General features: G+C 43.6%; 1 protein-coding gene, 1 long non-coding RNA gene and 1 pseudogene across 3 annotated transcripts; 1 reads left to right on the forward strand and 2 right to left on the reverse strand.

Moving 5' to 3' along the window:
* Positions 1 to 2,621: 2,621 nt before the first annotated feature.
* Positions 2,622 to 11,064, reverse strand: DISP2 (dispatched RND transporter family member 2). 2 transcript variants are annotated; one of them, XM_061611452.1, is made up of 4 exons: positions 10,998 to 11,064; positions 10,754 to 10,872; positions 9,685 to 9,782; positions 2,622 to 7,225 (listed from the first exon to the last, which is right to left on the reverse strand). In XM_061611452.1, exons 2-4 carry the CDS (start codon positions 10,854 to 10,856, stop codon positions 3,830 to 3,832), a joined length of 3,597 nt encoding a protein of 1,198 aa, XP_061467436.1. In that variant the 5' UTR covers positions 10,857 to 10,872; positions 10,998 to 11,064; the 3' UTR covers positions 2,622 to 3,829. The 2 variants fall into 2 exon arrangements, 1 of the variants encoding a protein (XP_061467436.1); XR_009760703.1 differs by lacking the exons at positions 9,685 to 9,782; positions 10,754 to 10,872; positions 10,998 to 11,064 and adding an exon at positions 9,010 to 9,420 and having other exon boundaries at positions 7,147 to 7,225.
* A 5,843-nt stretch (positions 11,065 to 16,907) lies between these two features.
* Positions 16,908 to 22,188, forward strand: LOC133377415 (uncharacterized). Its single transcript, XR_009760704.1, has 4 exons — positions 16,908 to 17,017; positions 17,218 to 17,360; positions 17,664 to 17,848; positions 21,070 to 22,188. It is a non-coding gene; the product is annotated as an uncharacterized LOC133377415 (long non-coding RNA).
* A 43,189-nt stretch (positions 22,189 to 65,377) lies between these two features.
* On the reverse strand, positions 65,378 to 65,527 carry LOC133378624 (U1 spliceosomal RNA; annotated as a pseudogene).
* Positions 65,528 to 72,089: the final 6,562 nt, after the last annotated feature.

Consider the following 72,089-nt stretch of genomic DNA (forward strand, 5'->3'; position numbering starts at 1 on the left):
GGGAAACAGCAGAAGAAGCCAATGTGGCTTCACAGAAAGCTTAGAGATGACCTGAAAACAAGAAAGGACACATACAGGAAGTGGAAAGAAGGCCAAGCCACAAAGGAAGAGTACAGGCAGGTATCACAGAATTGCTGGGATGGTGTCAGGAAGGCTAAAGCTGAGAATGAGCTGAGGCTAGCGAGGGATGCTAAAAGCAACAAGAAAGCTTTCTTCAGGTATGTCCATAGTAAAAGACAGAGAAAAGAAATGGTGGCACAGCTACTCAATGAGGATGGCAAAATGATAACAGATGACAAAGAAAAGTCAGAAGTGCTCAATTCCTACTTTGGCTCAATCTTCTCCCCAAAAAGGGCCTATGACCCTCCCGGGAAACATGAAGTAGAAGGGTCAGGATTGGACCTTGACATTGATAGACAAATGGTCAAGGAATACCTAATCACTTCGAATGAGTTCAAATTGGCAGGGCCCGATAAACTGCATCCTAGAGTATTGAAGGAACTGGCTGAAGAACTCTCAGAACTGCTCTCTATTATCTTTGCGAAATCATGGAGGACCGGTGAAGTGCTGGATGACTGGAGGAGAGCTAATGTTGTCCCTATCTTCAAAAAGGGCAAGAAGGAGGAACCGGGGAACTACAGACCAGTCAGCCTAACATCAATCCCTGGAAAAATTCTGGAGCAGATTGTAAAGCAGTCAATCTCTAAGCACCTTGAAAGCAATGCAGTGATTACTAGGAGCCAACATGGATTTATGAAGAACAAATCCTGCCAAACTAATCTCATCTCATTTTTTGATTGGGTAACCTCCTTTGTAGACTGTGGGAATGCTGTGGACATAATATATATCGACTTCAGCAAAGCTTTTGACAAAGTGCCCCATGATATTCTGATTAGCAAGCTAGCTAAATGTGCGCTGGATGGAACTATTAGGTGGATCCACAGTTGGCTCCAGAATCATACTCAAAGAGTGCTTATCAATGGTTCCTTCTCAAACAGGGCAGAAGTAACGAGTGGGGTACCACAGGGCTCTGTCCTGGGCCTAGTGCTCTTCAACATTTTTATTAACGACTTGGATGAGGAGGTACAAAGCGTGCTTATCAGATTTGCAGATGATACAAAATTGGGGGGCACAGCTATTACTGTGGAAGACAGAAACAAAATTCAAAGGGACCTTGATAAGCTGGAGCATTGGGCTGAAAACAACAGAATGCAATTCAACAGGGATAAATGCAAAGTTCTACACTTAGGAAAAAGAAACCAAATGCACAGTTATAAGATGGGAGATACTTGGCTCAGCAGTACGACATGTGAGAAGGATCTTGGAATTGTCGTTGATCACAAGCTGAATATGAGCCAACAGTGTGATGTGGCTGCAAAAAAGGCAGATGCTATATTAGGCTGCATTAACAGAAGTATAGTTTCCAAATCGCGTGAAGTACTAGTTCCCCTCTATTCAGCACTGGTTAGGCCTCATCTTGTATACTGCATCCAGTTCTGGTCTCCGCACTTCAAGAAGGATGCAGATAAACTGGAACGGGTTCAGAGGAGGGCAACAAAGATGATCAGGGGACTGAAAACCAAGCCCTATGAGGAGAGACTGAAAGAACTGGGCATGTTTAGCCTGGAGAAGAGAAGACTGAGGGGAGATATGATAGCACTCTTCAGGTACATGAAAGGTTGTCACATAGAGGAGGGCCGGGATCTCTTCTCGATCGTCCCAGAGTGCAGGACACAGAATAATGGGCTCAAGTTGGAGGAAGCCAGATTTTGACTGGACATCAGGAAAAACTTCCTAACTGTTAGAGCCATACGACAATGGAACCAATTACCTAGAGAGGTAGTGGGCTGTCCGACACTGGAGGCATTCAAGAGGCAGCTGGACAGCCATCTGTTGGGAATGCTTTGATTTGGATTCCTGCATTGAGCAGGGAGTAGGACTCAATGGCCTTGTAAGCCCCTTCCAACTCTACTATTCTATGGTTCTGTGATTCTGTGATTCTCTCTAGACAGAGAACAGTTGTTAAGCAGTCAGGAGAGCACAGGCATTGGACTGACGTACTCATTCTGTAAAGCAGGCTTTCCCAACCTGGTGTGCTCCACATGCTTCAGACTATAATTCCCATCATCCCTGACCATTGATGATGCTGGCTAGGGTTGAGGGGAGTTGGAGTCCAAAACATTTGGATCACAAGGCTGGGAAAGGCAGTTGTGAAGGAAATCTTACATGTTGCCTCTTTTCTAATTTAATTCAATAGGAAAAGATGTTAGGCAAGACATTCCTTAGTTTACACTATCAATACATCTATTTGGCTCCTGCACATTTCTGTCTGCTTTACATGATAGGACTAGCCTGCATTGCAAGGCTCCTGTAATGGCTGTTGAGAAAGCATGTGTGAACTCTCAGGAAGAGCACTATATGAATGCACAGTAGTAAATGGTGCCGGCGGGATAGGTGGCGGCAGCGAAAGAACGGAGAGAGCCCTGGATCTTGGGGTGGAGGGTAGGACTCTGTCCATGTATGAAGAATGTAAATCACACTATTCATTGTGAAAGCAAAGCAAAGAAGTAAAGAAAAGCATGAGCCCAATTTAGGAAACATGTTTATTTGTTATGCTGGATTATCACTTTTACAAGTAAACATAAAAAGACTGTGGTTGCTGAAAGGGGCAGGGCGGGATGTGACATAGCCAAGAAAGTAAATTGCAGGGTCCATAGATATGCAAAATGTAAACATCTCTATACATCTCTATATACCAGCAGCTAAGGGGAAACACAAATCACCCATACCAGGTAATCAAGAATTACAAGGAAAATGTATTATGAGCTTTAAGTACATTGTCAGTGGGGAAAATAAATAGCTGAACTTCTGATTTAGAGATCATATATGCTAATAACAAACTTGTTCTCTGAGTGCCAATCCTTTTGTAGCCAAAACTTAACCATCCAGGCACAAGAAGGAGGTATCAGCCAGCTAAGGGAAAATTCAAGGTTTGCAGCAGTAGAAAAAATTATGTGTTTTTTTTGGGGGGGGGATGACAACAATCCCAAAACAGCTCAGTGAGGACTGAACATGTTCAGTGGCCATGGAATGCTGACTGACTGTTGGGGAGGTGGGGAATGGAATGGGTTATCCAAGAAAAAGGCATGGCTGGCAGGCTAGAACCCTGGACAGAAATGCTGCACACTGCAACATTTTATTGCAGGTTCCACTTGTAAATTACACTGTAGAAAAAAGTGGAGGAGAGAGCAACAACAACATTTATTTTTAAAGGGCTACTGGTAAGTCCTTTCTGAGAAGTGCCTGAATATCTGAATATAATTTCCTCAAGGAGTTTTTTAAAATGATGATAAAAAGAGAGATGAGTGAAGTAACAACCACTTATTGTGTCAAATCAACAATATTCAGTCGGTCAGTAGCAAGATCATCGTTATTCATCATCACACACTTAATACTTTTTAGTATAGAGTTTCCCTTTGTCTTCAGATATTTTTCACTAATCATCATGCCTCTCCATTTACTCCAAAACAAACTGACTCTCCAAAACAAATTGGGCTGGAGAGAATGACAAATAACTCCTGCTGATAATCCTACAGTATAATGGAGAGTATGGCACTCTCTATTGAGTAGGCAGTTAGAACAGCTGACACTGCATTAACAATTGCCTCTAATCCACATCAGATTTACTGACTTTGTAAAAATGTCACTTCTGTACAATGCAGCTTGTTCTCATTTTGGAAAAGGAATAGTTTTATACTCACTATTCAAAATGGAAGTTAATTTTCCTTGCCCCTGAAAATAGTGTTTTGTTTCCTCTGAGTTGTTCACTTCAGTATCCAGAGTTCTGGATGCCAGATCGCTTGATCCAAACATCTGGCATATCTGGTTTGCTGTTTGGTAAAACGACCAGATCCTCGTCCCCTAATCCTAACCGAGGTTTCCTCATACCGCTGTTTTGCTGTGATGCTGAGGCAGACGTGTCAAAGACAGTCTCTCTCAGGTCCAGCCTCAAGGTGTCTCTCTTTCCATTCAGATGACCCCTTTGAGTTGGACAGCAAGAATCAGCTACATCTAAATGATCTGGACAAGGACTGGCAGATTCCATAAGTTTTATACTTGGTTCAAAATCACTCAGGGAGGTCTCACTGGAGACATTCTGAACACTGAAAGAGCTGCCAGTGGAATAAAGGCATCTATGGAGTTCATACATTTCAGCTTCTGGTACATTACTATTTTCTGAGGTATAATCTGATTTTTGTTGATCGGTGTTGATTGAGCAAAGAGATTTGTTCAGCAGTCTGTCACCTACTGCGCTGCCTGACTGAAGATGTTCCCAACCCTTTTGACATCTGCAGTCTCTGCAAAGCTTGTCTCTATGACTTTCTGCTTCAGTTCCTGAGTTACTTCCAGGTTTGTAAGGAGAAGATGTTTGCAAGGCTGGACATTGACAGAGTGCTTCATGGTGCCCCCTGGTCTGCTCCAGCTTCTGTCTGTCCCTTTCAAAGGAAGGGTGAGTTTCCATTCCAGGGCACCTGCTGTCTTGGAGATGAATGTCTTCAGATAAGATAGACGGACGATTGGACAACTTGCTTGTGGAGGTGCTGTTATCAAAGCTGTCACTAAGCTTCCTGGCCAAAGGCTGGAGCTCATACTGTTCACTTGCACTGTTGGGTTCCTGCCCTTTTTGTAATCTATTCTGCTTCTCATTTCCTCCACAGGTAAATGTTCTGTTGGAAGAACCTGGGTCATCCGAATAGTCCTTCAGAGCATGAGCACAAGGCCAAAGAATCTGTCCACAGTTCTTCTCTGGGCCAAAGAAGCAGCAGAGAGACTGGAAGAAGAAGCTTGCAAAGCCACAGCTGACACACTTGATCATCATCACAAAAATGCCCAGCTTCCTGTAGGCCAGCACAGTGGCAGGCAACATAAGGATACCTGCAGAAAACAAAGCAGAGGTCCCCATGACAGTGGCACAGCTCATCTGCTTCAGGGAGAAGGCTACGCGGCTCAGGCGATCAGGGTGTGGACACAAGTGGTAGGATATACAGTAGTTGACTGTGAAGTCGACAGAGAGACCCACTGCTGCTGAAATGAAGAGAGATTCCACCGCATTAAGCTGCCATTCCAGGAGGACCAAAAGGCCAACAGTTACCAGGACGGTGCCTGTAATAGCGGCAATGGAGAAAATGCTAAGGAGGACATTCCAAGTTGTGAGCAAAAGAACCACAAATGAGATGGCTATGGATAAGCCCAGCACTACTGTACTCTCTGTGTCCACAGTGTGCTGGAGATTATAGAGCTCCAACTTACTGGTGAACCAGCCATTCTGAAGCCCCATGGGGGCTGCCTTCATCTCCTCTCTTATCCAGATGCCAATTTCATCATAGAAATGTTTGGCCTTGCTATAGTTGAAGCTATAGTGATAAATTGTTTGAAACTGTAGCACCAAAGCAACTAAATGGCCTTTTTCATCAAACCTGAGACCCAGGTCACGAGTCTCACCCTCATCCCTGTTTTGTTCAGTTACCATCATTTTGATGCAATGAAGGAAGACTTCTCTACTGTATGGGAAGGAGAAGTGATTACAGCAGAGGTTGAAACTGTGGTCTCGCTTAGAGCACTGGCGGCTATCCATCCACCGGTGAAATTCCTCCATGAAGCAAACTGTGGGTTTTTGTTCCAGATCAGAGTGATAAAAAGTCTGATTCTTCACTTTTTGGCAAAAGTCCAGCAGCCACCGTTGAGCTTCAGGATTTTCAATGGTAAATGCTGCATCCATCACCAGAGTGCCATTGCTCATGGGATTAAAGTGATCCCCATTGTCCACTGGAAGTATGCCCCACACTATAACGACAGGCATGCTCAGGTCTTCTCCTTGTTCCAGCCTTTCGAACATGAACTCATTACAATATTCGGCATCATATCTTTCAAAGGGGTGACTTAGCCTGAAAACCTGGACAGATGACATCTCTAGAGAAGGGAGCTTTAGTCTAGGGTTCAGACAGGAAATGTAGGCACCCCCTATACCCAAGGCGGCAAACCAGCAGATCCAGATATAACGGAACTTTATTACACCACAAGGAAGAACTTTCTCAAATAATAGCTTGGCGGTTTCGCACCAGGTATTCTGGATACGCCTGAGGATGTGATGGAAAGCGAGAATGACACTCTTGTGACCACTGTTATTCCAATAGTCCTCTGGTTTATAAACGCAGTTCCTTGCTAGGTAACGTTCATATAGCACCACAGTAGAAGGAAGCCAGGTCAACATGAATACCAAGTTCACCAAGACAGAAGTGCCCATGTAGATGGCAAAGCATCGGATAGGGGTTATGTAGCTCATGTAGCTGGTGTAGAAAGCAGCACCAGTTGTCAGGCAAGATGCCAGCATGAGATAACCAAAGTGATGCATGGTTAGTCTTACCCACTGCAGTAGCCCAGCGGATGGGTTCTGGCTCTTGCTATGGTTCCAGAGGTTAATGAAGACAAAGGTATGATTGGCACAAAGACTGCTAAGAATGACTACTGCCGTTAGGTTTACAAAAGGGAAGTAGGAGAATCTGAAGGCCACCTTGTACAAGAAGTAGGAAATCATCAAGGTACCAAAGACAATCATTAAGATGATAAACGTAATAAAGATTGAGCGTAAATAAAAAAATATGCTTAGAAATATGGCTAGTATTGCCATGACTGGATACATGGTATCCAGTAATAGGTAGTGCTGGAATAATGTCTGCTTAAGGCCCAGATCCATTCCAGCAATGGATGTGTAATTATCAAACAAGTCCCATGACTCAAGATTATTTAGGTAGATGCCCATCATAGATGCTCCTTTCATTGTAGGCAAGAAAAGCAGGCTGTATTTCAGGGTTGGCACTTGGTATCCCACTGTCTGTGGGCTGAGAAAATCTCTGTCCACTAGGAAATGAAGAAGCTGGTAAACAGCACGGAACCGAGTGCATTTCTCTGGAACTTTGCAACACTGTGCGTGCTTGTCTCTTTCAGCCTTGGGACTCGTGCAAGGAGGAACAAGGACACCTTTGTGATAGTCAGGGGCACATGACCGAAGAAGCGCAAGAGTATGGGAAACATCTGCTTGGGTAATCTCTAAACAAGAAGACCGGTTGTACAGGGCAGCAATATAGTTCCCAAGAGACCAACTTGGACAGCATTCATTGGCTTCAGTACGTTGACAGAGATTCCCAAACTGTGCATGAGAACGGATCTGGAAAAGCCAAGAAGAAAAGAATTAATTAGGCCTGCCCAGGTACCTCTTCTGTTTTATCCTTTGATCTTTTGGAAAACATCTCATTCTTTGATCATATGGAGCTCTATGACGCTATCTTTCTACTGACGGAATGCAATAGTATAGTGTTGGCATTGGCAACTGGCAGTCCACCTGATACAATCCAGCTTTCAGAAGGTTGCCAGCTGGCTCTTTGGCGATACTGAGGATGGGGGAGTTTTTAATGTTTTGTTCACACGTCTCCTATTGCTTTCAAATTAACAAGGAGCATCAGCAGATACTTATGCAGTGGCCAAGCAAACCACCCTCTTGATTAAAGGGGGTGAGGGTGAGGAAAGCAAAGGAGAAGGCCCACAAGTTCAATGTTCAATCCTGAATTACCCTCTGGCAAGTCCAGTTGCCAACTACTGTAACAGTGTACCCTGTAACATTAGCAATGTACAGTAACATGAACTCCCCCCCTTATAGATGCAGACGTCATGATGGAGTCACAGAAAAGCGAGATGTCATTTTATTAGATCAGGTATTTTGAAGATGTGCACATTTTCAGCTTTCTCTTGATTTTTTATCAAGCAAAGGGTAACCTGATCTCTGAGATGTCTTTCTATTGTACTTAAAGCTTTCATATATGTCTGCTTTAGTAACCTGAGAACTAAGCTGAGGTGTCACTCCTAAAGATCATCAGAACCCCAGGATGTCTCTTACTTTCAGAGCCCCCTTGGTGCTATTACCCTTATTGTTCCCATCTGTTTGTGTTTCATTTCCTCAGGTAAGCACTCCTTGAAACACTCCCGCAACCTTTATTTAGCTAGCATAGGTTCCCTGACTTATGGAATCCCTTCTCAACTCATTTAAGCCTGCCACTGCCCCGCCTTCTTTACCAGTTCCTGATACTTCTGTTCCTCCTCCTCTGGGGTAAAGGTTCCCACCAGGGCCCCTCCCTATTCCTCTGTCTCAGACCCCATCTGCACTATTCATATAAAGTGGTATCATACCACTTTAAACAGTCATGGCTTCCCCTGCCTCACTGCCCAAATCCTGGGAACTGTAGTTTGTTACATTTGCTGAGATTTGTTGGCAGATCCCTGTTCCCCTCACGAGGTACAATTTCCAAAGTGGTTTAGCAATCATTCCCCAGGGAACTCTGGGAATTGCTTAATGGTAGATTAATCAAATAACAGTGCAATCCTAGCCATGCTTACTTAGAAGTAAGTCCTGTTTACTTCAGTGGGGCTTACCTGCAGTAAGTGGGGTTAGGATTGCAGCCTAAATTAGTGTTAGCCGATTTTGATTGGTGGAGCTGAAACAAGGGCACACATCTTTGAAGCTATCTTGGCTCTGATATAATTAGGAATGAAAATTAAATACGAACTTTCCTTCTAACAATGACTAGTTGCTTTTGTGTATTGAACTTTTAAGTTTTCATGCTTCCATCAGTATCTTAAAGCCATTCCTATGTTTTTGGTGATATATGAAGGTATTCCAATGGATTTAAATGTCTTCACATATCACCAAACCTCAATATAGGAGTGGCTTTAAATACTCATTGATTGATTGAACTGATTAATTAGTTAAAAGACTGATGAAACAATCAAATATTCTTTAATCAGCCGACAATTGGACTTACTCATTTTTCTTTGATTTATTTTATTAAATTTTTGCATCCTGCCCTTCTCCCCAAAGGAGCCCAGTGAAGTGCTCAGTGAACCTCAAAAGTTCATATCTATCAACTGAGGTTTGGTTGTATAAAAGGTATCTCTCACCCATTCTGTTTCTTTTTTCTGACTGCCAGCAACCTTGTGAAGTGGATGTTTCTGAAGATTTTGGCCAATGATCTCAACCTAATTCTATAATGCAATGTCTTGCCACTTCAGCTAGGAACAGATATTTCCTTGTTTGGCCTAGGCACTTGGGAGGGGATGGGCTTTCCTTTCCTGGAAATGTTTAAGCAGGAGTGGACTGCCATCTGCCAGGGATGCTCTAGTTGCAGGATTCCTGTGATGACCTCCCTTCCAGCATTTCTGTCAGCAGCTGAAATAATGTCTTTGTTTCTGTTCTCTATGAAACAGATTGCAGTGTTTTAGGATGTAGCATTCTACTGAATTTATGGGGAAGGGCCATGGCTTGGTGATGGTTTGCAGGCAGAAGGTCTTGGGTTTGATCTCCAAGTAGGGCTGAGTATGTCCCAGTCTGAAAGCCTGGATTAGCCAAGCCAAACACATGTGACTCTGGCTTTTAGAACACTGATTCTTACTGAACTTTCTCAAGGAGCTGTCCAAGTACTAAATCCCGGAGCGGATTCCACAGTCATGGAACCACTAGCTGCCCCTGGAAACTATATATGTAGGTAATGATTTCTCTCTTATTCAGAAGTGTTAAGTTGAAACTAAAGAATCCAGGAAAATAAGTGTGTGCATATTCCTTCCAGCACTACCAACCTTGTCTTGTTCCATTTGACACATGGACTGTATTGCTTGCAAGTTCCATAAGCTTCCAGCAGTTGTGGACATAAATACCAGCTGAGAATAACTCTTCCCTAAATGCAAAACAAAGTAGGTATAGGTAAGTAACAGCAGAGATACCTGACAACCTGTTTGGAATAATCACTATATGGGAGGGCGGGGGAGGGAATAATGCTATAGGCTGCTTTTATTGACCTTGTACAACTCCTGCTTGCAAAGAAGTAACCAAACAATGAAAGGTTATCATGTCTGCTAAACATTCACTTAGGTTGCAATCCAGTACATGCCTACTCAGAAGTAAGCTCCATTGTATTCAATGGGACTTCCAGCTGTGTATTGGATTGCAGCCTAAATCTAGGGCTATGCCAGGGCTATCTGGTCTTGTTAAATGAGGCAAAAGATTTCTAGAGTCGCTTTGGCTGCAATCCAGTACACACTTACCTGGGAGTAAGTCCCATTGAACCCAATGGAGCTTACTTCTGAGTAGACATGTGTTGGATTGCACTGTTTGAGGTTCTCTAAACCATGCTGATACCCCCCTCTTCTGTCCCAGGAACCCTATTTTGATTATGTAACTGTATTCACTATCAGTATATAGTGAACCATCAAGTAATTAAGCTGCAACAGGGTTGATTCATGCAGCTATTTGGGGTTTTCTTTGAAAACCAGGTTGAGTTTCTTTTCCCATTAACCTGGCTCAATATGGCTGGTCATGTGAATCAATCCAACTTACACCCATGTCCATGGATCGCCGATGCAGCACCCGTGGGTTTTTGAGGCTGGGGGATAAGAAGCATCTCCCAAGTCCTGTCACTAATGCACACACCCAATTTTGGACAACTCTATAAACTTTCACTTTGCTTCCCTGCTTGTAAAATAGGAAATGACACCTTTTGCTATTTACAGATCTGCATTCAAGCTGTTTTACGCCTGTTGAAGGCTATTAAATGATCATATGGACCTTAATATGAGGCAGTTTCAAAAACCTTATGTGAGGAAAACTTTCTTCCATCTTGTTGCTTTCTGTTCTGGAGGTGCAACTTACCTGGGGGACCACAAAAGAAACCATCCTTTTCATAGTCTGGCTCTACCATCCTCCTTATTCTTGCTTCTCGTTCGCCTGGTATAGATCTCTGTCCTCTGTTCATGCCTATATCCCCATAACTGACAAAAAAGAAATAACATTGTCCTTTATGAAACTCCTGAACTGAACATTGTTCTTCAACTCAGCTGCCTGGCTTTTAAGATGCGCTATAAGAAGGGCCTCTCCTGTTCTCACCCTCCCTTACCCATGTCCTCTGCCGGCTTGGATCCTAAGATAAGTTAACCAAAAGAAGTTTGGAGAAGTGGAGTGATGTAATGATAATTTAACTTAAAGACGTTCCTTCTCCCCTAGCAGAGGATGGGAACTTTCCTTCTGTGAATTATCTTATGTTAACTTATCATTATGCTCACCCCACTTCTCCAAGCCATGAAAGTTCCAGGAATGCAGCACTTACCCAACCTCAAAATGGTTTCAGGTGAAAACAGGTCACAGCATTTTGTAATATTTGCATTTACAAATATGCAAGTGGGCTGTAGGTGGTGGGAAAATTGAAACACTCCAAAACACAGCCAAGTCCACTGCTCCACATTGGATCTTGGGAAAGGGGTGAGCAGCCCCCCCAAATACCATTACAGTTGGATGCTGTGGAGCCCAGCACAGTCGGGAGCCTCCCAGATCAGCCGGTGCTCCGCAGAATCCAACTCACTCCAGCCCAGAAGAAAGGTGAGTTGGATTGTGCCTAACTTGTTTTTAACACGTGATTTTATTAATAGAAATTCTATATTTTCTGTAAATGGCTTAGAGGTTTTTTATGATTAAGCAACAGATAAATCCTGATAAATAAAATAAATAAATGAAGTATTTGGGTTTTTCCCATAAATGACATGGGGCAGATTAGCCAGAGTGAGGTGACCAGCTGTTCCTCCTGAACCCCTCAGCTGTTCTCCTCTGTTGGAGAAAAGAGCTGTGTGTATATCACCATTTATCCAGCACCCCTAAACTAGCCTACTTCTCTAGGCTTGGAGGACAGTGTCCCCTTTGCCAGTGTTGAACTAAGATTCAGCTTCTGTGAAATTGGGGGGGATGGGACCATCTTGCTCTTCTTTATAGCAGCAAATGCCTTAGGCCAGCCCCACAGATTACATCAGCTGGGAGGGAAGGGGATGCCTGCTTTTGCACCATTCAGAAGACCCAAAGAAGACCACCTAACACTTGATTTCCATGGAAACACATCACCTGAATAGCCTATTCACAGAAATGTGAAAGAAAACCTATAACCTTAACATGTTAGGATCCAAGCCTCTGTGTTTGTTCTTTGATATCCCAGTGCCTCTGTCTCCTCTCCCCTCCAGTTGTTGCCTCCTCCATTGTTGAAATACAGATTGCAATCTTTTTCTGAGCAAGGACTACCTTTTTTTACGATGTTATACACCATGTATATGGATGGTACATAAAATAATGATAATAAGAAATAGGCTTTTCAGCTAGTATGACTAGTGATACTGTTTGTTAGGAGTTTCCATTCTGGATAGTTGGGTTTGGCTGCATCACTATGCAATAATGTGATCACTTATATTAAATGTCTCTCTATTTTTTCAGGAAAGCAAGCTCATTGTGGGAGATCTGTATTCCACATCCCCTCCCACCAAACATGTACCTGTTGTCAGTGTAGGGAGAAAGAGAGAGAATCTTTTTATAGCCTGTGTGGCTTTTCATATTCTTCCAAACGGTCAGCTTTCTGCCTATGTCGGTGTCTCGTGGCTCAAATCCCTATTTTATAAACATATATATATATTTCAAAACTTTAAAGCTGGGCAATGTTATTTTTATTACATTGTTATTTTTATTTACCACATTCCATCAGCTACAGCAGTAATCTTATCTTGTGTAAGTTCAAATGAATTCTGTTTTCTGAAATACGTACAAGATTAAGATTCCATGGTCATGAAGACCAATAACCAGAATTAATCCTGAATAAGCCAAAATAGGTCTGGCCCATTTTAACTGGGATTTTCGAAAGATAAATGCAATTAATTTGAACAGGATTGAACAAATTCCTGTTCGTTCATTCATTTCAATCCAACACACATCTCTAGTGCAGCTCCCATTCATTTCAATAGAACGTGCGCCTAGAGGATTGTATCCAATATGTATAATCTCGATCTAATCTTCCCACACTAGAAAATACCATAATTTACCCCAAGACTTTAATAAGATCGGGTTATTTAATGAGTTCTGAAAACCCACAAGGGTGGTTTTTTAAAACAAACAAACAAACAAACCATTTATATCATTCTCTTAATATTGTAATGTTCATAGACTCATAGAATAGTAGAGTTGGAAGGGGCCTATAAGACCACTGAGTCCAACCCCCTGCTCAATGCAGGAATCCAACTTAATGTTCTCCTAATGTGTTTTATTGGCAGTCTGTGGGCATCTACATGTATTTGTTAATTGCACCCTAAAGCATGAGTTCCCAAACTGGTCAGTGGACTATTAGTGGTCTGTGAGCTTCATTCAAGTGGTCCACAGCATGACCACATTAAATATCCATAGTGATTTTTAATTGCATTTTATTGTTTCCTTTATTTCTTACACTGTAGTTTATTGTATTGCAATTTGAATGCTATGGAATGCAAATTACAATACAATAAAATACAATATGAGAAGTAAAAGACGCAATAAACAATTAAAAATCATGCAGCATCTAGCACAGCACATTACAATTGCTATAACAGGCAGAAAAATCATTAAGTGGTCTGCCAAGAGCATCAGCAATTTTCAGGCGGTCCATTGGGGGGGGAGTTTGGGAACTACTGCTCTAAACTTTAGGAACTTACCATCAAGGGCTCAGAAAAATCTGGCAGATTTCCCACTAACAGGCCCACCAAAGTACAGACCAAGACAGTCACCGAACAGAGCACTAAGACAGCAACCGGCCACTCTGCAATCACTTGGGACAAACTAGAAAGGAAGAAAAGAAAAACAAGAAACTACTGATTCATTTAATTTTCTGTTTCGTTCATTCCCCCCCCCATGAGACAGGCTAGAAAAGCAAAACAAACTGTGCCTTGTTTCTTTTGATGTTGCCAGTTAAAAACTTCACCAAAACAGAGACGAGATGAATGGCGTGATCTAGCACCAGGTTGCAAGAGTGGGGTGGGGATTGCTTAGTGGCTCATACTATGATTTCACAAGTTATTGGTTCATGTTAGGAACATAAGAAGAGGCCTTATAACGAGCCAGACCATTGGTCCATCTTGCTCAGTATTGTCTTCACTGATGGCAGTGGCTCTCCAGGGTTTTAGAGAGGAGTCTCAGCCCTTCCTGTTGGGGATGATGATGATGATGATGATTAGATTTATATCCCGTCCTTCCTCCCAGTAGGAGCCCAGGGCAGCAAACAAAAACACTAAAAACTCTTTTAAAACATCATAAAAGACTTTAAAATATATTTAAACAAAACATCTTTAAAAACATTTTTTAAAAACTTTAAAAACATCTTTTTAAAAAAAGTTTAGCAACATATTGAAAAGCACTTCCAACAGACACAGACTGGGATAAGGCCTCTAGTTCAAAGGCTTGTTGAAAGAGGATGGTCTTCAGTAGGCGCCAAAAAGACAACAGAGATGGCACCTGTCTAATATTTAAGGGGAGGGAATTCCAAAGGGTAGGTACCACTACACTAAAGGTCCGCTTCCTATCTTGTGCGGAACAGACCTCCTGAAAAGATGGGATCTGCAGGAGGCCCTCACCTGCAGAGCACAGTGATCGACTGGGTATATAAGGGATAAGACAATCTTTCAGGCATTCTGGTCCCAAGCTATATAGAACTTTGTACACCAAAACTAGAACCTTGAACTTAGCCCGGTAGCTAATAGGTAGCCAGTACCATTCTTTCAGCAGTGGGGTAACATGCTGGTGGCACCCTACCCAAGTGAGTGAGCAGTCTTGCCACTGCATTTAGCACCAACTGCAGCTTCCGGGCCAACCTGGGACCCTCTGCATACAAAGCAGATGTTTTACCACTGAGGTATGGTCCTACCCCAACCTAAAAAGCCTATGTTTACTGTGACAAACAGGGTTGCACCTGCAAATAAGTGGCTGAAAAGTGTCTTAATCATCCCAGCATGGTCAAGAAAGCAACATTAGTGTGTATGTATGGCTTAATTGTTCCATTTTATTCTGTGGTGGAATTTAGGGGAGGGGACTTAGGGGGGCAGCCTACCAAGTTATTATAGAAGTTGGGCCTAACTAGTTGTTGCCTTGGAGTCTAGGTATTTAACCTTTTTTCATGGGTTATGTTGACAGGAAACAATAGGAACCTTTAGAAAATTAAATTGCAGGGATTTAATTTTTTAAAAAATCAAAAGATACACCACACAACTCTTCATTTGTAAAAGAAAATCAGGCATTTGAAATCACTCCTTATCATTATTGTTTCAGGAGTATTATAGTTTAGTGCTGGTGTTTCTGCAAGGGGGAGGCAAAAGGCTAAGAGTGCAATTCAACTCATATTTCCGCAGGGCTGGGGGGAGTTGGATGCAGCGGAGCCCAGCGGAGCTGGCAGGCTCCCAATCCACCGGGCTCAACCAGCAGAAGCCCCCTGCCTCAGCTAAGCTGTGCTGCCACTCGGTCCCTGCCAGTACGGTCTGCTGGGGGGAGCCAGTGGAAGCCGGTGGTAGCCCCAAAAACTACGCTCTGAGGGTGTGATGGGGGACGAGCCACGGGGGGCTTATGCAAACTCCTCTTTGCGTTAGGACCCCTTTATCAGGTCCCAATCTGGCTGAAATCTTCAGTGGGCAAAAGGCTGGGAGAGTAAAAAAAATTGTAATGGGTGTCTACAGGGATTGCTTACTCCCCAGGAGGCTGGTTCATGGGAGCCAACTTCTTCCTTCCCACTCGTGCACGCCGCTCCCGACAGAGCCGGTGTTCAGCTGGGCCAGTGGCTCCTGAGTGGGAAGTGGATCCCGTGGACCTTCCCGCTGGCTCCTCCTCCACCAGCACTCCGCCGGTTGCCTGTCATTTGGATTGCACTGCCCACAACCTTATTATGCTCTCAGCAGAAAGTAAGCTTGCTATCCAAGCCTCTTTTGATGATTTAAGTTGACCAAAGGAAAGGCAGAAAGAAGCCATTCAAGTAGGCTACCTGTTTTAAGTATTAAATGATTAATTAATTATTATGATAGAGGTCTTTTGGCTTGAATTATGAAAATGTTTGATCATTTATATTTTTAACTTTAGTAAATGTAAGCAATATTTATAGAAACTGATGTTTTGTAATTTCCCTGATGTTTCAATATATTCCTTTTGCATTCTATTAAAGTAGGCCTGCATATCTAGTGAATCGGCATTCATAGTAACAGATGAATTCATCACCGTTAAATACTGTTTTGTTGATGTTACATGTCGTTAAATATGCAGTGTTTTCTAATGACAGAATTAGGGGGGATGTGCAAGAGGAGCAGCCCAGGTTACCTTTCTGTGGTCCTGTCAAAGGCTGTGTACACACCCATGTGAAGTGCAAAAATGTAGCTTTTCTCAATACAGAATTGTTCGTGCTTGTCCTCAACATGCTGCTTTCAACCTAGATTGATTGTAAATCCTGTCATCCAGACAGGTGGGTGTGGTTACTTGATATAAGTTTGAAAACCCTACTCTTGTGATCTCGGTATACGCTCATCCACAATGTCACTGGGCAGGTGTGGATACACCCATCATTGCTGGGAATGCCTACATCCCTTTTCGAATGAACACACTGCGGGGTAATGCAGAATCAATCTGCAATGAGCTTTTCTTTTTGGAATGTAACCAGTTTGTCAGTTTGGACTAGGTAGAAAAAAACAAGACCTCAGTCTTCATTGATTCTAGGATAAAAGATCATGTGTACACAGCCTTGACTGTCTAATTATGGGTTTTTCTCCTTGCACTTAAGAGACAAAACAAATTTGCCACAATATCGCCCTGCCTTAAAGCAGCTGTATACAGCTTTTACCTCTGATTTTGATTGGCGCAGTGGGGCTGCAGAAGGGGAGACAGCTATGCTGTTTTTTGGATTTAAATAACACACACATACACCATGAAGTTGCATTTAGTCCTGTTTGTTTTATTTGTTTGTTTATTAGATTTATATCCTGTCCTTCCTCCCAGTAGGAGCTGGGGGAAAAGAGAAGCACAATATAGGTACCTGCCTTCCTTGCCAGCTGGGAGAATAACAACTTTGGAGGTGATTTCTGTTAGGAAAAATGGCACCAGAGGAAAAAGGTAAACACTCCCTGCCCCAGCACCCCTGCTCCAGTCAAAATTAGAGCCTTCTCCCATTAAATAGTTTGGTGTGGCGAAAAATAACATTCTCAGAAAATTTCTCAAAATTCCCTTTTGATTAGTTTTGGTTCAGTTAATGCTGAATGAAGCTATTTATTACTTATTTATTTATTAGATTTATATCCCACCCTTTCTCCCAGTAGGAGCCCAGGTTGGCAGGATCAGTGGATGAAGGAAGCAATGAGCTAAGAGAGGAAGACTGGAAGGAGTTCAGGGGCCAAGGCCGCTGCTTCCTGCTCCAGGATTAAAACAGTATTGATAATATTTAAAAGTGGATCCACAGGTGTGCCAGACAATTCTTCATTTTAATTCACATATAGAGAAGTTTGGGGTGGCTTTTCATTGAATATTCATGAGAAGGGACTGAAATCCTCCAATAGTTTGGGGGGGGGGAGCCCTCCAAAGGAAAATTGTGCAAAAATTGCTCAGAAAATTCTTGTCACAGAAACGTTGCCCCTTATATCAGTCCCTCTATCTGTAGCTGAATTTCCCCATTAATATTTTATTTATATTATGCTGCATCTGACAGAGAAGCAGTCTGGCAGCAAATCTATTACTGCAGCAAATAAACATTGTCATTGTTTAGCAGATGAAGAGGCTGAGGCATGCAAAAATCAAGACATGGAACCCATATACCACAGTGAGTCAGGATGTTCGACCCACCGTGCTCAACGGAATGAAATCCAGAGGTTTTTTGATTCCTGTGCTCTGGATCAGAATGTCTTTCGCTACTAGAATTAGCTTGTGGAGGCATCATACGTTACAGTAGATGTGAGTACATGTTAAAAGTTGTATGCACAGAAAACAGCTACATATCTTACACCATGTTTACACTATAGAAACACCATTGGGAGCCACAAGTAACTCCCAACACCCTGATGCATGTTCTTGTGGTACACTTATGATGGGGGTGGGAGGATATGTAGACACCTAGCAAGTTATGTTGTAGATAATGGTACATGCTAAATCTTTAACATGCAAAATAGTGCAACATGCAAAACATGCAAAGTAAAGCAATGCATGTGGAACAATGTAGCATGCAAAATCAATACCTGGTTCTAGTATAACGTGTGAAATGTTAACATAAACCAATCGAGGAGCAGCTGATCATGCCAAATACAGCCACTGTCTGAAGAGAGCTATCTGGACTACTAGCTTTTCATAAAAGCTGCAGAGTACATCTCTTGCAAAGCAGGGGGAGGGGGAATCCAAACAGATGGGAACCTCTTAATGAGGAATTATGAACCTACTAATGTAGCTACAGCTCTTTGCCTGCCTGGGCTGTCAACAAGAATAATACATTGTCTCATTACTAATAGCAGGGTGTGAGAAGAAGAAGAAATGATAATAGGGTACAAGGACAGGAGGTGATTGATTGTAACCTACCTCTTTGGCATCCTGAACACTTTGTCATGTCTGTAGGGGGAGAAAGATATTCATTGGCTTCTTAATTTCAGCCTAAGCAGTTTTCTCTGTGAATGAGAATGTTAATCCTTCCAGGCAGGCAAAGTACAAAGTCAGAGCTCTGTGATGTAGCACTAGCCAATGAACCCTAAATAGCATGGGGAGGTTGGCAGTTTTGATGATGGTGGGCTTGGCTGTCCCTGTAGTTTACTGGGGCCCAGTGCTGACTTGGTCCATTCAATCAGCATGTGAGCTGCAGCATCTAAAACAGTAACAGGGAACGTGTGGCCCTCCAGATGGTACTGGATTACAACTCCCATCACCCCCAGCCAGCATGGCCAAAGTCCAGGACTGATGGATGTTTGTAGTCTAGAAACATCTGGAGGGGCACAAGGCCCCCATCCCTGATCTAAAAGGAAAATCTCTTTCTTTGTTAACAACAGTTCTGTCCCACAATAAGGGTGAATTGTATTTAGCATTGAACTTGATAATTACTGTGAAAAATGACCAGGGTGGGTGGGGGTAGCAAAATATGAGTATACCTTTTTAAATCGTAGGGCACAAGCTCGTCCATGCCCTCTGCATGGCAATGCATCAGCAATAGAGCTCTTGAAAAAATATAGCTCGACACATAGCAGAAGGGCCTATGGAGAGCAGAGGTCAATGGTAGGAGAATTGCATGTGGAGGACAGAGTATGCAGGAGGGAGAGCAAAAGATGTGGCAAGGGACTGGATTGCCATCTTTGACCTTAACTCTTCATTATGAATTTTAAGGTGATAATGCTAAGTATTCTTGTTAATACAGAGTGGGGGGATTAAATAAATAAATATTAACTTCCCCGATTCAATACTTGTGCACATTTGAACCACAACAGCCCATGGCCAATTCAATAATATCCAAAATACAAAATGGTGAAAACAAAATTCAGATTAGGAGACTTATCAGTTAGAATTTTGGCAAGCAAATGTGAATTGCTTAATTCAAATTTGCTTAAGAATCTCACACACACACTCAGCAAAATGCATTCCAATTCTCTTTAAAAGAGAATCCTGCTGCTTACTGAACTGGGGCTGGGGAGAACTGTAATAGGCTCTAGAGTGGCAACGTATGCCTTGCCAAAAAATAAAAGAGGAAATGCATCACCATAGACTCATAAAAGGGGATAGAGATTTGCATCTGCAAATTTAGATATCATTAGTTACTCAATTCATATAGAAATGTAATGCATCTCACCATTCTGGGGAAGACTGCAACCAGGTGACCTGTTTGTTTATTCAGTCTGCTGTCAAGTGTTGGACAACTTCAGGGCCCCTGCTCTTAGGGTTCTATATCTTTAAATTGGACTTGGACCGGACAGCCCTTTACAGAGAACTATTCTCTGTAAAGTAGCACACATGGGTACCCTATTAGCCTCACATTTCACACACCGTTTGAAAAACCTGGCTGAAGTTTCTGGAGTTGTTTCCAGAGGAGGCTGTTCTTTTAGGGCAAATATTGCCTCCCACCCCAGTCTGCCCTCAGTGAGCCCCCACCTCCCTGCCTTCTTACTTAAATCCAGTCCAGCGAGTAGCACTGTTGGCTTTCTCCGCCTTAGTCTCACACCAGACATTTATTCCACTTTAAACAGTCATGGCTTCCCCCATAGAATCCTAGGAAGTATAGTTTGTGAAGGGTGCTAAGAGTTGTTGGAGTTGTTGGGAGACCCCTATTCTCCTCACAAAGCTACATTTTGCCATAGTGTTTAACAGTCATTTATTCACTCTTGAGAACTGTAGCTCTGTGAGGGGAACAGGAGTCTTCTAACAGCTTTCAGCACCCTTCACAAACTACACTTCCCAGGATTCTCTGAGGGAAGCCATGACTGTTTAAAGTGGAATAATAGTGGAATACACATCTGGTGTGAATGCGGCCTCATAGTGTTGTCTTTGTAAAACTCCGCGGGGAGGAGGGTGGGGACAAACCTAGAATGAGTTGGCTCTGCCTATCAGTGGCTCTGGTTCCACCTACTGCTGGGCTCCCTGCTTTCCACCCCTCTAGTCCCAATGGGCACCAGTCACCACTGGCTCTTTCTGCCTCTAAAACATCATGACAACTTAATTGTTAAACTAAAACACATCATTTTTTTCTTTGAGAGAAAAAACATGAAGGGCAAAACCGCAGAAAGGGCTCACAAGAGAGATGCATAGATTCATAACAGAAACTTGGCATTTTCATGAAGATTTAGAGGGAGGTTTAACTCCCAAGAGTGTATTCATATCTTAAAAGTAATACTGCAAGCAGCCCTTAGACTGGCCTGAAGCCAGATTGAGGATCATTAAGATTCAGCTAGTAAAGTAGCATTAGGATCAAAATTAAGTAACGATTGTCCTTATGTACTATGTGCCTGTGAAGGGGAGTTTTGTTTTTTTAATGAAAATAAGGCAAGCCCATAAACCCGCTCCCACCCTCCAGGCCATTTCATACCGTAAGTGCTACAAGCTCAGGTTTGCCACTGAATGTGCACCCAGTAGGGAGCCATAACCAATCCTGGTTCCCTAATGAGTGTATCTGTAAAAACGAGGCATGTATGTTGCATTCACTCTTCTAGGTATACATATATACTCAACCCATCCTAAGAATCTAGGAAGGAAGCGGACAGAGTCCTTGTCCATCTAGTCCAGCACTGCCTATTCTGACTGTCAGCAGCTTTCCAGGGTCTCAGGCAGATCACTAGCTACCTTGTCCTTTTTGAACTGGAGATACTGGGGGAGTTGAACCTAGGCCCTTCTGCGTGCAAAGCACATGCTCTACTGCTACCCTGCGGCCTTAAGCGTGCACTGAAGAACAAAAGACATGAAGAGGATTTTGGAGGCATATTGCTCCAAGGAGCAGGCCGAGGGCTCTCCATCTCTGTATCCCTTGATGAAGGAGACATTACAACTCACCGTAGCAATTTGTCCTTACCTGACCGTTACAATGTGGTGTTGCACGGGCCGTAAATGCTGCTGGTCATGGGGCCATTGTTTCCATCTCAGGTCACCAGCCTCGTGCTGGGGAGTTGACGATGAATCCCCACTGGAGTGATGGGAGCACAGAGTCGCTCTTTCCCCATGCCCTGGTAGAGGAGGCAAGGCATAGCTGCTTCTGGCTTCAGGCTGGTTGCAGTGATAATATAGGTGAGGCTGAAAGGAGTCCTGGGAGCCAGATGGCAACTGGCCATTGGATCGAGTGGAGATTGGAGCATGCATATGGCTGGAAGAGGACTGATGGTATCTCACCGAGCTGGGAGAAGTATCGATTGGGCAGTGATGGACTGGACATCTCTTTTCCCAGGAACCTCCACTGGAGCTCGGCTCAGTCATTCTGATTTCTGGCACATTAAGACAGCTTTGACAAAGCTCTGGCTTTACTTTTTCTCTGTAAGAAGAAAGTATTTGCTTTGCTTTATTTCATTCCTAGCCTGCTTTTCTGCATAAAATGTGTGCCAAGAGGCATTCATTATATCAGCAATCGGGGGGGGGGACAACTACCAAAAAATGGAAGATCAATAACCAATGAAACACTAAAACGGTAGCAGCATAAAATAATGTTTAAATAGCAGAAAGATTATCCCTCAGATGACTGAATAGAAAAGGTTTCACAGAGTATATTTAGTTAAGAAAGGGTAGGAAGACAATAGGAAGTTTTTATAATTGGCAATTATGTACAGATTTGATTAAAAATAGACATAACTTGGAAATTAATCACATATTAACTGTAAATATGTAAGATGCTTATTCATGTCAATACACTGTAGTTATATTAACTACAGTGTATTGACATGAATAAGCATCTTACATATTTAAGAATTTGTGGGCACTTTACTGCACTTTAGAGTTATTGAGAGTAAGTATACAAATGGCCTTAAGTTGATTTTACCATGTACTTATTGTTAGATTTTCTAAATTATTGTTAGATTTTCATAAAATAGATTGAAGATGCTTTGACAGCCACCAGAAAAGACTGTCTCAAGTACCTGCCTGCCTACTATATTTCCACTGGCAATGAGCCACAGAATAGGGCCTTCCAGACTGATCTTAAGGCTTGGCCAGTGTTATATGGATGAAGATGGTCTAAGGTCAACTGGCCCAAGGCTGTTAAGGGGACATGATGAGATTTTATGTGAAGTCTCAGCGTGAGATCACTTCCTGCACTGCAGACATTCCTTTTAGAATTGGGACATTGTCATAGTGCAAAAGACCTGTCTTTTAAGCCCAGAAGGAAAGACTGCATTTGTGTAAAAGAGGCAAGGTTACAATGGAAATATAGATCTTCTGAAATTATTATTATTAATAATTTATGTACAGTTTAATGCCAAAATAGGCTTCTAAGTGGTTTACAAAATATAAAAACCAGTTACACAAACACTATGATATAAGCATCCATAATTAAAATACACAATAAAACAACTCCATTTAAACAATATGCAATTAAATAATCCCATTAAAACAACATAGCATTTAAAACAGGAGGCTCAGCTCCAGAGATCAAGGGAATGCCTATGGAAACACATGTCTTCAAAAGCCTGCAGAATGCCGGTGCCGATGGGGCCTCTTGTATTTCATCCGGAAGAGCATTCCATAATACCAATGCCACCAGTGAAAAAGAAAAGAGTGAAGGAGAAGTCCGGGGGCAATCACTTGGACTCAGTTTTTGATAAGACATTTCCTAGGAGTAGACATCATCAATATCCAAGTCTGTCTTTATGTGATTCCATCAGTACAGAATTCTTCTGCACCAAATCTGGAAGCAAATGCAGTTACTGAATTCTTAAAAATGTCAGGTTTTATCATAATAACACTTATGGATGTTGGAAATGTCATGCAGCTAATGTAATATTTTGCTGTTTGGGGTGAGATATCTCCAGATTCAGAATTAATCTTGTAATGGGATTCAGATTTGTTCAATAATTTGTTGAAATATTACTAGGATCCCTAGTACAAATCAGTTTATAATACATATTGGTTAAACCCAGTATAATGCTATCTAAACAATTAGAACTGTGCACTATACCTATTGGGAAATAATGGGCAAGCAAACTTCTGTGATTAATTTTGGAATGAAAACTATCAAACTTAAGTTCCTGATAATGTATTTTCAGTCCTACAAGTTTTGTGTTGTAAGCTACATGTTTTGTTTATAAAAAGATTTTTTGAAAATTAAAATCAAACTGCTAGCCCTCATGGTTTTTTAAAAAGGAAAGAAAACATGAAGACAGTCTTGTATGTATGCATGCCTCTTTCTTGTGACTTGCGTCATGGTCTCGCCCATATATCCTTACTGCTCCTTAGTGACCTTCCCTTCCCTTCTGACAACCCTCTGTGTCTGTCAAAATTTTACTCTTTGAAAATATCTGCTGAATCCTTAGCTGTTAACCAATATGCTCATGCATCTGTTCACATATACATGTGATCCATATCTTACATGCATGGTCATGGAAGTATCATTGTGGGGAATCTTTATTCTGGAGACAATTGCATGCCACAGAGGTTATTCCACTAGATTACTACCAATTTAGAAGTGCCAGTACTGCCTTGCTTACTTGGGGGAATGACAAAGAACCAGAAATTATCACTATAATTAAAATATTCACACAAAATGGTGTAGCCGTATACAGTACGGCCCCGCTTTACGGCGTTTCGCTTTACAGCAATTTGCTAATACAGCAGTCTCAATTAGATGCAATTACACTAAAGCCCCACTCATACGATGCTTGTTCCGCTTTTACAGTGGTTTTCGGGCATCGTGCACCATTCTCTTCAATGGGTTCCGCTTTACAGCGGTTTTCGCTTTACAGCGGGGGTCTGGAACGTAACCCGCCGTATGAGTGGGGCCATACTGTAGCGAATAAAATGGCTTTGCATCATGAAGCACCAATACAGAAAGTTGTTACAAACTACATGGATTACTCAAACTCATGTTGCCTGGTCCATAAGTTTAAATGGTTCTTATTACAGAGAAAGAGATAGATGGAGGCAGCAAGTTTGCCTTACATAGAGCTGGGCTGGATGCCAGGGAACCCGGCAAGTTGTAGTAGATGCCTAAATGCACCAAGTGTAAAAAAAGCTTAAGTGTAAATGATTGGGGCTGGATAAGGTGGACTTGGAAGTCAGCAAGATTAGAGACATGAGAGATGTAGAGGAGAAGAGAGAGATTAATAATTACCTGTCCAAGGGAAGGCAGAATACAGAGAAGCAGTTTTCCGAGTTTAACAATGACATATGACAGCAGTTCAAAAAGTGTGGTCAGTCAGCTCAAATGCAGAGAGGCAACTAGGAAGTTACCACTCTGTCACTGAGGAACCAACAGGCTGAGGCAAGAATAAAGTTCAAAAATTAAAATTTTATTTTGGAATAATGCTGTCACTTGGTTCCCACAAAGGTCCTGACTAATCTGAAAAAAATAACACAGCTGAGAGGCAGGAAGATGGGGAAAGGGTTAGGGTTATAGAGTTATAGAAGAGAGAAGCATGGAGCAGCCTGGGAAGCATTAAACCCATGGAACTGAACAGTTTGGAGTCCTGCAAGATGCACAGTAATAGGGAAGCAGCTTCCTGATGGGTGTTACCTCTAATATAAAAAGTGGTGATTACCTTGATGTTAGTGGTGGATGGAAAGGGACAATGAATGTTAATTAAATCAAGTACTGAGTTTTACGAAACAACAATACAGGTTTTCTGCTACATAGTGGCAGTAAGGCCACAAGGTGTCTCTGGTTAACTAGAACTCACAGCTGGGTGACTGGGGTATCCTTATAGGGAAAGGTGGTGACATTTCCACGGAAATATGAATGTAGCCTTAATCCATTACCAGTGGAAGATGTTTGCTGAAGGAAGCCCCCTGGGCCAAATAAGGGCATTTATTTGATTTAGTTATGGCAAAAGTTCCAGGGGCTAATTAGGTTTGCACTGATCTTGGAGTCCATATGAATGTTCCATTTTCTGCACAGTTGTTATTGTGAGAGGATATTTAGCTTAAACCCATGTAGCTTTTCTGATCCCTTGCAAAGGCACCACACTCATTGCTCAGAACAAAGCCAAAATACACACATAGTTCCAGGGAATGTATGGAGTTCCAACAGAACCAGCCTTCTCAGTAACATAGCCTAAATCTTTGTATTTTTCTCAACAGAAAATTATCTCTTTTGGTTCTGAATATCTTACGAAGCAATTACATACTCAAAATACTCCAGGTGGAGAGGAAATATTCTTCACTGGCAAAACAGTTGCTGTATCCTGTGCTAAGCATGCATAGGCAGGAGAGTGGAAAATGCAGAAATACAAAACCAGAGAGGAAATGGCTAACACTCCCAGTATGCCTGGACACACCACAAGTGTGGGGGCATAGCCCACCAGTCAGGGGCTATGTCAGCAATGCTACCCACATGCCACCTACACTCAGAGGGAGCCAATGCTTTCACAAGGTCAAGGTCACAGCACACATCCCTGCCTCATAACACAACACACTAGATGACTCCCCAGGGCCCCCAAGCCATCCAGCAATGCTTCCTGTCCCTAGGCATCTCTATAGGTAGATCTTATGCTCCTCACAACTATGGGGAAAATGCTGCTAGATGAAGCCAAAGGCCCATCTAATCCTGCTGTCTCAGTGGACAACCACTGTTGTTGTTTTAACACAAACAAAAAGGAATATTTTCTAAGGAAAATATTATAGGCCAGAGATATTTAATCCAGAGAAACTGGTATCTTCATGACACTGTGATATTGTCCAATTCATGATCAGCCACGAATTCTCCAAGGACAAAACAACAAAAGAAGAGATTTGGATGGGCAGTGAGATTCCCAGTCATAGCACCAATGTATATTTAGAACTGTTGAGTTTACGGTGTGAGCAAGAATGTTCTCCCATCCATAGGACAGTAAAAGCCTGCAGGTTCAAAGCTGTGGTCTGACAGTTCCATTTTTGTCTAGACCAGCTGGATGAAACCAAGAGAAACAAAAGAGAGGCTCAGCAAGGCAGACAGCAAAGAAGAAACGGTGGGAGTCAACAGATTTAATTCAGCATCACAGCTGCTTGACTGCCTCTTCTTATTCATCTCTCCTATCACTTTCATAAGCTGGTGTGGAGAAGATGCCTGTTTTTGATCAGAATCCAGCAGTGATAATTGGAGGGAGGCAAAGAAAGGGATGCAATCAAACAGACGTAAATTGGAATAGTGGGACTGATGTGAAAGCATCTCCTTCCTTTTTGTTCTTCTCCCCAAGGCTGAGCTCAAGGTAAACCAGCAGCCAACTGTGCAAAGAAATGATTGGCCAGCACTTGTGACATCACAGCCCCCCCATTCAAATATTAAAGTACCTGATGATGCCAATATATTAGACACTCCTGGGATGGGCATTCCATAAAGGAGGCACCTCTGCTGAGATCTTCCTCATTCCCCTTCAAACTCTTTACATCAGAAAAAGATGAGACCCAATGGAGGACCTTTTTTGAGGATCCTTGTGTACTCTCTCTCTCTGTGTGTGGGGCACTCAAAGAGAAGAAGGGTCTCCCTCAAATATTCAGACTGTTTAGACTATTTAGGATTTCAAAGGTTAGTACCAACACTTTGAATAGTCCCTGAGACTAACTGCATTTTTTCTAATACCAGTCAAATAATGCATTTGTTTTCTAATCCCAGTCTTGCACACTCTCCTTGTCTCACTCCCACAGATTGCCACATTTTGAATTAAGGGAAGTATCTGAACAATCTTCAAAGGTAGACAGAACATGTAAAAGTTGGAGAGTGCTTGGCATATATCATGGTAGCAAGTTCACCATTTTCTAGGAGTGGTTGTAGCTGATGTACCAGCCTCAGCTGATACAAGGCATTATTGGCCATTGCTGCCACCCGACGTTCCAGGAGCAGGCCAGGAGCGCCTGATCCTTTGGGGGTGAGTGGGAGGGTATAACTGTCTACCAATGGAAAACCACTCGTTTCCAGATCAATTGGACTCCATTAATATGGAGTTGAACCACATAGATTAATGCCTACCATTAGGCAGAGTGAGATGGCCACTTCAGGTAGCAGCAAGGTGTTAGAGAACTAAGCAGCATGTACCACACAGCCTGCCCTGCATCCCGTAAGTGAGCCTATTGTGCCAGTGCTAAAGACTGAACTTGTTCTGGATGGCTTCTGTATGTGGAATGGGGGACATCTTGTCTTTTGCCTCAGGCACCAACATTTCTTGGGCCAGTCCTGACAACAACAATGTGGTACCCTCAACTTCCATTCTAGCCAGGTGGGCCAGGACATCTTAAGCACCTGGAAGGTTCAGGGGAACTTCCAGGTCTCATTCCTGCTATCACCCAAATGTAGTTAATCCACCTGACTGTTTTAGTATCCAAACCAGGCTTGAAGGTAGATTGATAAGGACCTAGATATGTGCCACCTGAAAATTCCTGGATCTGTACCGCCACTGCCTGCTCAACCTCTTAGTTCAGAAATGGTAAATTAGAGACTGGCTGATCATTACTCAGTTCCAAGTGATGGTTTTTCAAAATCTAAAGTATCACAAAAGGCTCCAAAGAGACATGAGTTCTATAAACGTATGGAATCTGCACATCTGACCCAGCCCTTGTCAAAGGCCCCGGAAGGCCCAGGCCACTTCCTAGCAATAATAATAATTTAAAAACTGATGGCACATGAAAACAAAATAAGATATTCCCCCAAAGTGAGACATAATTGGATTCTTTTAATTTAACAAATGTTTTTCTAGACTTTTCCTGTGCAAATGCACCAGTTACTGAGGAAAAATCTCACTTTTGTGCAAAGCCACAGTTGATGTTAAGCATATGACAAAATCTGTATCAGTTAACAAAATAATTATGTCTTTTACCAAATCACACCTCTCTCTTCTCTGCTTTAATTTGCACCTCTAAGCTGAGAAAGTGTGTCACGTCAGTTTGGTCTGATGCGCATAAAAACAAGCTACAAAACTTATCAAATACCGAAAAATTAACGAGAGTCTAAATGTGAGGTTCCCTTTAAGCTTGAGGTCCCAGGGCAAACGGCACTCCTGCCCTCCCACCCAAATTGACCCTGATCTCACCACAGATGTTTGAATTTCCATTTCACATATTATAATGGAAGCACAAAAATATGCAATGCGCGGCTCTCTCATGCACCCACTTACGGCCTTTACATGTAGCCTACAAAGCCACTCTTATGACCACAAGTGAAAAAACTGGAATCACAGCAGCTGACAAAATATGAAGGAATCCTGTTGCTGTATTGCATCATAACATTAAAAGTTGTAAAACTTTTCTATCTGTTTTCTTCTTCCAAACTGGCTTCTCTCTGCTGTTGGTATTCTTCATCAAATATTGATAGTAATTATTTCCTCATTTTTAAAAATCCCTCCTGATCTAAACGTTTGCATTGTTTGCTAAGTTTCTCTCTAGACTTAATGAAAGGTTTTACCTGGGATTCATAGTAAAAGCTTTTTGACTGGGATTTTGTAATGGAATTTTAATAAAGGTATAGAACGCCATGATAGACTTCTAGAGTCAAGAGCGTACAATGCCAAAAACGGGGAGGGTAAAACATGAACTGAGAAAAGGTTATTTCTTTTAGATACTCTGATATATTATGGGGTGGTATTCAATGCTAGCCCTACTCAGAGTAACCTTATTGAAATTAATAGACATGACCAACAGGTTAATTAATTTCAATGGGTCTACTTTGAGTAGGACTTAGTTGAATACAATCCTATATTTTCAATATGGAGTTCAAGGCTGCATCTGTTCTGGTGACTGAAGAGACATCAGCAAGGAGGCACCACCCCTTTAAAATGCCCCCGACAACCAAAAAGACCCTTCCAATGCACAAAATATCAAAGTAGCCAAACACATTATAAACTATTGTGGCATTGTGACACTAAACACACGTACACATTTGACTGATGCTTTTTATTATTATTCTCATACATCTCTTATCAAGAATACCTCTGTTTTGTGAGGGACCTTCTTTATCTCACAAAGACCTGTCAGTGTGCAGGTATTGATGTGATGGAGAAACAGCAGCAGGCAGGACTAGGCTAAGCCACTGAGGAAAGATGAGTGTCATAAAGACTCAGAACACATTTTGCTGAGCATCCCACAAACAGGGCTGACGCTGTAAATCAGCAAGCGGAAAGTGAGAGGAATGTGCTGGAGGCTGAGCCAGCAATGACATCATTTTGGGAAGACATAGCTTTTACTAAGATTTAGGGTTCTAGGCTTTCATGACATGTTCCAGAAGGATTTCTAAATAAATGAGTAGCTCAGTGATAATATATTTAATTGAACCTACTTGTATGGAGCTGGCAATTAAACAAGTTTTTTCCTGTTCCACAGAACTTTTTACTAGGCAGACTGCAAAGATGTATCTATAGACAGCAATAGACTGCAGTAGCCAGGTGGTGGAATGAAACAAGACTGTGAAGGCAGACTACCAGCTTCTTTGACTAACATATGACTGGGGAAAAGCAAAATCTTAGACCCTATGCTGACTAGTAAAGTCAGTATGCAGGTAATAGTTCTTAAATGACTGTTCTAACATGTACATAAAGCTAAGAGGCAGATTAACCACCATGCTAAGAGATTCTCAGCCCAGTGATTTAGCACACAACCAGAACCGTGGGAAACAGTAACAGAAGAATTTATTTGGTTGGTGGTGTTCAACCTGTTCTGGATAGAGTTGCAGTTGCTGTTAAGAATCAGGTTCATAGTGTGGGAGTTATATTAGATCTGACTCTCACATTGGCAGCCCAAGTGGTTTCCTTGGTATAAATGCCTATTACCAACCCCTTCTAGACAAAGATCACTTTGCAACAGTTATCCACACCCTGATAACGTATAGACTTGATTACTGTAATACATTATATGTAAGGCTGCCTTTGAAGCCTGTTTGGAAATGGCAGTTGGTTCAGAATACAGTGGCCCAAGAGGACCTAGAGCATGCCAATGGGAACATATCTCCCCAATATTAGAAAATCACTGGCTTCCAATTTGTTTCCAAGCCCGATGTGTTGATTTTGATCTATGTGTCCTTATAGAGCATGGGATCAGAGTATCTGAAGGACTGCCTGCTCCTGCCTGATCATGATTTTATTTTTGGAAGCTTCGGTTTAGGTGTCCCTGCTGTCTCAGGTAAGGTGGGTGACAACCAGTGACAGACTGTTCTTTGTGGTAGTGCCCAAGTTGTGGAACACCCTCCCAGGGATACGTGACTGACACCAACTTTCATAACTTTTAGACACAAAGTAAAAAAACACAACTGTATTATTATCCCAAACTTCCTATTAAATGGTTTTATTGCTTTAAAGTAATGTGTTTTATTACTTTTTTACTTTTGTTTTATTGTCACTTACTTTTATCCTTTATACTTCTCTTATTGTAATTGTGTTGCTTTGAATTAATTGGTATTTTAAACTTTATTGTAAACCACTTCAAAACCTTTTTAAGATGAAATGTGGGATATAAATACTTTAAATAAAATAAAATGATACCACGTTACATGGTGTTTTGCTTATTTTCCTACTGTAGGGACTCTGCCATCCATGCAAATTTTGCAACCAAGTTATGCAGGCTATCCAGAGATTAATGTGAGTGTAAAGTGCCTTGTGGGTATTCAGATGCACTTGGATCCAGCATACCTGAATGACCACTAGGTCCAGTTGTTATCTCCTCAATCAATGAAGAATACTGTTCTAGAGTTACCCTCATGCATCAAGCTATGAGTGGAAGAATGCATATTATTTACTCCTGTGTTCTTTATAGTGGCTTCCAGTCAACTGTGAAATTTTCTTTCCACTGGGGCAGGGGTAGGAGATCTATAGCCCTCCAGAAGTTACTAGACTACAGCTCCCATCTTCCCTGACCATTGGACATCTTGGCTGGAACCAATGGGAGTTAAGAGCATCAGGAAGGCCACAGGTTCTCCACCCTTCCTTTAGAGACTGGGGAAAGCTCATGCCTGGGATCAGTAATGTAATAAAACACTAATTTTGACTTGCTTTTGGTGGATTAGGATTGGATGAACACAGGAAACTGCCTGACATTGAGCCAGACAAATAGCCCATTCAGACCAATATTGAATGTAATGATACCTGATGGCCTCTGAGGCAGTCTTCTCCTACCTGGTGCCTTCCAGATATTTTAGACTACAGATCTTGTCAAAGCTGGCCTTTGGCCATGGCGGCAGAGGCTGATGGGAGCTGTAGTTTAAAACACGATGCATCAAGCTCAGGAAGGCTGTTGTAAGAGGCATGTCTCTGCTCTGCTACCTTAAACCCTTTAACTGGAGTTGCCAGGAAGGACCTTCTGTGTGCAAAACATGTGCTGCACCACAGAGCTCTGGACTCTGCATAGGGTGGCATCAGGGTGGAGTTTTAAATTTGGTATTTTGTTTATTTTAATAAATAAAAATAAAATGAATTGTATTTCTTTGCTGAGCTTTCAGGATAGGCTAAAATAAACCACATGCAGTGAACCTCTAATTACCAGATGTTTTTGGAATTGTTTCTGGTAATTAGCCTCTGTCTTGCTGTGCTTGTGCGCTTTTCTGGGGCATCAGGTTGGCCAACATCAGAAAGAGCATGAGGACCAGATGGACCTTTCAGTAGACTCCCTTGGAATCTTTTTGTGTTGCTTCATGGGTGGACAGTTTTCAGGCTTGTAGGATCTACCTTGTTGAGTTTTTTTCCCTTTTGAATTCCAAGATCCACCAACAAGAGCCTGGTTCAAAAGTTACACACTTATACTATAAAGAATTCTGAGCCCAGGGTTTTTTTGGGGGTGGGGTGGGATATGAGTGGAACTCAAAGTCCTTTTATACACAAATCTGTATCTAGTTGTCTGAAGCTGCTATTATTTGTTATTTCAGTTGGTATACAATTGGGAGTCAGAAATCCTTGCTGATCTACTGCCAATCACCAAGAGATCTATCAGCAGATAGATCTGCCCACTAAATTTATTTTATCTCTGCCTATGGCATATGTCTGTTTACTCAACATGCCGTAGTAGCTGTATGATGTTTGATACTCCAGAGAGAGGACAAGACCTCTTGAGATGTTATGGAGCACCATCTGGGAACTCTCCAAGATCCCACGTACAAAACTAAAATCATGAAATGCCCTTAGTACATGTTCACCACTGACAACATTGTTCATGTGTAAATTCCATTAGACTATGATGCTCTTTCACTCCAGCTCTCAACTAATTGCCCTACCTTTCCATCCATCCATCCATCCATCCATCCATCCATCCATCCATCCATCCATCCATCCATCCATCCATCCATCCATCCAACCATCCAAAATACATTTTTGTGTTGCAAAACCTCAGTGTGGGTGTTTTTATGAGAATCCTAAAGGAATAGATGCTTCTCTTCACTGCAGTTTGACAGACAAAAGCTGCTAGGCTTTGTTAAAGGAAAAGCCACCTTTAATTATTTTCTTTTTCATCCAGTTTGGGAATGGCTTCAGAAACACACCAGTTCAAGACCTGTCAGTATTGTGAAAGATCCAGCTTTAAAAGATAGTGATACTGAACACAAGAAGGGCCCTGCTGTGTCAGACCAAAAGTCATCCAGTCCACCCAGCAGTGGCCATTTTGGAAACTTGTAAGCACAACAAAGAACAAAGAACCACCCCCTGATGTTTCTCCTCAGCACCTGGTTTACAAAGAAAGGACATAGAAAGATGCCCTACTGAGCAGGCCAGTGATCCATCTAGCTCGGTACTGTCTACAATGACTGGCAGCAGATCTCCAGGGTTTCTGGAGTCTCTGCCAGCCCTACCTGGAGATGCTGAGGACTGAACCTAGGACCTTCAGTATGTAAAGTTATGACCCTTCCCCTGGAAAGAAATAGAATTTTAGGGTTGTATTCAACTAAGCCCTACTCAGAACAGAGCCATTAGAATTAATGTATTTAAGTTAGTCATCTCTAGTAACTTCAATGGATCTACTCTGAGTAGGTCAAGTATTGAATACCCCCCTTAATAACTAATCATCATTAATTGATCCATTCTGTGTGATTTTTGAGAAAACAGCACAAAGTTCAACTCACATGCCATACTGAGTTCTAATGAGCATGGTTCACTTCAGTTGCCCTGCCCAGGGTTCACATCATTAGAAAGAAAGTCATCATTATTTCACTTGAAAGGCCAGCTTTGGTTGCAAGCTAGTAGAGTCATCTTCATGCTTTCTCTCATCAAATCCAACTGGGGGAGGAGGGAGCAAATTTGTATATTTGTTTTTAAGGTTTTTAATTGTTGTAAACCACCCAGAGAGCTTTGGCTATGGGGCAGTATACAAATTTAATAATAAATAATAATAATAATAATAAATAATAATAATAATCTGCAAAGCCTGGTATGTCCTACTAGCTCTCAGACTAATTGTGTGTGTGGAGGGTGAATCTGTAGTTAAAGCTTTTCATCTGTTCTTGATCAAAGTTTGCACCTACCCCCTCCATTTTAAACCTATGCACAATGATTGCAAACACACATCTATCTTCATAGGCAACATGAAGGCGATCTCACAGGGAGCTCTCCTTAAAACGTTATTTCCTGAACACCCTTTCTCTTTCTTCCCTAAAGACTGTCATGAGCGAGCCTTCATTTGGTTTCATTCCCCAGGGCCCTGCAGGGGGAAAAACATATTCCCAGGGTGACAGATATATTTTGGGATAACAGCATTAACCCTTGTTATATATCTGGCACCCTCTGACTATAGGATCACTCAGTAGTTTAGACACTGAAAGCCTATTTTGAGAGAGAGAGAGAGAGAGAGAGAGAGAGAGAGAGAGAGAGAGGACAGCCCAGCCCAGCGAATCTGGGCAAAATCTTTGCCTCTTGTTTCTTTTGTTTGTACAGGGCTCCTCCTGGTTTGTTTTACTTGATTCTGGGCTGTCAGAGGAATCCTCTCTCTGGCACAACCGACAGTTCTCTCCTAGGATCTAGGGCAATGCACGTCACTTTAATCGAGGATAAAAAGACACACACCAGCGAGAGATGCACAGATGGGCTTGTCTGATATCGCTAGCCGCACATGTTCGCCCAGAAGCCCCCGCTCAGGCTGAAGTAGGCTTGCTTGGGTCTCGCCTCCTGGAAGTGACACTCGCAAAGAGTTTGGAAGGAACCTCTTGCTCTCCTCAAGCCCTCCCAGCGTCTGGAGGAAAGGGCAAAGCCTTCCCCTGGATCCGAGCAACGGGGTCGAAGCTTGGGACCATCTCCATGACATGATTAAGATTGTTTCTTTCATTGGTTAGACGCCGAATACCAAGTGGCCTCTAGGCGACTTGCAACAGATGTTAAAAACATTCAGAAACTGACAACCAGAAGCACAGATAAAAACACATATATAATCAATAAAATCTAAAACTCTTCAATACAGTAAAAGCCAGACCCAGACATACATATCTGCCAGTGAAGACATCCGCCAGACAACAAAAGGAACAGTCGGGATGGCACACTCCCTCCCCCACCCCTCGCTTTGCAAGGCCAACTTTTCGAAAAAGGGCGATCCAGCGGGCGGGGCCCTGTGCTGGGGATGCAGCCCAGGCGGCTGCAGGGATGCTGGAAGCAGCAGGTCCCTCCCCGCCACCCACCCACCCACCCCACCGCCCACCGCCCATCGCCCGGGGAGATCGCCTCCATTGTCTGGGAAGCGAACGGGCTCGCCTTGGGGATGACACGCGGCAACCAGAGGCGGCGGCGGTTGGGGGAATGGAGCCCGCGATGAGGAGTGGCAGCGGGAAAGGGACCGAAGGACCTCAAGGACGCAGCAGGGCCCGGCTCCGGGTAGGGTAGCAAACACAGCATCTCTCCTGCCATTGGCAGCCCAAGCCCACCCCTTGTAGCCGAGCCTTACCTGGAGGAGCAACACCCTCTCTCCAGGCGCATCGCCTGGGCTCTTTCGCCTGCAGGCCCCTCGTCCAGCGACTGGGTGCCGGTCGCGCCCTCCATGGCCCTCGGCGCTTTTTTCTTCGGGCCGGGAGCGCCGTCGTTGAGGGTCGGCGGTAGAGCGAGGCTGAAAGGCGCTGTCCGCAGATCCGCGGTGCTGAACGCTCGATCCAGCGCCGCAGCGGCTGCACCCTCGGCCGATAAAGCGCGTGCGCTAATCCTAGGAGAATCGACAGGGGAGGGGACCGCGCCGAGTCCAATAGCAGGAAAAGGAGCTGGGGGAGGGGGGGATATCCACTCGAGAGCGTTGGCTGGGGCTGATGGACAGTTGGGCTGATTGCCTTCTTTGTGGTCTATATCCTAGCCACAAGAGAGCACAACCATCTCAGGTTATTGGGTTCATGATGTTTGGTGCCTTCAAAGTATTGGTGCTTCTTTTATATTGATGTGTTTCCACAAATTCTGTAGCTTTGTAGATTTCAAATCCAGCAAGAAAAGCAAAATTTGCACCCAAATAATAGTTTCTGAGCAAAACTTCTTGCCCAGCTGTTCCCGTAAAGAGCAGTACTGGTAAATGTTGCCAGAGCATGTCACATCATTGAATTCTTGATTTCTGCTTTAAACATTAATCCCTAGTGAAGCATCAGTGGTTTCAAAGGGGTCGGAGTGAAAAGCAGGAGACAATTTCTTACCTTCATTATCTAGAGTAGTATGTTCAAAATAAATAAATAAGTTCCTATCTTGTTTAAAAGACCAGTTCAGTCACAGGCTTAACATTCCATTCTGTATGAATGCTGTGACAAGGAACGTTTAAGGGGAAAGGGACATTGTTTACCACTGTCAAATATTGTGCACTTGGTTATGATTACTGTTTTTATTTTGATTTTGATGGATTTCAATTTTCTGTGTTGGGATCCAAAGCAAAAGTCAAGGAATAAGATTATACAAAATATAGTGCAATTCTCGCTGAGGTCTGGGCACAAAATAGTGATTTTATGTTAAAAGAAGTTAGATTTAGGTTAACCACTAAGACAGCCTTTCCCAACCAGTGTGCCTCCAGATGTTGTTGGACCACAACTCCCATCTTCCTGACCATTGGCAATGCTAGCTGAGGCTGATGGGAGTTGTGGTCCAACAACATCTGGAGGCACACTGGTTGGGAAAGGCTGCACTAAGAAAAAAAAGCAGCTCCCTCTCACACATAGGGACATTTCATATCCTTCTCAGAATGAATGGCAGAATTCTCTGTGGTTGTAGAGATTTTGGATTTACAGCATATGAGCTCACTCCTGATACATCCTTGACCTTTCCAAAACAGTAACATATTCTTTGTTTCTCCTGCTTTGAAAAACCAAAGCAATAAATAAATAATAGAAATTGTTAGATTAGTGGAAACTCAGTAATCCACTTTCTGTTTAGAACCAGCCCTTCCCCTCTTAATGCCATTGCAGTCTTATAAGCCCTTCTGTGATACCAGTTTGGAGAGACCCTCTCTTAGCCTGGGATAATGAAATTTAAGAGTCCTAAGAGCAGAATGAGGGAATAGAGTTGTCTCTGTAACAATGACAGGCTCAGTATGCAATCTGGAGAATATTGAATGAAAAACCAGTCCCTCTTACTGAATTCATACAATGGAAGCCCTCTCATTCACTTGAGCAGTAGGCTTGCTGATTTACATTATAGGTATGGCAACTGACAGATCCACAATTGCTTACATATCCCAGCAGAAAAGAACGAACTGCTTGACAAAAAGATAGTACAGGATTTAGTTGAAGTTGAAAATCTCAGCTTACCTATTCATCTCCCCCAGTCTTGTGATGCTTTCAAAAAAGTTACCAAGAATTAAGAAAGGAACTGAAATGTATAATTAGATTGACTTGACAGGCTTTTGAAAACATGTTACTACATTTTGCGCTTAGCAGTTTTATGGAGGCTGTACTCTAGCAGGATGACTTTATTCCAAAGGATGGTGTTGGGAGTCATCAGTTCCTTATTCTGAGTTCTTGATTGGTGCAGTGCAGCTCTTAACAATCCAGCAGAAACAAAGGACAGTGTTGTAGGCGTAGCTAAAACAATCAATAAGAATCCTAGAGTTTCTTTCTGTGACATCTCCTTGGCCAGTCTCCCCCAATTTGGTGCCTTCCAGATGCTTTGGACTACAACTCCCATCAGCCCCAGCCAGGCTGAAGAAGGCTGCTCTAATCTTTTTAGGTAAAGGTATTTCCTCACTCTCTGCCACCTGAGACCTTTTCACTGGATATGCCAGAAATCAAACCTGGGACCTTCTGCATGCAAAACATGTGCTTTATCACTGAGCTATGCACTCCATGGAGTGGTATCCAGGTAGAGTTTCATGTTATGATGTCTGGTTTATTTTAATAATAAAAAAAAATCAAAGGGATGATATTTATTTGCTGAGCTCTCAGGATATGGAAGGGGTAAAAGAAATCCCATGGCAGTGCTGAGTGAGGCTGATGGGGGTTATAGTCGAAAACATCTGGAGGGCATCAGCTTAGGGAAGACTGTTGTAGGCCTTCAATAATTAAAATTAAGGCTTGTACTATTTATTTATTTATTTATTTATTTATTTATTTATTATCTTTATTTTTACCCGCCCTATTTTCCAAACTGGAACTCAAGGTGGCTTCCAGATAAAAATGCATATAATTAAGAACATACAATAATCTAAAATAAATAGAATTAAACTATTTGCAATATTAAAACCATTCAAACATACACTTAATAAATCACCTCAGTTTAAAATAGTACAATTAAACAATAACAATGCAGCACCCTCTTCAAGCCATGACCTTAGCAACCTTCAGCTCCAAAGGCCTGTTGGAATAAAAAAGTCTTTACATGCCGATGGAAGGATTGCAAAGAGGGGACCATTCTTGCCTCCCTAGGAAGGGAATTCCAGAGCCTAGGGGGAGCCACCAAAAAGGCCCTATCTCGTGTCCCCACTAAACGTACTTGTGTAGATGTGGGGATTGAGAGAAGGGCCACTCCTGAGGATCTCAGGGCCTGGACAGGCTCATATAGGGAGATACGGTCTGACAGATAGCCTGGACCCAAGCTGTATAGGGCTTTATAGGTCATAACCAGCACTTTGAATTGTGTCTGGAAACAAACTGGGAGCTAGTGGAGCTGCTGTAACAGGGGAGTTGTCACACTGAAACTGATAGGGCTTGCTTCCAGGTAAACATGGCACTGGAAGCCCTGCACACAAGAGAGATTTTGGTGCAGGCAACCTATCCTATCCATGTTTACCAGAAGGTATGTTCCAATTAACAGTAGCCAGATACCCTCACTAAGGTATTGTTATATGCAAGTTGATTACAACTTATGGTGACCCTATGAATCAGCGACTTCCATAGCTTTTGTTATAAACCACACTGTTGAGATCTTGTAAGTTCAGGTCCGTGGCTTCCTTTATGGAATCCATCTCTTGTTTAGTCTTCCTCTTTTTCTACTCTCTTCTATTTTTCCCAGCATTATGGTCTTTCTAGTGAATCATGTCTTGTCATTATGTGTCCAAAGTATGATAACCTCAGCTTCATCATTTTAGCTTCTAGTGATAGTTCTGGTTTAATTTGTTCTAACACCCAATTATTTGTCTTTTTCATGGTCCATGGTATCCGCAATGCTCTCCTCCAACACCACATTTCAAATGATTTTTCTCTTATCTGCTTTTTTCACTGTCCAACTTTCACATCCATACATAGAGATCAGGAATATTATTATTATTTATTAATTAATGATATTTATTAGTCGCTTTCCCCCCAAAATGGAACTCAAAGCAACTTACAAAAAATAATAATACCATGGTTTGAATGATCCTGATTTTATTTATATAAAAAAATTAACCAGTGGAGACAGGTATGGGACCATAGGGATGATTGTGATTAGCTGTCCAGAGATCATTGGCTAGCCCAGGAGATAGACAGAAACAAGTCCAGAGTCCTTTAAGTGTGAGGTAATGTATTGAACGTGAATGTGAGGAACAGAGAAGGAAGTAGGTTATAGCTTGGGGGTACAGAGTGGCAGTGCCCCACTTGCACTTTGTGAGGGGCCTCCACTGTTGAAATCATGTTCAGAAATCCAGATGAATGTCTAAAGTTTGATACCATGACCTGGATCAACGTTTGTTACTACAAGAGCAAGCCATATGAACTGAGAGTGCATCCCATAATTTCCTGCCCTTCTGCAGAGGATTTCGGCAGGCATGCTGCACAAGTAAAGCCAGCCAGGCCAGAAGCATGCAAGCGACCATTGGAACTGGACTGCCTTCAAGTTGATCCCAACTTATGGCGACCCTGTGAATAGGGTTTTCATGGTAAGCAGTATTCAGAGGGGGTTTACCATTGCCTCCCTCTGAGGGTGAGAGGCAGTGACTGGCCCAAGGTCACCCAGTGAGCCTCATGGCTGTGTGGGGATTGGAATCCTGGTCTCCCAGGTCGTAGTCCAACACCTTCACCACTACACCACACTGGCTCAAATGCGGGGGAGGGGGAAGGAGCCTCTGTTCCCTTTGATAGGTGTGGAGAAGAGGGCATTTCAGTTAGCGCCATTTTTCTGCAGGGCAAGCTGCACCATGTGAAGTGCCCTCTTCTTTGCTAGTATTAAAACAGGGAGAGGTAACACGCTGGGCCTCCACAACCAAGATGTTGTTGAACTACATTTCCCATCATCATAGGAACACAGGAAGCTGCCCTTACACTGAGTCAGTCTGTTAATCCGTCTAGTTCACTGCTGTCTGCACTGACTGGTAGTGGCTCGCAGACTGGGCTGTCTGCCAGCCCTAACTGAAGATGATGGGGATTGAACCTGGAATCTTCTGCATGCAAATTTACCACTGAATAACGGTCCTTCAATAGCCCTTCATTAAAGCTACAGCCCTTCGGTTCCACACCATTACCCACTGTGGCCAGGGCTGATGGGAGTTGCAATCCAACAACATCTGGAGAGCCACAGGTTCTCCAGCCGTGTATTAAAAGCTAGAGGAGTCCCGTCCTCTACTGCATCTGGGTATCTTCCTGAGCATGCAATCCTATACCCTCGTCCCCGGGAGTGAGCTCCATGGAATGCAATGTGACTTAACCTTGAAAAAACATGGTGGCGAGGTTCAGATTGGCTCGTCTCTATCTAGACTGGCTTTTTAGTCATTGCAGATAGAGGAAGCTGCCTTATACCGAGTCAGACCATCTAGTTCAGCATTTTCTACACTGACCGCCAGGGTTTCAGAGCCTTTCTCAGTCCTACTTGCAGATGCTGCCAGGGATTGAACCCAGCACTTCTGCATGCAAAGCAGGTTCTCTGCCACTGAGATTAGCTTCATCAGTATTTTAAAGTTTGGTTTTAACACTTCCATTGGATAGTGCACAGTTGGTTTTAATATAGCACTGTGTTCAATTTAATGTGCACTGTCTTGTGCCTTTAGATTGGGTGGTATAAAAAATACGTTCTATGCAGAAAAAGCACAGCCCGCTTCACATCTTTCTAGCCCAGTTTGCTTCATTACTTCACATAATGGTCTGTCCATGGTCGCACTGCTCAGCAAACTCCTCTCCCCTGAATCCATTAAAGCTGGCTCAGGGAAACATATCCCATATAAGAGCTTCACAGCCGAATTCAGCTTGCCACATCAAGGACTAGAATGGTGCTGTTGAGTCCAGTTTTTGAATCTCAGCACATATCCCATTTGGCTCGAGTTCAGAACTTTCCACAATAGGACTTAATTTGTCTCAGCAGCTTAACCTCATACATTTTGTGCTGCTTAACACTGCTGAATAATTCAGTGTACCTGGGCTATTAAGGGAGCGGGAGTGAGAAAGGCACAGTTTGTTCCAATTTTCTTGCACAACTAGGGATGGGACAGCTCCTAATTACATCATGACAGTTTGCAGTTGAGTATTATTATCCCTTAGGATTAAGATATCAAAAAAGCTCAAAGAGAGTACAGGATATGGACATCCAATCATAAAGCACAATCTTTTGCATGTTTACCCCAGAAGTAACTGAGTATGTTCAATGGAGCTTATTACCAGGTTAGTGTGCTGATGATTGCTGCGTTAAACAAGGCTTTATTGCAATTCTGTTGAGAGCAGAAGATGGAGATTGAGTCATTCAACCTAGACTTCTCAGTAGTCCAAGAGTTGGACAGTGGTGGATCCCCACCCCTGAATGTGTCCACGGTTCTAGTATTTTCATTTCATTATTTCATTGCTTATTTATATATATTTAATTACAATTTATATATCATTTAATTACAATTGTCTTCAAGCAGTGTACAGCAAATTCAACAAATACAGCAAAGAAAAATCAGTTAAAAACTATAAAATCAGACATTTTATAGAAACTAGTTTTATAAAACTATAAAAACACAAAATGCCTACTGAAATAAAAAAAACCTCTTCATTAGGTGCTGGAAGTACAACAGGGAAGGGGCCTGTGCAATCTCAGCTGGGAGTTCCACAAAATTGGACCCACCATACTGAATGCACGGCCCTTGGTGGATATGAACCGTGCATCTGAACCATGGGAGACCACCTACAGTGACTCCCCTAAATACTTCAGTGATTGGGCAAGTATATAAGGAATCAGGTGGTATTCCTTAAGGTATCCTAGACCCAACTTGGTAAGGGCCTTGTAAAGATTGAACCTGGCCTGGGAGCATATGGGCAACCAATCCATGAGCATCTTACTTGCTGCAGTGAACTCAACATTGCATGAGAAGCTGTGAGCAGCAAAATGATACAAATGTGTAATTTGAAGAAATCAAGACTTGCTTGTTGAAGAATCTGGTGAGGTAAGAAGCACAGTTCACATAGTTGGAAATACATGCATATTAAATAAACAAAGGCATATGACATAAAATCTGGCAATGTAAAGAAGACCTTTCTAGCCAAAATCTATAATGTCTTCCTCTGTTTATTACTAGTATCCATATTAGAGTGTAATAACATAATGTGAGCAATTACACTAACCAGAAAACCAGAATAAATATTCTGTAGTAGATGGAAATGAAGTTAATATTCATAAAGAACACAATGGTGTTCTATTCAGTTTTTTATTTACTATTACATTTATATCCCACCTTTCCTTCAAGGAGCTCAAGGTGGCATACATGGTTCTCCCCCTCTCCTTTTTATCTTAACAAATATGTGAGGTAGAATAGATGGAGGAACAGTAACCTCCTGAAGGTGACTTTCATGGCTGACTGGGGCTTTGAACCCTGTTCTCCTAGGTCCTAGTCCAGCACTTCTAACCACTACACCATCAAGGCTAGTATGTATTCATTGGGATTTACCAATGACTTTTCTTTAAGTACATTTTTAATAAAGTTTGAAATCCACAAGGGACCACTGTAGTTTACTCCTTAATACACACTACACTGGACTGCCTTCAAGTCGATCCCAACTTATGGCGACCCTGTGAATAGGGTTTTCATGGTAAACGGTATTCAGAGGTGGTTTACCATTGCCTTCCTCTGAGGATGAGAGGCAGCGACTGGCCCAAGGTCACCCAGTGAGCTTCATGGCTGTGTGCGGATTCGAACCCTGGTCTCCCAGGTCATAGTCCAACACTCTAGCCACTATGCCACACTGGCTCTCAGTTTACTTCTTAGTAAAGCCATTGAGTTTGCTTATTCTTAGTATGCTGTGCCTGGTATCTGGTGCTGAAGGTAGCTACATTTGTGAGGGACAAATTGCTCAATTAATTAAATAAACCAAACATGGCTTTATTTATGGAACAGTCAATACCTAACCAGCCACTATGTCCACAATGGAAATCTGCAACATTTGTTATGTCCATACAATAGAATTGAGCTGTCAAAAGACCTGGAAACACATGCAAATCTAATTTAGATACCAGGTACTTTGGCTATATTTTTCTGCTGGCACATTTTCTTAGAGTATGCCATATTCTCCCTGCCAAGTACAGAGCTATTTTGTATTTTACAGATGGGTTTTTTAAAAAAAACACTTCTGCAATATAAGTGCAGCTACTGCCTGTTCTCCTTATTATCCTTAACAATTATTTAAACTCACAGAGATCCAAAGATCTTTATCCAAAGAAACAGCAAAAGGCAGCCCTCTGAGAAGAGACTGTTGCTTAGGCTTCTATGTAATTGGAATAACTCAACCACATCCATAGTGTATATGTTAGGAAAATAGGAGATCACCAGGAAAAGGTGCATCCTTGGAGAAAGGAAGTAGAAGCAATTGGGCAGATACAGAACTGATGAGGAAGGAAAACATACTGGGTTGGAGCCAGACTTAGTCATGCTTAGACTTACAGAAATCAACTTAAGTCCCATTGATTTCAATATGTGTCTGTGCTAAACATAACTAAGTTTGGATCCAATCCATTAAGTACAATAATGTCTGTGTCACTTACATTGTTTGCTACAGCCTTCTCCAACCCAGTACTTTCCAGATGTTTGGACTACAACTCCCACCAGCCCCAGCTAGTATGGCCATGCTGGCTGGGGCTGGTGGGAATTGTAGCCTAAAGCATCTGGAGGGCACCAGATTAGTGAAGACTGATCTACTACATGGCAATCAGGGATACATTTGTCAATAGGCATATTATTTTCCCGCCTAAGACCTCCATTTTCAAGAGCTTCAAAATCTCTAAAGGGGAAAAGGGTCATATGCAGAAATTCAGTCAAGGCAGCCCCCTTTAACAAATGACTAGTTATAATAATACAATTTAGGGAAAAAATCCTTTCTGGGATAAATGGAACTGACCAAGTTCAACACATAGGGAAGTGATTGGGTGTTCTATTGTACCTTTGCAAAACTACTGGAGAGAGGTTGCTGATGATGTTGTGTGTTTTGAGTTGTAAACTGAGCATTTGGTGAAGCCATCTGAAAGACATTTCACTATGGGCTCAATCACATGGTTTAATGTGGATCTGGTGCTTTTTGCAGATCCTTTTAATTTGGACTGTTTACATGGCATTTTTGCCAATGCGAGTGCATTCAGCTGCTATTGCCTTTAAATCCGGATTAAATCAATGTGATAAAAATCCGAAATTGGTTTGAAAATCCGTACCTGCTTCAGTGCCCACCTGCTGTGTAGTTGCTTTCTTAGATGTTTTTGGCTGCACAGGTTGTTCACCATTTTAGATCCTCCCTTTCTCCACCCCTACACTGTCTATGGACATTATTTTGTTTCCTGCCGCTGTTGAACAAACTTCCGGTCGCTCTAGCCTTCCTTTCCCCCACTTCCCACCCTGAACAAGTTCCCTTCCGCAGTCCTTTAAACCAGCAATGTGCTCTGTTTATTTGCTATTTTTACTTTTATCTCAACACATATTTTTGTATGTTATGCTTAGACGTATGCCACCATCCTCATTGCGCTCCTCGGTGGCCCCAGGAAGGTGGTGGTGGTGGTGGTGCCCCTGCTTGGCCCTCATTGTATCTCATATGCTCTAGCCTTCCTTTCCCCCACTTCCCCCCCAAGCAAGTTCTAATCCTTTAAACACTTTGTCAATAAAATCGAGCGCCTGAAGAGCAGGATTCCATACGCCGTGGATACAGAAAATGGGCCAGAGTCGGCCAGTGGCATCCCGGTCCAGTGGGATCGGTTTCAACCTATCCTCGCTGAGGAAGTGGACAAGGTGCTCTCTACTGTGAAGCCAACCACCTGTCTGCTGGATCCTTGCCCTTCGTGGCTCATTATGAGCTGCAAAGAGAGACTGGGCGAAGGATCAAGGCAGTGGTAAATGCATCCTTGGAAGAGGGTGCGATACCATCAGCCCTCAAGGAGGCAGTGATAAAGCCCATCTTAAAAGAGTCCTCTTTGGATCCCCAAGAGTTGGATAACTTTCGCCCAGTCTCTAATTTACCATTCTTGGGCAAGGTGATAGAGCGAGTGGTGGCCAAACAGCTACAGACACATTTGGATGAAGCAGATTATTTAGATCCATTCCAATCGGGCTTCAGGACTAGTCATGGAACTGGAACAGCCTTGGTCGCTCTGGTGGATGATATGAGGAGGGCATTGGATAGGGAAGAATATACCTTCCTCGTCCTCCTGGATCTCTCAGCGGCTTTTGATACCGTTGACCACGGTATCTTGTTAAATTGCCTAGAGGGATTGGGAATAGGGGGCACTGTTTTACGGTGGTTCCATTCCTATCTCTCAGGCAGATACCAATGGGTGGCATTGGGGGATGAGGTTTCAGACCCTTGGCCTCTCAATTGTGGAGTACCACAGGGTTCTATCCTCTCCCCAATGCTATTTAACATCTATGTGAAGCCGCTGGGAGCCATCATCAGGAGTTTTGGGCTGCAATGTCACCAATATGCGGATGACACTCAGCTCTATCTCTCATTTAAGTCCTCACCAGAGTTGGCGGTGCAGACCATGTCCAAGTGCCTGGAGTCCGTAAGTGGATGGATGGGCAAGAACAGGCTGAAGCTAAACCCCGACAAGACCGAGGTATTGCTCGTGGGTGACAAGAGAAGGTTGGGAGACATCAACTTGGTGCTTATTGGAGTGAGATTACCACTTAAGGACCAGGTCCGCAGTCTAGGGGTCATTCTTGACTCCCAGCTGTCCATGGAGGCTCAGATCTCGGCAGTGAGCCGGGCAGCTTGGTATCAATTACATCTGATACAGAGGCTGCGGCCCTACCTTCCTATGCATCTGCTCCCACGAGTGATACATGCCCTGGTCTCCTCTCGTTTAGACTACTGTAATGCGCTCTATGTGGTGTTACCCTTGAAAACGGTCTGGAAATTGCAGCTGGTGCAGAATGCGGCAGCACGCTTGATAAAGCATAGCCGTCGCCGGGATCACATCACCCCGGTGTTGGTAAACCTACACTGGCTGCCAGTGGTGTACCGGGCCCAATTCAAGGTGTTGGTGTTGACCTTTAAAACCCTATACGGTTTGGGCCCAGTTTATCTGAAGGACTGCCTCCAGTATCACCAATCAGGCCTCCTTACAAGATCAGCCACACAGGACCTCCTCGCGGTCCCACCGGCCAAAACAGCTAGGCTGGTGCGGACCAGGGAGAGGGCGTTCTCGGTTGTGGCCCCCACCCTCTGGAATTCTCTCCCTTATGATATTCGACATGCCTCCTCCCTGATGGGTTTTCGCCGAGCTTTTAAGACCTGGCTATTCAGGCAGGCCTATGGGAATTTTGGGGTGGATTAGCTTGCTGTTGTATTAGTTGATGTTTCTTGATGTTGGATTAATGGATATTATGTTTTGGATTGTTATTGTATTTTATTATGTTGCTGTAAGTCGCCTAGAGTGTCCATGAATTCGGACAGATAGGCGACTAACAAATAAAATTTTATTATTATTATTATTAAACCAGCTGTGCACTCTGTTTACTCGCTATTTTACTTTACAAGCTGGGTGGGAGCGAGCGAGGGGCAGTGAGGGAAGAGAAGGGGCGCTGTGCTGCCACTCTCCCCTGCACCTCTCTCTGCCGGGGGGGAGGAGGAGGAGCCGCTTCGCTCCGTGCCAGTTTGCGGGGAAGAGACCAGGTGGGTATTTATATAGAGGCAGCTCAGGCCGGTGCTCAGGGTGCGAGCAGGTGAGCAGCCCCTCCTCCCCTCCCCTTTCCTTTGCGGAGGCAGCGGCGGTGATGGCAGGGGACTGGGTGCAGCTGGAGCATGCCAGTTCTGGAAGCGGGCCTGCTAGGCGAGACGTGCTGAGGAGTGGGGCGTCAGATGAGTCCCACTATCTACCCCATCCCATCACCTGCTAGAGATGAGCAGTCCTGCCAGTCAGCGAAGGCTGCCTTCCCTACAGCCAGTGTGAAAGCTGCCCACGACCGAGGAGGAGGGAAGAGATTATGCAACCCAGAAAGCAGGACTTGCCACGGGATGCACTAGGGTGGCCCTGCTTGCTTTTCTGGAGGGGAAAGAGAGGGGAATCGACCTGACCCCCCCATCTTTCCGGCCAGGACGCAGCCCAGGGAAAGTTCCTGCAGAAGCCCTGTTGCAACTAAGGTCTTGTTCACACAGAGGTTGTGTGCACGCGCACACACACACAAACACAAAATTATACACACTGTGCACTATAAACATTTCATTTCTTCTTCACAAAAAAAGGCTTTGTCTAGAGGAAATGAACCTGACAACAGAAAAAAGTAATTTGGTGTCAGTTGCATCCCCCACTGTCTCCCAGTTTAGTGTGAAATTGACAGAAAACCCCTCCTCTTCTGGATTAGTGATGGGGATCTTCCAGAGGGAGTTAACATATAAATTTGGGAGCAGGGCCACAAGGAAACAACAATACTAATAAATGCGAACATGTGTGGATGCAAAACAACAAAACAGCAAATTGGAACGTAAGAAGGATGGATGTGTGTGAACCGTGGAACTGTATCACGATGGGGAAAGCTTCATGTTCAATATGGATTTTAGCTCCCATGTGAACCTGGCCTATGTGTTGCAAAGGTGAAATGCACTGCCAGAAGAACTATGAAGCACAGGTCTTTTGAGGTTATACTATTTTTGGTTACAGGAGAAGAACTGCAGGTCTGAATATTCTCCTCCCGCTCCTTCCCCCAAAATAGTTCATGTGCCCAGAGAATGAGCATGCCTAGAAGAACCGACTTTCTCTCTGACATCCTACTTCTGTTCAGAAAAGCTGAACTCTCACAAACCATGACTGGAAGACACCAACCATCTCTTTCCCGTTCTCTTCCTTACCCAAACTGTGCCTTATAAATGATGATCATTCACATTGATAAATCGGAGTGGTTGCAGCAGGCCCACTTCATCAGCAATGCCACCCAAAGCTGCTGCTACATGAAAGAGGCTTGATGTGGCTACTAAAGCCGCAAGGGCTCCAGGTAGTTGCTCTGAATAAGGACTGACCCTGTTGGTTGCCTCAGTTCCCATGCCTGTAGTGCGCTTTCCAGGGGGCACAATTGCTGGTGCAGAGACTTTCCTTTCCCCTTGGGCAGACATACAGTGTCTTTGATTTTGTTTTAACATCATTATAAGTCACTTGAAGACCTTCAGGTATCAAGCAACAAATAACTCTAATAAACAAACAAACGACAGCTTTCAGCAGCAAACACCCTGCCCATGCAATATACAAAGAAAGCCATATAACAACCCGCGAGAGGTTCTCTACTTGTGGCTCAGTGGCGGAGCTGGGACTTTAAGCAACGTTTTTCTGCAAAACTGAAACCTCATGTTTTGCACTCATTGCCCAGTTGTACAGGCAATTGGGACAAAGTGCAGAGTGAAGCTTATTATAGTTCCTTGTTTAGGGCATATGAAGATTGTGTAGTTAGTAAGAACAGGAAGCTCCTCTTCCAGCAGACACAAGTTTAGGAAGAGTCTCTTGACTGCTAGTGGCTTATTAATACGCTTGAATATTGCAATTGGCTATACTTGACGAATTCATGGTGGTCAAACACATTTAAAGCCCAGCCCTTTGGAATCATGTGTCCTATTCTTCATACAGGATAGGTTGAGGAAAGCAGAGTTATAAGAGACTTATCAACATTTCAACACACACACACACTTGTATATATGCATACACACACACACACAAAACCCAACCATTTGATTGCATGAGAGTATTTTATCAGGTTTCTTAGGGCTGTGTGTTCAAGCATAAGAAGAGAGCTTGCAAATTACAGCCCCCGTCAAACAGTCTGAATGGTAGAGCCTTGTTTAAAGGCCCATTTGTATTGATTAAATGGAAGTGCATAATTGCTTATCTGTAAAGATTAATGCAGGAGCTGAGTGAGTCAAGATCCAGGCACTCTCTGCCAGCCCCAGGGACAATGTTTTCGGTCTATAATATGCAATATGTAATGAATCACTGGTTTAAATGCATTTATTTATTCATGACTATCAGGGTGCAATGGATCTTGATGCAGCTCTTGCTCAGATCTTGCTGAGAACCCAGATTTGAGACCCTGTTCCAATACTTAGGGTTGCCAGCCTCAGCCTGGAAAAGAAGCCAATACCTCTAATGTTAATGATGCAGCCATGAGACTGTGCCACTGCTGTGTCTTCCACCTGTTCCCTCCCCAGTTCTTCTAATCCTCCTCATCTGTCACTTGCTCTGGGGCAATCATTGAGTCCCACTAGCACAGCAGGACTGGGCAGGGTGGGGGAAGAGGGTGACTTGGATCATTGGAGAAGGAGTAGCTTCAAGATAAACATAAAGTCTTTTAAGATCAAGATTCAAGATCAAACCAATTCGTATTTATAAGGACTTATTGTCACAAAGATGCCCACTGAAGTTAAGTGCCACTCCACTAGCCCAACCATGACCCTGTGACAGTTGTGCTTCTATAAAGAATGAGACCAGTACAATGAGGGTCACTCTGAAAAAAACCAAGGGGGTATCTTCACCCACACTTGCCTACAGAAAGACAACTAGTTAAAAGGTCTTGCCTCTAGAGTGAGGCCATGCCTACGTGTTCCTGCTTCTTTTCCAGACTGCTGCCGTGGAATTTAATCCACACTAGTCTTTGATGGTGAGACGTAGGAAGCTGCCTTATACGGAATTAGGCCATTGATCCATCGAGCTCAGCACGGTCTACAACTGTTCAGTCACTTTGAGACTTTGTTCGGTATGAAATGACTAACCAATGTAAATAACAACAGCAACAACAGCACACTGACTGGCAGTGAAGGCAGGAGCTTTTCCCAGCCCTGCCTGGAGACACAAGGGATGATCTTTCAGGTATCCTGACCCCAAGCTGCATAGGGCGTTGTACACCAAAACCAGCTCCTTGCACTTGGCCCGGTAGGTGCTGACGGCTCCTTAAAAGTTCGGACTAAAGCCTGGAGCAGATTCCAATGCCTCACTGATATGGAGCCACCAGCTGCCACTGGCCTCGGGCATTAGATGCTGGAAAGTGGTGTGTGGTGTTAGGGGGACCCTGCACTGGAAGTCAGATTCAACTGCCAGTCCAGCTGGCTTTTGAACAGGGAATGGGAGAGAGCCCCACCTTTGCTTCAGACAGCAAAATGATTTGGGCCAGTCCTGGTTCCTGCTGCATGCAGAGTTCTTTCCACATTTTTTTTTTAAAAAAACCACCTATTTACTTGTTGATTATTTTTACCCTCAAGAAAGAGCATTGTTTGCAAAAAAAAATGCTAGGAAGTTCGGAACTAGCCTGTCCTGCACCTATTGGTTTCACTTTCTTTGCATTCTGCTGTAAAGCAAGAGGCGTCCTCTTTGGTGCCTGTCCCTGGAAGCAGCACAGGCCAATGAATGCCAAGCCTCAGGCAGCGATTACTGTGCTAAGCTTTTCACAACAGGAAAGAAGCGAGTGGCGTCGCCTCCATGGCCCCCCGCGGCTGATTGTGCGGTGAGCTCCTGACTACTCCACGTTTGGAGCATCTTGCTTTGCACCACGGCCAGCAGGGCGCCCTGCCTTGTGCAGGAGAAAAGGAGCAGCCTGTCTGCTTTGCACCTATCACTGTCAACAAGCCTTGACTCAGCTGCCGCTCTAGGCAGCCTTCCCAAAAAGCAGCAGCTGCCAAAGGTGCGAGGAGCGGACTGGTGCTTATGGACAGCCCTTCCCCTCAGCCCTCTCTCCCTGCAGCTATGTCGCTCTCCCGCTCTTTGACTTTGATGGACGCCAAGGCTGTGCAATCTAATAAATGTCACATTACTCATGCTCTCCTGGCAAACTCTGCATCTGTAGCCCGTTACTCATTCCTCTCTCGTGATTCACCTGTCAAAGCCCTGACTGTTGGCCACTTGAGGATTGTCTGGGTAGACAATAGACAACCAGCTTCTCCCTCGTTCTCTACCTGTGGCCATTTCTGTTGCCCTTTTTTTCACCTGAGCAGTCTCAAGAACTCTCTGCCATCACTTCCTGCCAAGCAGAGATAGTTTACGTCAAACCCCCCTCCACACACACACATTTTCTTTCTTGGGCAAGGTTACTGCTCATCCCCATCTTGCGATTTGGATTTTTTTTCAGGGTGAGTATGCCAATTGGAAATGTAGGCCTGATCATGTGGCGCTGAGGAAGAGTAAGGCTGTGAAGAAAATGTGGTGTTCTGAGAGTGAGCTCTGCTATATGTTGTTTTTCCAATGGGCTATGCTATGGATTACCAAACTTGTTTAGGCCCATGGGCACATTTTGATTTTTGAGCGAGTGCTATGGGTCTCAACCCCCCCCCCCGGTCACTTGCAATAGAATTATCTGAGCTTTGAAGTATGTAGAACTGAAAGAGGAAGTGGAAAAGTGTTCATTCTTCCAACTTCCTCCTTCAGTTCTATATACTTTTCAAGGGAAAAAAGGTAGCTATCCACACTCCCTCATGACAGTGAGTAGGCTGGCTCAGAGGCTTTGTGGGCACCAGGATAAGACCTCAAGGGCACCACTGCACCCACAGTGCCAGGCTGGCAACCTCTGGGCTATTCAGAGAAGCTGAAACATATCACTATTTACTGGTGGTTTTAGAAAAAGTGGGAAGAAACCCTGGAAAAGTTTGGAATCACCACACATGAAATCTTGTAATAATGTCTTTCCATGGCTGGAAGGGTATCCTTCTGGATAGGCTCTGCTCAGTGTGCCCACCCCATCCCATCTTTCCTCAGTCTCTGTGCCCTTTTTCTTCTGCTACATCAGTGTCACCCTTTATCAGCCATGGCTCTGCTACCTCTCCCCTTGCAGAAGACACTTTTTGCCGACCAGGTGAGTCTTGGAAAAACAATTGGGCCTTCTCTTCCATTCTGGTGACTGAAATATAAGAACATAAGAAGCGCCCTGGTGGATGAGGCCAAGGGCCTATCTAGTCCAACATCCTGGTGTCACAGTGGCCAACCAGATGCCCATGCCCACAAGCAGGACCTGAGAATGCAAGAAAATATTCTTTCAAGATTCTGAAGTTCAGGCTAGCCCATGAAAGTATTTTTTAAAATTATATTGGCTACACATGATGTCTATAAGAATTTTCCTTGCTGATGCACTCTGAGGTCATAAAATGTAATACTGTAGGTTCAGCTCTTAGAAGCAGAAATAAATAATGTGGTTTTATCCATGCTGGGCAAATGCAGAATTGTTCTGACCTTTGCATCCACTTTGCATGACACTTTTCATCCGTACTCAAAATCAGGCTAATTAATTTCAATTAAAAACTTATACCATCTTAAATAACAAATTCATCTGGAAGCATTTTATTCTCCTGTGTAGTCTTCACTGAAATGATGTACCACTAATTCTCCCTTTATTATCCCCTACAACACACAGTCAGTCTTACAAAATGTCCCCAAGTTGCTTGGGTTCTGGCAATTGAACTACAGAAACTGTGGAATGGAATACCTAGAAAGTAATACCAAAGAAATGACTTTATACCTGTGCTAAGTGGTGAAATCAATTCTCATGCCAAGAATGCCCCACATTGTGTCCAAAAGAACAGATGCAGCAGTGCACGAATCTGTCCTGGGTGTGAACGTTCTGATGCACAATGCACACAGGCACTGGATTCAGAAAACTTTTTTCTATGGCTTTTGGCACTTGTTTATGTTGGGACAATTCCCCCAGTGACTGGAGGCCTCTGAGGCTGAGCGGAGACAAGGCCAACTCAAAATATATTGCTGCCTGAAGCGGTAGTGGATGGTATGGTGGGGCACTGCTGCTCATCTGACCTCTAGTCAATCATGTTGTTGCTGCTTACTCAGAGGTAGAGAACATAAGAACATAAGAAGAGCCTGCTGGATCAGGCCAGTGGCCCATCTAGTCCAGCATCCTGTTCTCACAGTGGCCAACCAGGTGCCTGGGGGAAGCCCGCAAGCAGGACCCGAGTGCAAGAACACTCTCCCCTCCTGAGGCTTCCGGCAACTGGTTTTCAGAAGCATGCTGCCTCTGACTAGGGTGGCACAGCACAGCCATCATGGCTAGTAGCCATTGATAGCCCTGTCCTCCATGAATTTGTCTAATCTTCTTTTAAAGCCATCCAAGCTGGTGGCCATTACTGCATCTTGTGGGAGCAAATTCCATAGTTTAACTATGCGCTGAGTAAAGAAGTACTTCCTTTTGTCTGTCCTGAATCTTCCAACATTCAGCTTCTTTGAATGTCCACGAGTTCTAGTATTATGAGAGAGGGAGAAGAACTTTTCTCTATCCACTTTCTCAATGTCATGCATAATTTTATACACTTCTATCATGTCTCCTCTGACCCGCCTTTTCTCTAAACTAAAAAGCCCCAAATGCTGCAACCTTTCCTCGTAAGGGAATCACTTCATCCCCTTGATCATTCTGGTTGCCCTCTTCTGAACCTTTTCCAACTCTAGAATATCCTTTTTGAGATGAGGCGACCAGAACCGTACACAGTATTCCAAATGCGGCCGCACCATAGATTTATACAACGGCATGATGATATCGGCTGTTTTATTTTCAATACCTTCCTAATTATCGCTAGCATGGAATTTGCCTTTTTCACAGCTGCCGCACACTGGGTCGACATTTTCATCGTGCTGTCCACTACAACCCCGAGGTCTCTCTCCTGGTCGGTCACCGCCAGTTCAGACCCCATGAGCGTATATGTGAAATTAAGATTTTTTGCTCCAATATGCATAATTTTACACTTGTTTATATTGAATAGCATTTGCCATTTTTCCGCCCATTCACTCAGTTTGGAGATATCTTTTTGGAGCTCTTCGCAATCCCTTTTTGTTTTAACAACCCTGAACAATTTAGTGTCGTCAGCAAACTTGGCCACTTCACTGCTCACTCCTAATTCTAGGTCATTAATGAACAAGTTGAAAAGGACAGGTCCCAATACCGATCCTTGAGGGACTCCACTTTCTACAGCCCTCCATTGGGAGAACTGTCCATTTATTCCTACTCTCTGCTTTCTGCTTCTTAACCAATTCCTTATCCACAAGAGGACCTCTCCTCTTATTCCATGACTGCTAAGCTTCCTCAGAAGTCTTTGGTGAGGTACCTTGTCAAACGCTTTTTGAAAGTCTAAGTACACTATGTCCACTGGATCACCTCTATCTATATGCTTGTTGACACTCTCAAAGAATTCTAATAGGTTACTGAGACAGGACTTTCCCTTGCAGAAGCCATGCTGGCTCTGCTTCAGCAAGGCTTGTTCTTCTATGTGCTTAGTTAATCTAGCTTTAATCATACTTTCTACCAGTTTTCCAGGGACAGAAGTTAAGCTAACTGGCCTGTAATTTCCGGGATCCCCTCTGGATCCCTTTTTGAAGATTGGCGTTACATTTGCCACTTTCCAGTCCTCAGGCACGGAGGAGGACCCAAGGGACAAGTTACATATTTTAGTTAGCAGATCAGCAATTTCACCTTTGAGTTCTTTGAGAACTCTCGGGTGGATGCCATCCGGGCCCGGTGATTTGTCAGTTTTTATATTGTCCATTAAGCCTAGAACTTCCTCTCTCGTTACCACTATTTGTCTCAGTTCCTCAGAATCCCTTCCTGCAAATGTTAGTTCAGGTTCAGGGATCTGCCCTATATCTTCCACTGTGAAGACAGATGCAAAGAATTCATTTAGCTTCTCTGCAATCTCCTTATCGTTCTTTAGTACACCTTTGACTCCCTTATCATCCAAGGGTCCAATCGCCTCCCTAGATGGTCTCCTGCTTTGAATGTATTTATAGATTTTTTTGTTGTTGGCTTTTATGTTCTTAGCAATGTGCTCCTCAAATTCTTTTTTAGCATCCCTTGTTGTCTTCTTGCATTTCTTTTGCCAGAGTTTGTGTTCTTTTTTATTTTCTTCATTCGGACAAGACTTCCATTTTCTGAAGGAAGACTTTTTGCCTCTAAGAGCTTCCTTGACTTTGCTCGTTAACCATGCTGGCATCTTCTTGGCCCTGGCGGTACCTTTTCTGATCTGCGGTATGCACTCCAGTTGAGCTTCTAATATAGTGTTTTTAAACAACTTCCAAGCATTCTCGAGTGATGTGACCCTCTGGACTTTGTTTTTCAGCTTTCTTTTTACCAATCCCCTCATTTTTGTGAAGTTTCCTCTTCTGAAGTCAAATGTGACCGTGTTGGATTTTCTTGGCAATTGGCCAGTTACATGTATGTTTAATTTAATAGCACTGTGGTCACTGCTCCCAATCGGTTCAACAACACTTACATCTCGCACCAGGTCCCGGTCCCCACTGAGGATTAAGTCCAGGGTTGCCGTCCCTTTGGTCAGTTCCATGACCAACTGGTCTAGGGAATAGTCATTTAGAATATCTAGAAACTTTGCTTCTTTGTTATGACTGGAACACATATGCAGCCAGTCTATGTCCGGGTAGTTGAAGTCACCCATTACTACCACATTTCCTAGTTTGGATGCTTCCTCAATTTCATATCTCATCTCAAGGTCTCCCTGAGCATTTTGATCAGGGGGACGATAGATCGTTCCCACTATTAAGTCCCTCCTGGGGCATGGTATCACCACCCACAACGATTCTGTGGAGGAGTCTGCCTCTTTTGGGGTTTCGAGCTTGCTGGATTCAATGCCTTCTTTCACGTATAGAGCGACTCCGCCACCAATACGTCCTTCCCTGTCCTTCCGATATAGTTTATATCCAGGGATAACCGTATCCCACTGGTTTTCTCCATTCCACCAGGTCTCCATTATGCTCACTATATCAATGCTCTCCTCTAAGACCAAGCACTCCAGTTCTCCCATCTTGGTTTGGAGGCTCCTAGCATTAGCGTACAGGCACTTGTAAGCAGTGTCTCTCTTCAAGTGTCTTTCAAGAGGAGAAAGGGGAGGCAGTGGCAAGGTCGGCACAGTGCAAACTCACCAGCCGGAGTGCCGGATTGGCTTTGTCTGTGCATTTCCACCCACCATGCCAAACTTGCCATCACTTCACCCTTTCCCCTCTACCTTCTGGTAAGCAGCAGTGACATGATTGGCCGACCAGAGGTCAGGAGAGTGGTGATACCCCACCACACCATCTGCTACTGGCCTGAAGCAAAGGACAACATGGTGTCCCCCACCCCCATCTCCTGAATTTGTCTGTCAGAAGTTCGCTGGACAGGTGGTTGAAGCTTTTTTCAACACTGGTGATAGGACAGTAGGCTAGCTTAGGGGGCGCTGGACAGGCTATGCATGGCACAAACACCTCTGTCATCCAATACCTCACCCCTACTCCCCAGCATCTGGCACCTGAGGTCAGGGCCACCTCAGGGGGCGGGAGGTAGGGATGAATTCCGACAAAAACAGAACAGGACGTGGAAATAGAAAAGGAAGCAGAAATTGCTGCAGTTTTCATGTTTATCTGTGGTCAGGAATGGAAACCTGGCAAGCAAATATGATCAGTATTTATTCACATCACTGTTCTAAATACGTAATTAATTACATTTTTATGTTGTCATTTCCTTGACACTGAAATGTATGTAAGTTATGGAAGTTCTGTAAATAATTATGTTAACTTACGTTACTTCTGCAGCTTTCATTAAATACCAGACAGGAAGAATAATAATGTAGCATTTGGTAGAAACTGAACTGCAGCGGAATGGAAACAGCACTGATGGTGACAAATACAGGCCAGGAGAGAAATCACTGCGTATCTACATTCCTAGTGGGGACTGAGGCAAATCACATTGTATAGCCCTCACTGCCTTCGTTTCCCCCCTGTCTCTGTGGGCCCTCCTTTGCTTCATGGTAAAGGCGGTGGTAAGAGCCCCCTCCTCCTGACTTGGTAGTGTTTTGCCTCTGCTTTTAGCAGTGCTGGCTTCTCTCTTCCCACCCTGGCTTTTTCTTTTCTTTTCTTTTGCCACAGCTTTAGTAGCAGCAGTGACAGCAAGGCTGCCACCTCCATCTCCTCCCTCCTTGCCTTGCTTCTCTGAAGGGTGGAGGAGGAGAACCTCATCAGATGGGCAGGAAGCAGCAGAACCATCCAGGCAGCAAGGCTGCTGCCAGTGCCCACCAGTGCCATGTGTGCCCCTCCCCCAAAGCATAAGGCCTGGGGGGTGCACTTATTTGCTCCCACTAAGGATGGCCCTGTCTGCCGTGGCTGCTTTACTCTGCTTAATGGTAGGGCTGGCTCCAGCTAGTGAAGCTAGACAGACTTCATGGCTGCTAGGTACCTTAACATAGACCACTTAGAGCACCAGTAGAGGGCCAGTTCCAATTTAGAAGAACATTCTTAGAGAATATTAGGTCTATCCTTTGCAATCAGTGGCTGTTTGTGATAGTTAAGTAGCTAACAACCTGACCTCAACTTGTTCCAAAGCAGCTCAATCCTATTAATACTTACTTGGGACATAAGTCCTGATGTGTTCAGTGGGGCTTAATCACAGGACAACAGCTTTAGTTCCACTTACTATACTGGGATTTAATACCTGTACTTTTCCTTGTATTTTACAGGGATAAGTGTAAAGTTCTACAGCTAGGAAAAAGAAAGCAAATGCACAGTTGTAAGATGGGGGATACTTGGCTCACCAATACTTCATGCAAGAAGGATCTTGGAATTGTTGTTGATCACAAGCTGAATATAAGCCAACAGTATGATGCGACTGCAAAAAAGGCAAATGCTATTTTATGCTGTATTAACAGAAGTATAGTTTCCAAATCACATGAAGTACTACTTCCCCCTTATTCAGCACTGATTAGGCTTCATCTTGAGTACTGCATCCAGTTCTGAACACCACACTTTAAGAAGGGTGCAGACAAACTGGAACAGATTCAGAGAAGAGCAACAAGGATGATTAGGGGACTGGAAACAAAGCCCTAGGAGGAGAGATGGAAAGAACTGGGCATATTTAGGCATGAGAAGAGAGGGGAGAGATAATAGCGCTGTTCAAGTACTTGAAACGTTGTCACACAGAGGAGGGCCAGGATATCTGCTCAGTTATCCCAGAGTACAAGAGATGGAATAATAGGCTCAAGTTATAGGAAGCCAGATTTTGGCCACACATCAGGAAAAACATCTGTTAGAATGGTACGACAATGGAACCAATTACCTAGGGAGGTGGTGGGCTCTCCAACAAGCTGGACAGCCACCTGTTGGGTATGCTTTAAATTGGATTCCTGCATTGAGCAGGGGGTTGGATTTGATGGCTTTATAGGCCTCTTCCAACTCTACAATTCTATGGGTAGAGACACACTTACTGTTCTGCTGGTTCTAGTGAGTCTCCACCTCTCTTTTCTGAAAACGGGGGCACACTATGCTAGTCAAATAGCACTCTTTTTACCATAAAACCTGGTGGGATCAGATTTCGCAGCTGATTGGCAGATCAACCCCTTGCCCCTCCAGGTGTGGCTAATGGATACTCTTTGCAATGGGAGACTAATGTGATCACAGCCTATGATTCTATTATTGTGCCCTTTGTGGTTTCATCTTGTGGGAAATGGTGGCATGAACAGAGTGCAACTTTCTGACAGACATGTGACAACTCCTGGCCAAAGAGTTGCATTAATCTGATGGCCATAACACCCCCCCTCCAGATGTTAGCAACTTTGACATTGATATCATTGATATCATTATGAGCTTGGAAGATTACTTTTAAAAAGTAATAAATTACAGTTACAGTTACATGGCCCAAAAAAGTAGTAATTACCGAAACAATTACAATCTCTCTGAAAGTGACTGATTACTTTTTCTCAAAAATAATCACTACAATTACATTTGTTAATTTTTTTTTAAAAAAACCTACAAGGTACTGGCCTTGGCTGCTGCACATCTAAGTAGCCTAAACAACATTAAACATAAACACACAAACACACACAGTGCCTCCAGAATCACCAATTATGCCGCCTGACAAGATCAGCCTCACAAGACCTTCTCTCGGTCCCACCGGTTAAAACAGCCAGGCTGGTGTGGACCAGAGAGAGGGCATTCTCGATCGTGGCCCCCACCCTCTGGAATTCCCTTCCTCTTGATCTCCGACATGTTCCCTCCCTGATAAGTTTTCGCCGAGCCTTAAAGACCTGGCTATTCAGGCGGGCCTACAAGATTGGGGTGGATTAGTTTTATAATGTTTTAATTGAAGGCTGGTTTTAAATTGATTGATTGTTGTTTTGATATGTAAATTATGTATATTATGTTTTATATTGTTGTATGTCGCCTAGAGTGTCCGTTAACCCGGACAGATAGGCGACTCAAAAATAAAATTTATTATTATTATAATTTATTATTATAGTAGAACAATTTTTTTAATCCAAGATCAACAGAATGACATAACAGAATCTCACATGCCCCCACCCCCCCAGCGATGATACCCCAACACTTGAAATCAAATGTTACACTTGAAAATTGTGATCACCTGACCACAAACCCTTTTCTCACATCACAGCTGGGGCATGCTCATGCTTTCCGGCAAATTCCAGACATGCTTTCAGATGGTACTTTTTGAGTAACGGCTTCTTTCTTGCCACCCTTCTGTACAGGCCAGTGTTATGCAGAGCTCTTGATATGATTGCCTGGTGCACCATTACTCCCCACCCAGCCACTGAACTCTGGAGATCCTTTGAAGTGATTGTTGGCCTCTCTGTGGCTTCTCTCACAAGTCTTCTTCTTGTTCGAGTGCTGAGTTTTGAGGGACAGCCTTTTCTTGGCAATGCCTGGGTAGAGGAAACTTACTTCTAGTTCCTAATTATTGATCCAACTGTGCTCACTGGGATCTCCAAACACTTGGATATTATTTTGTACCCTTTGCCTAATCTATGCATTTGAATTACCTTCTCTCTCACTTCTGTAGAAGGCTCTTTGGTCTTCATTTTCCTTCAGATCCACAGCCTGACCAATGATCCTTCAGCAGTGGGGTTTTGATCCTGACATTGTGACAGCAACTTTCTTGCTTCCACAGCACAGGGGTTGAGTACTTATATAAGCAACATGTTTCAGTTTTTTATGTTTCTTACAAACATTTCCCAACAAAAAACCAATGTCACCTTACAATAATTGATTTTGAGTTTGTGTTTCAAAATAAAATATCATACAGAACAAAATTACAATGTACCGTTTGTAATTCAGTAATATGAGAGTATTGGTCAGGGGTCTGAATACGTTTGCAAGGCATTGTATATTTAAATATGTGTCCACTTTACAGTGCCAGTCAGCAGGCTAGTGGTTGTATTAGGAACATAGAAACATAGAAAGCTGCCTTATACAGAGTCAGACCAAACAGGGAGAGGGAGAGTGGATCCTTGCTATGGCCCCAGGATACCCTTTCAGAGACCATAGGATTGCAGGGCCTGATAAAAATGTGATACCCATGCAAAAATCACAAATGATATATGACCTATGAAGAAACCACAAAAAACCAAGATAGAAAGTGGATACCTTTTATTAATTTGATTAATCTGTTCATTTATCCTATCACTATTTGTAGAAGAAATAAAATAACAAAATACAAGATAAAACATGACTGAAACAATGGCTTCTTCTTCTAAATGACTAGGATTTTCTTGGCTCCAAAGAATGAGAAGGGAAGATCTGGATGGACTCATATCTTGTCTTCCCCTCCATGATGAGCCTTACTGTTGGGCTCACATCAAGGAACAGTTTTTCACGAGTCACAACTCCACCATCTCCAGAGTCCACAGGCGGCTGGTTTCCCTGATTGGGGCTCTTGAATCTCGCACCGTTCAACTTCATCAGGTGCCCTCAGTATGATCAGCATAACCCCAGCTGATCCGTTCACCTGCACCACATATGATATTGGGCAGGAGGTCAGAGCCATTTCTGCACCGATCCTGGCCTGATCCAAAATCTCTGCTCAACTCAAAATGCAGAATCCTCCTTCACCTAGACTGTCTGGAGTTCAGAGAATCTCCATCCTCAGATCCCTAAGCAGGAGGATGCCAAACACCTGGCTACTCAGGGTTCCATGTCTCACGGCTCTCCTGCTCCTGTGTCCTGGGGACAAGTGCTCGTCACACAAAATTAAAAAGGGGAAAGAGTTGAGCGTGTAGAGGGATGCAGAACCTCTTTCTAGTGACCAAATCTTGGGGCACGTTGGGAAATCCTCTCCCCCAATAAACCAGTTTGAGTAAAGGTAACTCATCTTCCTTGTTAAGAAAAGGAAGGTCTTTGCAGGCATATATTAATTTTGAGGAGTCATGGGCCCAATATACTGAGTCTCAGACTGCTAATTAGCATTTTGGAATCCTTACCACCAAAATTCACAGAAGGGTACTTGCTTTGTAAAGATCAAGTTACTTTCCTAATTCTTCTTTCCATTGAACTGAATTGAAGCTTGGCCAGGTTCAACAGGCAGTTGGCTTATTACAAGCTTGCGAGGCTCTACAGATATCTTTCAAAAATTCATTTCCATACAAAGATGCTACGAAATATAATGCTACAGGGTGTTCTACCTGGTAAATGGAGTTGCCAACATATTGAACTAATGGAGTTAAACACATACCTTACCTGCAATATTAACTTTTAACCACTTAAATAATGAAGAAATATAATTGTACATATGAGTACCTAATCAAACTATAAACCTATCTAGCTAATTGAAATATAAGCAAGTGAACAGATTAAATATCTTCAAACAATGGAGCTCTGTAAAGCCACCAATCTGTCTAACCTTACCAAATGAACAAATCCAAGCAGGTGATGGTGGAGGCTTTATCTCAAAGCCAGCACTGTTAAACATGCATCACTCTGACCTCATTGTCTGTCTCCTTGGTGAAGTCAGAAGGACACATGCCTAACAATGCTGTTTACAACATAGTCGCTCTTGCTGCTCCTTGGATTTCCCCAGTGTTAACCAGAGCTTGGAAAATTACTTTAAAAAAGTAATAAATTACAGTTACAATTACAAATAATTACCAATACAATTCCAATTGCTCTGAAAGTAACTGATTACTTTATTTTTTCTCAAAAGTAATAACTACAATTACATTTGTTAATTTTTTTTTTAAAAAACCCTACAAGGTGCTGGCCCTGGCTGCTGCACATCTAAATAGCCTAGAACAATGATAAAAATAAACACATACACACAGAGGGTAGTAGAACAAAAATTTTTATCCAAGATTAACAGAATGGCATAACAGAATTTCACATCCCCCCACCCCCCAGTAATAATGATACTCCAACATTTGAAATCAAATTTTACACTTGAGATGCTGCTTTGACAATACATTTCTGTTATGTCTCAAAAGAATAAGATGCTCAAAGAGCACGTCAGCCAAGGAATGTCATTTTATAGTCATTATGTTGCCACCAGTACTGAACAGGCGTTCTAGTGTGGCGATTGAAGGCATGCCTGTGTTGTGCTGCAAAAAAGACCGCAGCACATGTGGGAAGCCATGGAGTGATGACACTTCCCTGCTGTGAGACCTCAGGTACCTCAACAATTCCTCATCAGCAGTGTCCACTGCTGACTTCTTGCCCTGGCGCTGAATGTTAAAGAAGTCATTTTCCAAATCATCTCCTTCCTGGTCTTTGTCTGAAGACTGATCACTGTCCTCATTAAGTTCACCCATCTTTATTTCAGCTTTCAGCAAGGCTTCCACTGTGTATCTAAGAAAGAGAGAGGATATGTTGACACATTAGGGTTGCTAGGTTCATGGCCCGAGACTGATCCTGTATCTTTAGGAGAAGAGAAAGTCAGCCAAGTGCAGGCTTCTTGCAACCCTGTTGTAGTGAAAGCAGGGAGTTCCACTCCTCCTACTTTTACTGTCCCAGGAATCAATCCCCAACCTTGGGCAATTGATCCTAGCAAACCTGGTCTGCTAGGGCTGTGTATGCTACACCAACCCTGCACGGTAGTACTGCCACCACCCTTCTATTGGTTAACTACTCTGGGATGAAGGGACCCCCAGAGCCCACTGAACACCTAAGCCTCTCAGGACCAGAGGCTCGATACTCTCCTGGTCCCTTCAGAGGTCTTAAGTGAAACGTTCCTCTAGTACACGGTAGTTTGGTCAAGCAGCCAGGACTGAATTTAGGAACTGAACCCCTTCTCTGGAATAAACACACGTTGCTTAAAATTAAGTAAAGTTTATTAAAAGAAAAAAAATAAGAAAAGGGATAAGGGGTACAAAAGATAAAAAGGTACGTACAAAATAGTTTTAAGCAGCAAATCAAATCCTAAAACCAACACCCAAAAGGGGCAAGGTATAACACAACAGTATACAAAAGGTTCTTGGCACAAATGAAAAAATAATAAAGCTAACTGCCTCAGCTGTACTTACAAAGCCTCAGCTCTCTCTCAGTAGTTAGCGTCCTTCCCCTCAGGGACTGCCAGTCAGGAAGTATAATGGAGCCACCGCAGAGCATCACCATAAGCAAGGTGGTGCCCACAAGTGGAACACAGCCCAGAGACCGAGGCCTTCTCTTATGGAGAAAATCCCTGCCTCAGCCGGAGACAATCAACTAATTAGCAATTTCATCACAGGAATGATGAAATGATGTTCTCACAGTACCAGGCACCGTCCCTCCTGGTTTCCCATAACAAGCCGAAGGAGTTTTTACGGCCTTGACGGAACCAGGCCCCTCTTGCTGATAAAGAGGTGCCAAATTGCTGTAAGCCGATACAGCTGGGCTGTAAAAATCACCGGGTCACCGGGATGGAAAAATATCAAAAGATTTAACTATTTATGACCAGGGACCCAGGAAAATAATTAAGGGGATCAAACTGGCATGACACCTGTAATGAGAAAAAACACAAGATGGAATTCTCCCTTCCCCCTGCACAACTGTTAAAGATACAGAAGACTTCTTGGTTGCCAGGCCCAGCCTCCAAGAGGTCTTCTGTATCTTTAAAAGTTGTGCAGGGGGAAGGGAGAATTCCACCTTGTGGTTTTTCCCATTACAGAGTTGCAAGAACACCTGCACTTGGCTGACTTTCTCTTCTCCTAAAGACAGGCCCGCCCTTAGCATGTGCAGGGCCCAGGGCAAAAGCATAGTTGCCCCCCCCCACATTCTCTCTCTCTCTCTCTCTCTCTCTCTCTCTCTCTCTCTCTCTCTCTCTCTCTCTCTCTCTCTCCTCCCTCCCTCCCTCCCTCTCCCTCTCTCCCCTCCTCTCTCTCTCCCCCCCCCTCTCTCTCCCTCTCTCCCAGAGCATATGCTTGAATTCTGATGTATTACTCAGGCTTCAGAATAGCATCACAATGACTTATGGCTGGTCCTCACTTTTGTGTCTTGTCTGCTATTTCTGCATAGTCAAGTTCCACACTGCACTGTAATATTTGAAATGTGGAGTTGTTATGTACTCTGATGTTCCCATGTGGTCCCAGGTGTGTCCAGTGCAGCATGGTAGAAATCTGACCATGCTGAAACATCAACCATGCTACTAGATCCATGGAAGAATCAGCTCTTTGTTAATGCACTCTGAGATGTTGTATATTTACTTTCTAAGGATACAGACTAGGTATCAATCTGCTAATGCATTTGTGTGAGGTTTACACTGAGATAGAGCAGGCAGGCTATAAGGAATCAAACCATAGCCTTTAAGTCCAAATGTAGCCTGCATGGTAGGACTGTTCGCACAGCAGCCCTCCGTTTCCTACCATCACAAACCAACTTTTGCAGACCACAGTCATGCAGAGAAACAAAATGCCTTTGGAACAAACCAGTGTTGGTAACCCAAGCAGGTGGGACAAGCCATGGCAGCCTTTGTCAGCCTGGTATCACCAAGATGTTTTGGACTACAATTCCTATCAGGCCCAGCATGCTTGTGCTGGCTGGGGCTGATGGGAGTTACAGTTCAAAACATGTTGAGGGCACCAGGTTGATGAAGGCTGAGCTACAGGTCATAGGGGAAGATACCCAATCCTCCAAAATCCTTCCTAACCGCAAATTTGATATTAATAAGATCCCCAGGCCTCAGAGCATTCAAAGTGAGCATATCCATGGGGCTTTCTAGATGAAAAATGTTTTAGAGCGCAGGTTAGCCCTACATCCCATCTTTAGTTACGGGATCCCTGATGGTCCCCAGAGGAAGGTACAGGGAAACCTAAGATCACACAGAATGGGGAAAAAACCCTTTTTAATCAGAACAGTGTTGTAATAGTGCGCCATGGTTCAGTGGTAGAGGATCTGCTTTCAATGCAGAAGGTCCCAGGTGCAATTTCTGGCAACAGGTAGGGCTGAGAGAGATCCCAGGTCTGAAATCCTGGAGAGCTGCTGCAGCTGAGTTTCCCGCATTTGGGGAAATCGCAGGGGTCAGAGCACCCGGAGTGCAATGGATGAGCCTCGCCCTAGGAAAACCACCTTCATGATCATGGTATTTCCCCTGTCAGGTAAGAGCTGCTGCCAGTTAGACCAATGGTCTGACCCGATATAAGGCAGCTTCATATGTTCCTATATGTGGCTGGAATTCCCAACAGTTTGGCTGCCTAAATCTCATTGACATCATTGGAATTTGGCTGCAATCTAGCACAGTGTTATGGCTGCAGCCCTATACATATTTCCCAGGGATTGAAGTCCCACTGAACTCATTGGAGCTTACATCTGAGTAGACATGTATAGGATTGCACTGTAAGTGTGCTTAAGTCCACTGAAACCAGTAACCTTGTTCATTATGCTGTAAGTGAGATGAAATCTAACAAAACGGGGGGGGGAGTTTAGACTAGATATAATCCTGGAAGGAAAAGTTTTTTGGAAGTTGTAAAAATAGGACAGACCATGCCTGTTTGTTTCCCTTAGTCAAATATGCCTTGAGCTGGCCTCTATTAGCTGTTAGTAATAAGTTGGAAAGTCTGCCGCTTGTAATGGGTCTGTCACTTTTGCTTTTAACTGGTGCCTTGGACCTGTTGACAAGAAATATGAGAGGATTTACATGATTGGGTCATGAGCACACAAGCCTTCTATCTCCTGCAGGCAGATAAATTTGTGGCATAGTTTCAAGGAGGTGGCCTTGGAACAAGCAAGCTGCCTTCGTTGTGGGTTCTACTTAAACTTTAGCAGTAATTAAGGAGATTCTCCTTTCACCATTGCACAGACAGAGCATGCATGCATACTCTGTCATAAGCATTTGGCAAACCCCAGATACCCTTTCCTCACTCCCACACTCTCTTTTGGCGAAGCATGGAATGAACTATGGATATCAGAGAGTGCTGCAAATGATAATAACGTAATAAATCAGCAATAAAGAAAATATATTAATCTACTTTCTGAAGAATAGTGCATGATCCCCATAATGTTTAAGTACCTTTAAATCTCATTGACTTCAACGGCAGGAGCAGGATGTGGTGTAAGTTAAGTATGTGCTTAACTATATATTAAAGAGAGGCTAACTCTGCCTATATTCGATTTATTGTTATGATGATGATGATGATGATGATGATTAATTACTTACTCACTCACTCACTTACTTACTTACTTAATTAAATTTATATCCCACCCTTCCAAAGGGAGCTGATTGGCTTGCATGCAAAAGTCACAAGATTGCAAGATATACTCCAAAAAGGACTGAGCAAAAAGTTCTGTTCTATGGCTTTGCTCTCCTACCCCTGAGCAGCTAGATATTTCCTTAGGGCTTATGAGCTATAGAAACGAAGTCGAAGGAGCTCATGCCAGAAAACTTTCAGATTTTTCAAGTAAATGGGGAAGGGGAGACTTTTCCTCCAGGGACGATGACAATAAAGGGACGATGACAATACATTCAACAGGATCTAACAACAACAACGCAAAGGCAGCAGTTTGCATGTAGGCACAAGGGGAAGAGAAACCAGTCCACGGGAGTTACTGACCAAGTTAGGGTAGCAAGGGGACAGGAGGCAGCGAAGAGAGAGTGGAAGGCGGAGGAAACTGACAAGACAAGGGGAGAAACTTACATGGCAGCCTTCATGCGGCTCATGGGATGGGCTGCAAGGGTGATGCAATTGCAGATTGCTGGAGGCTTCGCTCTTCTCCCTCTGGCGGGCTGGACAGCTCGTCATCCGCGAGTGGAAACCTCTCTCGGCTCTGGAAAGCCCAGTGCTCCTCACCTTCCTGGAGGCGCAGTGGCTACAGCTACAGCTGAGGCCAAGCGTGGGGCCCCCCAAAGCACGGCGCAGGGGACAACTGCCCCGCTTCCTGGTGCCTTGGGGCGGCTCTGCCTAAAGATACAGGATCAGTCTCAGGCCATGAACCTGGCAACCCTATAACACATACATGTTAGGAAACCACCATCTGCTCTTGATTTCCTGATGCTTGTCATGTCCCCTGGTTCAAGGTTCAACTGTCAGCCTGAGCCTGTGGATGATGACATGGAAGGTAGGAAGGTGACCAAGTCACCACACTCATGAGCCAGCACGGCAGGCCCGTAAGGATTATCTGCAGCACCCAAGGTTGTGATAAGGAGCCCCAGGAATAAAAGGCCCAGCCCCTGCCTACCACCTTAAGCCCTCTGATGCCTCCCTAGAGACGTTTCCCATGGAATAATCCAACCAAAGGGCTTCCCTAATGTTCTTACTTGTTGGTATGGGTGGTTGCCTGGCACGATTCCAGCCATTCTAGTTTGAAGCGAGGGTGTAGGCAGGCTGCCAGAAGACGGCTTTGTCCTCCCAGATAGCTGCAAACCACTTCCTTAGGGCTTCACGCACACCTCTCAGCAGCTGAAAACACTATGTGTACCTCACAGGTTTGATTTCCAGCCCTTCTAACTTGCGGTCCAGATTGTAGAGCGTTAGTAGCAAATCCCCCATGAACATGCCATTCTCCCGTTGCAAGATGTCTAGGGACTGGGCTAGTGGCCCCATGATCTCTCTATATTCCTGCACCACTACAGTCTCAGCAGCTGTGATCCTGTACAAGGAGCACTGGTCCATTATGGCATTCATTTTTAGCAGAGCTTGGAAAAGTTACTTTTTTGAACTACAACTCCCATCAGCCCCAGCCAGCATGGCCACTGGATTGGGCTGATGGGAGTTGTAGTTCAAAAAAGTAACTTTTCCAAGCTCTGATTTTTAGTGGCACAGTCGACAGGAGCTCATGTAGTTGCTTCAACACGTCAGAGGTGGAATTCCTCCTGGTCTTGTTCAGTACCTTCAGATACATGCCACACTGCACATCGATATACTCAGCAATCTGTGCTGACTGGTTCTGCTTGGACCACAACTTGCTGCATTTTCCCATCAAGGAATGAAAATGTTTCTTGAAAGGACCAAGAAGACTACTTATGGAGGAGTCAGAAAGCATGGCCTCTATGTCTTGTGTTGCCACCAGGTTGAGGGTGTGGCTAGCACATCTCTGGTGTGGTGGTAAAACAAAATCTTTTCTTGAGTCTGCAGCTTCTTCCTCTGCCTCAGGTCCTGTGTCCAGGATCTCACAGATAGGCAGAAACTCCTCCTCCTCCTCCTCCTCCTCCTCCTCCTCCTCCTCCTCCTCCTCCTGGTTATCACCATCATCGTCATTTGCACTGGTGTCTGAAGCTTCTGCTGGTTCTTTGGCCATGAAAACTTTGACTGCTTCCACGCAGTTGGAGCCATTGTCTGTAGTAGCGCACCTAAAGTTGTTGTGAATCCTGTACTGCACATGCAGATCATGCAATGTTTTTGAAAGGACATCATATGTATGGCGCCCCTTCAGATGCTTGCAAGCCAAGGCCCCAACCTCATGTTTCAGGGTAGTTGGGTTGATCCAGTGGGCTGTTACCCCAAAGTAACTCTTCTTGCCATTGGTCCAACAGTCTGCAGTGGTTGTTATATATGCCACAGCACCTTTTCAGTTTGCAAGAGTTTCTCTCATGTAGCATGCTCTCTTCTCAATTCTGTCTCTCAGAGTCTTGGCACATATGATGGTGAGATCTTTTGGGAGTCCAATGCAAACCAGACTAATGAATGATGGTTTGTCCACAGTCTGAAGTGGTAATATCTCCTCTACAATGAAATCAATCCTGTCGAGATTGCTCTGGGTGATAGCCTCCCTGCCAGATCCCCACCTCTCAAGGGTTGTCTGCTGCTGCTTCAGCATTTTGGAAGGAGGGGTGTCATGCATTGGTTCAGGATGGCCATGTCTCCTTGCTTTTGTTGTGTCTTCAATTGCTCTCAGCTTCTCAGGGTGTACCCTCTAAGGAAGAAGATGAACAAAGCATGAATCCAAGAAAAAATGGAAGAGGCACTTCACAATTTATACAGAAATAGATAATGGACACTCTTTGAGGACCAGCATGATAAAGGCTCACCTCTAAATACTTCTTCACATTGGATGAGGAGGAAATAGCTGATCTTAGAGTTTTGATCCTTGGAAGGGAGTAATTGCATTTTACAACAACATTTCTCCCACTTTGGCTCACAAATGTACAAGCTTTCTCAACCCAAACCATGATACTTGCTGTTCTGCAGATGTGACTGTTGGCAACAGGCACTGCTTCATGTTGTCCTCCTCCTCATCCACAGGGCCTCCTTTGTGAACTTCACTTTCTAGTTTCACCTCCTCAGGATCAACGAGCTGTGACTCAAGTGGCTGCACCAACTGGCTGTTGCTCTCAGCAGCAACTACGACTGCAACCGGCTTGTCTGTAATAAATAAGAGAGATTTAGATAATGCTCCTATATGGGTAAACTTCAGCAGTGATGCCATGTGAAGTGTGCCCCCATCTCTTCCCCATCCTGCAAGATCTCCCCAGTCAGAGTGGAAATAAGCAGGCCTATAACACAATTAAAAGAGATCCTCTTTGCATAATTTTTGCTCACTGAATAACCCTGCCTGAGCCAGTCACTCAGCCTAGCCTACTAACTCACAGGGCTGTTGTGAGAATAAAATGAAGAGGAGGAACTTAGGTAGGATGTGAAGATGATTATGATGATAATAAATATGCAGCATTTCAAATTAATTCTGTATGAGAAGCATTCCATGCCAAGCTTGGAACACCAAGGAGGAGGCATAAAATGTAAGCAAAACTACTTTTAACAAAATGCCATTTATCCTTTATATCTCTCTCTATATAATTAGTAATAAAGCTAAGTGATGTATGTAAAGCATTTTTTCTCTTTCCCTTTTCTTTTTTATTATTTTAGTACTACTTTGTAATTTTCTTTTCCTTAATAAACATTATTATAATTTTTAAATAATAATAATGATAATTAATTAATTCTGCACAAGCCTCTATGCATTAACACTGCCTATAATGGGAGTGTGTGTGCATGAATGGTTTGAAATGGGTTTGCTCTGGAACTTTGAAAGGAAGGAACTATATGGAACAAACTTCCCTTGCCAGCAACAAAGGCACTTGTGGGGCTTGCCTGCCTAAAGGAGGAGGGGAGGGAAACAGAAGCCACCACTCATAGCTTCGCACGGCAAACCAAATGCAACCCCCTCTCACTCTCTCTTCCAGCCAGCCAGCATTGTGGCTCACACGCACCCAGACCAACATTTCCCCCTGCGATGCAAAAAGTGGCGGCAGGAGTGGCTTCTCTCGCAGCCTTGCTCAGTGCAAGCACACACACTCTCTCTCTTCCAGCCACATAGCATTGCGGCTCACACGCACCCAAGCACCCTGCAAGCAAAAAAGTTTAAGCATTTCAGATGGAGCAAAGTACGAAGGGTGGCAGACAAGAAAGTATTCACACACACACACACACCCCATCGTCACTCACCTCCACAGTTCTTCATCTCCATTCTGCAGCTGCCTCCTTCGCCTCCTTCATCCACGTCCTTGCCCTGTGGCTTTCTCCCTTCACTCCTTTCTTCTCCACCACCATCCATTTTTGAAACAATTTTTTCTCTCTCTCTCTGCTCCATGACTGACTTGCTCTTCACCTCCTCCCTCGTCGCTTCCTAACACCCAAAGAGCAGTAGGGAAGAGTGACTGTGACCAGAAGCCCATTATGAGGTACATGACTTTTGTCCACCAATCAGAGGAGCAGAAGACTTCCCCTGCTCCCCTCCCCAAGTAACGCACAAAAGTAATACTGGAAATGTTAAAGTTACAGCTCAAAAGTAATGAAATTACTACTCATTCTGTTACCAGCAAACTGTAAACGAAGTTACCCACTCGTTACTGAAAAAAGTAATAAATTACGAGTAATTCGTTATTTGTAATGAATTACTTCCAAACTCTGAGAACAAGCATGTTACATCACATGTCAAATGACTTTCATCTGTGAACCTAGAAAGCTGCCTTATACCAGATCCTGCTATCAGACCATCTAGCCCAGTACTGTCTACTGTGCCAGATAGTGGCTCTCCAGGGTCTCGCAGAGGTGTTACGACACGTGCTCTTGGGAACCTGAGTGTGTGAATTTGCCACCCTCATGTCCCACAAAACACACCTCCTTGAGAGGAGGGGATCTTTTGCTAGGGATAAAACAAGCGCTTTGTCCTGAAATGTGCCTAAATGGTGTATCTATTTAACCCAAGAAATACAGGTCCAAACCAAAATAAAGCAAAGCTTTCTTTTCTTGAGAGAAAGAGTAGAAAAGCATTACAGAATTACTTGGGTGCCTGGCAGCATTAATCATTAATATCCTAACCCATTCATAAATTTAAACGAAAGAAATCAAAGTACCCTATTACTATAAGAGGTGAAAGGTAGGAGAGATTACCTATCCTATGCCCGGAGTGGGCGGTTGAATACAGCTGAAGCTATGTGGAAGAGCTCTGATCCAAAACCAGGAAGGAATCTCTTGGTCTCAAGGTTTTGCACCGAGACCCAGAGTCTCCCCGGTTCTGTCCCTGCAGTCCTTGATGCGTTCCTTGAGAGCGTCATACACATGTATGGGAGCTCTGATGTTCCTCGGCCCCCCTTCCTCTTCCTTCCTTCTCTTTTTCTCTACCTTCAAGCCTCGGTTTTTAAAAGACTTTCTCCTCTCTCCCCCTCCTGCCAAGGAGGGTATGAAAATCTGGTGATTTTGTGTGTGTGTGTGTATCCCTGACCCTGAAAACTA

Source organism: Rhineura floridana, chromosome 2, assembly GCF_030035675.1.
Source record: "Rhineura floridana isolate rRhiFlo1 chromosome 2, rRhiFlo1.hap2, whole genome shotgun sequence".
NCBI classification, from domain to species: domain Eukaryota; kingdom Metazoa; phylum Chordata; class Lepidosauria; order Squamata; family Rhineuridae; genus Rhineura; species Rhineura floridana.

Excerpts from the sequence above, each read along its gene's own strand:
- DISP2 (XM_061611452.1), bottom strand. The coding sequence starts at position 10,856 with ATGAACAGAGGACAGAGATCTATACCAGGCGAACGAGAAGCAAGAATA. Across the intron at positions 9,783-10,753 it reads TTTCTTTTGTGGTCCCCCAG|GGAAGAGTTATTCTCAGCTG; the intron begins GTAAGTTGCACC and ends TTTTGCATTTAG. Across the intron at positions 7,226-9,684 it reads GTCAAATGGAACAAGACAAG|ATCCGTTCTCATGCACAGTT; the intron begins GTTGGTAGTGCT and ends TGGCTTTTCCAG.